Source organism: Chiloscyllium plagiosum, chromosome 34 (assembly GCF_004010195.1).
Source record: "Chiloscyllium plagiosum isolate BGI_BamShark_2017 chromosome 34, ASM401019v2, whole genome shotgun sequence".
Classification (NCBI taxonomy): domain Eukaryota; kingdom Metazoa; phylum Chordata; class Chondrichthyes; order Orectolobiformes; family Hemiscylliidae; genus Chiloscyllium; species Chiloscyllium plagiosum.
The window spans coordinates 17,084,711-17,156,799 of record NC_057743.1 but is presented as its reverse complement, the minus strand read 5'-3'; the positions used below and the strand labels follow the sequence as shown (position 1 = coordinate 17,156,799).

Here is a 72,089-nt window from a genome sequence, read left to right as displayed (position 1 = left end):
ACTCCCATGATTCTAATGGCCGCCCTGCAGCAATTTGATGCTGGACCCAATGTTAATTGTTTTAGCCTTTTGCCTTCGCTCATGTCAAATGTGCTCCAAGTAACCATTCTCTTGTGTGATGTTTAGAAAATAAACATCCCTCAGCTGCTTGGTCATCGTGGGAGTGGGGGGTTGGGTCACATGTAATGCCCACTGATTGGGCAAAGGGGGCTGGTTAGCAATGTTGGGTGTGTGGTTGGCTTGTGATACAGAGCAATCCCAACAGCTTGGGTTCAATTCCTGCATTGGCTGAGAGTACCAGGAAGGAATCTCCCTCTCCCCTCACCAGAGGTGTGGTAGCCCTCACCACCAGTTGATTCTTTTTCCTCCATTGTGTACAATTTTGGTACAAGAAGAATGTGGAAGCTACATAAACAACTTACCAGTATGTTGCCTGACTTGGAGGGTATTAGCTGTGAGGAGAGCTTGGTTGGTTTTCACTTGAAGGGTGATAACTGATAGAATTTTACAAAATTATGAGAGGCCTGGATAGACAGAGAGTCTTTTTCCCAGGGTGAAAAAGTCAATTACTATGGGGGCATAGGTTTAAGGTAAAAGGGAGTAAGTTTAAAGGAGATGTGAGAGGCAAGTTTTTTGCCCAGAGGGTGGTAAGTGCCCAGAATATGGTGCCAGAGGAGGTGGTGGAGGTGGAATCAATGTCAATGTTTCAGAGGCATCTTGACAGATACATGAATAGGCAGGGAATAGAGGGATATGGATTGTGTGGAGGCAAAAAGCTTTTCGTTTAGAAAGGCATCATGGGTCAGCACTGTCTTGGTGGGCCGAAGGGCCTATTCCTATGCTGTATTGTTCTTTGTTCTTTTCTTTAGTTACTGAATGAAAAAAAGCCTCTATCCTGTTGCCATGTCCAGGTGTTTAGAGTATCTGATGGTGGGAACAATGCACTGGTTTGTTTTTCCATTGAATGTGATTCTCCTAACCTGACACTTTGTGTGTTCACATTGGAAAATGTCAGAATTAGACTCAATTAAGAGTCAGTCAACACTTGTTGGCAGATCAGCTTTCACTGAAGCGATGCCTTTAACCTCTTCAGATACAGGCGCAATTGAGAAAGGTTTTCCCAGTACCCTGTCCCACATTTTCCACTTAACTTTCTCATTTTTTTAATATGCTCCATAAACAATCAAATTTGCAAATATAAATATTTATCCAGAGAATTAACTTTCTGATCACTTTAATGATGATGTAATGCAATTGATGTGAGAGAGAGGTACCTCCCATGGGCAGCACGGTAGCTCAGTGGTTAGCACTGCTGCCTCACAGCGCCAGCGATTTGGGTTCAATTCCAGCCTTGGAGTTTGCACATTCTCCCCATGTTTGCGTGGGATTCCTCTGGGTGCTCTGGTTTCCTCCCACGATCCAAAGATGTACAGGCCAGGTGAATTGGCCATGCTAAAATTGCCTATATTGTTTTCAGGGATATGTAGGTTAGGTGCATTAATCAGGGGTAAATACGGAATAATTGGGGAATGGGTTGGTGTGGACTTGTTCGGACGAAAGGTCTATCGTGCAGGGTTCCCTGATTTGAGTAATATACTCAGTGCCATATTACTAGCATTGAGCAATGAAAGATCGTAGAAAACTGCCCAGACCTGTCTCTATAGACCCAAGACAATGGAGAATGGCTTGGATACAAATCAAACTTACTACCTTTATGAGCCTTCATGAGGAAATATCTCCCTCCCCTTCCTGGACCTCCCTGTCTCCATTTCCGGTGACTGACTCTAAACGGACATCTACTTCAAACCCACCTCTGTCCACACCCTTTCTGTAAAAACACTATTCCTTACTCCCAATTCCTCCACCTCCGCCGTATTTGCTCCCAGGAGTAGCAATTCCACTCCAGAACTTCCCAGATGGCCTCCTATTTCAAGGACCTTAATTTCCCCTCCCATGTGGTCAACAATGCCCTCCACTTCCCACACCTCCACCCTTGAACCCCACCCCTCCAACTACAACGAGGATAGAATTCCCCGGTCCTCACCTTCCACCAAACCAATCTCCAGATACAGCACATCATCCTCTGCCATTTCTGCCACCTACAGTCAGACCCCACCACCAGAGATATATTTCCCTCTCCACCCCTATCTGCATTCCGCACAGACCATTCCCCCATGACTCTCTTGTTAAGCCCACATCTCCCATCAGCACATCTAAACACCTCATCGACTGTGTCGGTTGCTCTTGATGTGGTCTCCTCTATATTGGGGAGACAAGACACCTACACACGGAATGTTTCAGGGAACATCTCTGGGACGCACACACCCAACAACCCTAACGCCCTGTGGCTGTCCACATCAACTCCCTCTCCCGCTCCACCAAGGACATGCAAGTCCTGGCCCTTCTCCACCACCAAATCCAAGTCACCCGATGTCTAGAGGAAGAACACCTCATCTTCCGCCATGGGACTCTTGAACCATATAGTATCAACATCAATTTCACCAGTTTCATCTCCCATCCACTCACCTCATCCAAGATCCAACTGTCCAACTCGGTACCACCCTCTTGAACTGTCCTACCTGTCCATCTTCCTTCCCACCTATCCGCTCTACCCTCCGCTCCAACTTACCGCCATCAGCCCCCACCTGCATCTATCTATCGCCTTCCAAGCTACCTTCCTCCCAGCCCCACGCTTCCTTCCTATAAATCTCTCAGCCCCCCTCACTCCCCACATTCCTGGTGAAAGGCTTATGCCCAAAAAACGATTCTCCTGCTCCTCGGATGCTGCCTGACCTGCTGTGCTTTTCCTGCACCACACGTTTCGACTCTGATCTCCAGCATCTGCAGTCCTCACTTTCTCCTGAGTATTAATGCAGTTAGATGAGAGTGGGTGAACCATCCCCCATTCTATCCTTCTCTGAGATGGTTTCACACGTACTTGGAAATTTAAAAGTCACAAGTGCCAATTTGCTATCTTTTGGATCAGGTCCTAATTTCCTGTTCTCAAGAAGCCATGAAGGTGGGAGTTTTGAGCTTTGTTATTGACACAATAATAAAGTTAGTGTGTTTGGGAGGGAGGAGGTATTAGAAATGAGGGCTGTTAGTGAACATCTGGTGTGGGAGAGTCAGGAGCCAGGGAGTGGGTGGGCTCAGATACACTCCCTGGGCAATTCTCGGGACACAATGGATTGAGGGCAGATTTGATGCGTTGCTGACATTTTGCTTGCTATATAAAAAATATCTATATTCATTTCTTCAAGGCTTTGATGCAATCCAATGTTCCTTGCCCAGGGATATGAGGAAGATTACACTCAACGAGTTATCCGACAACAGTTTCACAGAGTGCGAGTTCTCACTGACTCTGACAGACTACTTGATTATCTTTTTCTCTGGAGTTTGTGTCTCCATCACTGCCATTACAACGAGCTTCTTCTTGGCCAATATTGTTCAATGCTTCCAGAGACTGGGATTATTCAAGGAAAGTGATGATGAAGAAGAGGATCATTAATAGAAAGAAACAGACACCAAATGAACACTCATCATTTTATTCCTACGTTTTTCATTTGCAAAGGAATTGTGATTTTACTTAAATATACAGTTGCACATTATATAATGCATTGATTAGTAAGATATATGCATCTGTTGATAAAGATGAAAATATTAAAATGAATTTGTTTTTCTAGTTGAGGTTGCCCTCCATATATTTGAATGTAGGAACAAGATTAGGCTATTCAGTTTCTTAAGCCTGTTCCTCTAACAGATTAATGGAATAATGGCCTTTATTATCTACAAGACTAGACAACAAGGGAATAAAAGTCATGTTTCCACCAAGCAGACCCCTAGTATGTTGATACATGGAGTACCATGAACAACTCCGAGTGCTACATTTAGGAAGGACTATATTGTCCATGACAGATTGGTCCTGACTGGGTCAGGAACACAAACGTGGAATATTTCCTGGCTCCACCTGACAACAAATTTCCTGGGAGGTTGGATTTAGGGTGCCCTGGGAGACAGATTAGGTAACCTCAGGGTGGAAGCTGCTGACTGTGGGTGGTGGTTGGGCACAGGATCTGCCTGTATGCACTGGTACTAGCTAGAAGATTACCCGAAAAAACCTGATGAAACCAAAATCTTACCTCCAGTCCTGATTTCTAATATCTCCTCCCTCCCAAACACACTCCACACTCTTGCTAACCCCTATACCCTTCTACTCTCTCACATGTTACCTCATAACTGCAATACTGTATTGACCATTGTCTTTTATAACCCTTACGCCAAAAGTGGCAACTTGTGCTAAACCACATCCCTTCACCTACTACTATTGGACCTTTCACATCCCATGCCAAGTCACCTAATGTCTCCAATGGCAGCCATACAGAGCTGACAAAAAAAAACCACACTGATTCATCAAACATATTTACCACATTTAAATCCTCTACTTAAATAAAATCTTTAAACAAAATTTTCTTGCAACAAGCATTGACATTCAAAGTCCTATATGCAAGAATCAGAAACCATTTGTGTCTGTCAATCAAACTGTAAAATGGAAGGCACCCCACTCAGATAATAGATTCTTGTGAAATTGATCTTGCTGCAGTCGTCCAGTAATGGAAATCCTCAAGATAATGGCAAAAGACAGACAAAATGGAAAGCAATCATGCTTTTTTAACTCTCCACACTTTCTTTTCAAAGATGGAAAGGCTTGGAGGTTTATATGCTTTGATAGCCCTGACAAGTCCCTTTCACATTTGACAAGGTTTTGAAACTTTTGATAACTTGACAGTTCTTTGACAGCTCTTTAGAAGTTCTTTTGTCAGCTTGACATTCCAATGCATTTGTAGGTACATTCCACTCTACTTGTAAAGATACCAAAAAGTATCAGACGCCTAAAACAAAAGCACCTGTTCCCCCTTCACCACACCTTCCCCCTCCCCAAGGACTCCTGATTTCCCTTCACCACAAAGACCATATGAGAAGGTGTACTTTACTTTTCCAAAAGGGTACCCTGGCTATCCCAGTGAATATACAACATTCAGAGCTGCTCTTCGTAAGTCCAGTATGCACACTACAGGAACTTTAATATCCCACTTCAGGAGAGGCAGCTGATGATGTAAATGACCAGCTAACTCCATAAATGTGAATGGGTATAACTCAGTCTGAATCTACTCACCCCCACATGAAATTGGGAAGTGCTGTATTCAGAGGCAAGACTTGCAAAATTTTGGCCTCTAATGCCAGAGATAATTTCTGTCAAGCAGAAAGATTAGGCCATTGTTGTGTAGATTTACTCAGAACGTGTAGCATTGTGTTTCCCCGAATTTAGAAGGTAAGGAGTTGATTGGTCAATGTTTCCAAGATGTTAAAAATAGATAGGATTGATAGTGAAACTGTTTCTATCAGCCAGCAGTATTTTGCATAACGGTTTTGTCTTTTCAGTGAAACTAAACCATCCAGGATTGACATTAGGAAACACTTCAATACGTAAAGATATTTGGAGCTCTCTTTAATAAATCTCTTTAGTATCAGTTGTTAATTTGAAGCCTAAGATTAATAGATTAGTTCAACCAAAGGAATGAAGGGATATTAGACAAAAGTGGGTTTATACAATTAGGATGTAGATCAACCATGGTCTTACTGAATGTTGGAGCAGGCTGAAGGTGCTACATGCCTCCCCCTGCTCCTGTATTTCCATTTAATTATGTTATGGCTGATCTATAGCTCAACCCCATATACTCACCCTGATTCTTGGTAATCTGGGACTAAGACTAGTTGAAGCTGGGTCTTTCACTTTAAGGATGTTATACAGTAATGAACATATGCTATGGCACTGTAAGGCAGTAGTATTGAAGGGCAACTGAGATCTTAAGTCTGTTTCAGATGGGCACAATTTCCTGGTGTTTCTCAGGTCAAAGACTGCAGTATACTGTGCTCTAAGAAGGCACCTTTCTGAGTGCTGTCCTCTCGTTAATTTTCACCTCTGTTGCAGGTCAGTTGGGTGATGGGCAGTATCAGTTCCACTCCATCCCGGACTCAGTGACACCAGCAGGAGGCTTGATCAATCTCAGTTGTCAGGCTTCACTTAAGTGCAAGTGACGAGCTGCCAGCACTAATCAGCTAATGTGGAGCGACAAAAGAAGCTAGTGTTGATCTCATGACAGCAGAGAAGGTTAGGGGGGACATTCACAGATGATTTGAAAATCACAAAGAGTTTTGATAGAATTTTTAGAAGATGAAGGTTCTGCCAAAGGTGACATGAGGAAGTGAACAGCGTTTCTTGTTGAGATAACTTCAAGGAGGCTGGAATCCTGTCACTAAGCTACTCTTTATTTACACATACATGGTACACAGGGTTACAGGTCAATGCCAGCAGCTTAGTTCCCAGCAACTGCCTCCAACTAAAGATAAAATGTAATGTTCTTACCAGGCCAGCCAATGTTAGATTCCTTGTTATACTTCTCATTCTCCGTATAGTGCCGAAATATCAAACCTCAGCCCCAGTGCTTTTGGGCTCTGTCTCCCCCACTTCCTCAGCCCCTCCCAGAAACACAATGTGACACAGTACGAACCCTTTCTCAGCTTCCACTTCTGCTGCCCTTGCGACTACTCTGTTTGGCCAATGTTGGTGTTTCTCTCAGTCAGCACTCACACCCCAATGAACTGTTTCAAACATCTTCACTCTGCAACTTATTCAAAATCTCCTTGCAAACTGGCTCATGGAGACTGTGAGCTACCTCATCTTTTCCACTTTGGGCAGTCATGAGATCCAGTGAGAGGGACCTAAACTTAGGTCTCAAAGTCTACAGAGTGATACTTCACTGATCAGGGCACTGCCACTTGATAACATAGGGATGGCTTATAACAGGAATGGATTATCCTACAGCACGTCCACACTTTCACGACTCCCTCAGTGTTGCTGAATAACAATAATTATGATTGCTGGTGTCAGGTTAGATGCTTCTTCAGAGGATGGTCAGTATATCAGTTGAATGAGGTTAGATATCACAAAGTTATCTTGGCTCAGTGAGTTAGACTCTCCATCATCTTTGAGTCAGAAGGGTAAGGGTTTGCACTGCACTCTAAGCTAATCAGATCAGACAGCCATTTCACGTCCCATCAGATTTGACCTTCCTTGCCTTCAGTGGAAAGCACTATCAGCAGAGAGTAAGAACATAATTCGCTCCATTCCATCAGCTTCACTGGGTTAAAGTAACCCCCTTAAATTCATAATACAGACCAATACTTTATGTTGGGAATAAAGAAGTGTTGCACCATCAGGAGTCCTATTTTTCAGATCAGATGCTAAACCAAGATCTCATCTGTCTTCTTAGACAAATCAAAAACATTCAAAGGAGTATTGCACACTTGCCCGGGTATCGATATAAATATATAAATGCCTAACATTCATCCCTCTCATTACTGATTGGAGGTCTTGCTCCTTACAAATTGGTTGCTACAATCCTTAGTTGACAGTTCATTGATTACTGAACACTTTGTACAGGCTGAAGTCACAAAAGAATGATTCTGTGGGTAACATAGAATCCCTACAGTGTGGAATCAGACCATTCGGCCGATTGAGGCCACACTGACTCTCTGAAGAGCATCGCACACAGAACCACCCCCATCCCTGTAATCTTGCATTTCCCATGGCTAATCCACCTAACCTGCACATCCCTGGTCCCTATGAGCAATTCAGCATGGCAAATGCACCTAACCTACACATCTTTGGACTGTGGGAGGAAACTGGAGCACCCGGAGGAAACCTACGCAGACACGGGGAGAATGTGCAAACTCCACACAGCCACCTGAGGTTGGATTTGAACTTCAGTCCCTGGCGCTGTGAGGCAGCAGTGCTAGCAATGAAGCCACCGTGCCACCCATTTTAACCTGAGAATTGATTCAAAATTTTTATTGTATTCCATGACTTCATTTCTGCAAATGTTTCTCTTCCTCCTCTCCAGAATGTGTTCAGCCATATTAGAATGGTCAAGTCTGGAAATTCCATCGATCTCCCCAAGCTGATGACCACAGAGATTGTGGGAGTATCTTGAATCAGGCTGACTAGCTAGCATTTAAATGGCCACTTGGTTCATTAATGAGATGAAAAGGAACCAACCTAAATTCAAATTCACAGGTCAAAATATTCTAATCGTTCCAATCAGTAGAAAGTCAAACAGTGAACCTTTATGGTTTCATTGGTTTAGCCATAAAAATCTTAAAAGTACGAAGTTTACAGTACTTATTCATAAAGGATCTCCAATTAAGGCATGACTGGTTTTGTGACAAGGAATATGTCATCAATTATTTAACATAATAAACATTTAACTTGGGAGTGTTTTGTTATGATAGCAATTGCTTAGTGATAAGGTGACTTCTGTTATGACATAACTGGTTAAATTGTCAAGTATTCCATAATGATATCACTGGCAAGTTATTCTGCAATGATATTAGTGTTATTGCTATTCTAAATAAGATCATTTAGATAGCTCTATGACCGAGCATGCTCACTAAACAGATTGAAATTAGAATAATCTAATTGTTTATTTGGGCTCAGAACAAGCACCAGATACTTCAACCAGATACAGGGGTACGGTGGCTCACTGGTTAGCACTGCTGCCTCATAGCACCAGGGTCCCAGGTTCAGTTCCAGCCTTGGGTGACTGTGTGGAGTTTGCATATGCTCCCCGTGTCTGCATGGGTTTCCACTGGGTGCTCTGGTTTCCCCCCGCAGGCCAGATGAATTGGGCATGCTTAAATTTGCCCATAGTGCTAGGTACATTACTTAGAGGGAAATGGGTCTGGGTGGGTTACTCTTCGGAGGGTTGGTGTGGACTGGTTGGGCCGAAGGGCCTGTTTCCACACTGTTAAAACAAACATGACAGAATACTTACCGTTGTTCAATGGGTGGGGGGAGCAGAATTAATTATAACTTTAAAAAGGGGATGGGATATTTACTTGAAGCAATTGAAAGTGCAGGACTTTGAGAGAAGAGCAGTGTAATGGAACAAATTAGACAGCTCTTTCAACAGCTGGCTCAACTATGATGTACTGGATACTTTGTTTCTGTGGTTGTCAATTCTATGATTTTGTTACTTACATACAGCAAAATTAATCATGGAGAAAGACAACTTAAATGCTGATTTTTCCACTCTGTTGGTCGAGGCTGTAATTAAGTGAGAGGAGACGACTGGGAACACGATCTCACTGAGATGCCACATAAATAATTTCACCGATCGGCACGGAGTTCATTTACCCCTGATTGCTTCTGAAATTCAAGAAAAGATCTGGGTGCATTTTCCTGTATGATCGAGGATTGCAAGCCTAACATTGCTGGTCAGCATGCTCATATAGTAATCCTAGCTTCACATTTACTCCTGTCTGGGTCAGAGATATTAACGCTGTGTTTAAGTACCAGGGCACAACATGCAAAACAGTTGTAAGTGAGACAAGGTCACTCAAACAGCAGGAAACTGAACAAGAAAAGTTTATATGTTGTGTGTAATTAGTCACACTGCCACTTCATGCTGAGAAAACAAAGTGATTGGATATTAAACTAAAATACTGCAGATGCTGGGAATCTAAAATAAAAATTTTAAATGTTGGCAATACTCAACACGGGTCTGGCAGTATCTGTGGACGGCACGGTGGCTCAGTGGTTAGCACTGCTGCCTCACAGCACCAGGGGCCTGGGTTCGATTCCAGCCTTGGGCAACCGTCTGTGTAGAGCTTGCACATTCTCCCAGTGTCTGCGTGGGTTTCCTCTGGTTTCCTCCCACACTCACAAAGATGTGTAGGTCAGGTGAATTGGCCATGCTAAATTGCACATAGTGTTAGGTGCATTAGTCAGAGGGGAAATGGGTCTGGGTGGGTTACTCTTCAGAGAGGGTCAGTGTGGATTGGTTGGGCCGAAGGGCCTGTTTCCACACTGTAGGGAATCTAATCTAATCTCAGAATCAGAGTAATATTTCAGGCCAATGGATTTTCCTCAATACTGGAAGAAGTTGGGGTTCGACAGTTTATGACAATAACCAAAGCAGGGAAAGGAAATTAGCAAATAAAGATGATCAGTGAAGGGTAGGCCTGCTTAATAGGCCTTAGTTGCAAGGGGAAGTGGAGTGGAGGATAAGTGGTATGTTATCATGAATAGGGAATTGGTGTCAGGAATGAGTTCAGTAATGGTTTCCTTTTTTTTAAAGGAAGGACTTGCTTTGGAAACAGTTCAGAAACATCTCACTAGGTTGACACCTGCATTGAAGGTGATTGTCTTATGTGGAAAGATTGAGCAGTCTGAGTCTAACTTCATAAGAATTTAAAAGAATGAAACGTGGTCTTATTGAAACATAAAGGTTTATAAAATTATGAGGAGCACGGATCAGGTAAATTGACAAAGTCTTTTCCATGGGGGGGGGGAGTCCAAATCTAGAGGGCATAAGTTTAGGGTGAGAGGGGAAAGATTTAAGAGGGACCTAAGGGGCAACATTTTCACTCAGAGGATAGTGTGAGTATGGAATGCGCTGCTGCAGGAAGTGGTGGAGACTGGTATAATTACAACATTTAAAAGATATTGGGATGCATACATGAATAGGAAGGGTTTAGAGGGTTATGGGCCAAATGTTGCCAAATGGGACTAGATTAATTTAGAATATCTGGTTGGCATAGATGAGTAGGACCAAAGGGTCTGTTTCCATGCTGCCCCGATCTATGACTCTACAAGTTCAGCCAAGACCATGGGCAACAAAAGAGTAAAAACACTTCATTCATTTCCCTGTTCCAATAGCTCATTCCTGGGCGTCCATTATTCTATATATAAACCACACAACCCTTCCACAGACTCAAATCTGTAACTCACACCTGCGTTTCCATTACTCCAATATTATCTTCCCTATTGCTTTGACTTGGTTACTGTCTGTAACTCACTGCCTGTGATTCATTAGTCTAAATCCAAGTTGCCTGCTTATGTTGATCTCAGAGACTGCCTACAGTTAATCTAAAAACCTTGTTAGCAGGGTAGAAATTCCCCTGAGGATCTCCTAAGTGCTGGCCAGCAACCCTTTTTAGAGAATATGCATGTGCATGGTCTGGCTTCGAGCTGAACTGAACATCGGAAGGATGTCGTGAAACTTGAAAGGGTTCAGAAAAAAATTGCAAGGATGTTGCCAGGGTTGGAGCATTTGAACGATAGGGAGACGTAGAATAGGCTGTTTTCCCTTGAGTGTTGGAGGCTGAGGGGTGACTTTAGAGCTTTATAAAATTACGTGGGGCATGGATAAGATAAATAGACAAAGTCTCTCCCTGGGGTTGGGGAGTCCAGAACTAGAGGGCATAAAATTAGGGTGAGGGGGGAAGATATAAAAGAGACCTAAGGGGCAACTTTTTCACACAGAAGGTGGTACGTGTATGGAATGAGCTGCCAAAGGAAGTGGTGGAGGCTGGTACAATTGCAACATTTAAAAGGCATTTGGTTGGGTATATGAATAGGAAGGGTTTGGAGGGATATGGGCCGTGTGCTGGCAGGTGGGACTAGATTGGGTTGGGGTAGCGGGTCGGCATGGACGGGTTGGACCGAAGGTTCTGTTTCCATGCTGTACATCTCTATGACCCTATGACTCTGTGTGTAGAGGTTAAAACAAGCACTTGATTGTGATGTTCACCACGGTCCAATAGTTTACCATCACTGAGTATCTTGAGTCATATATGAAGAGTGAAAATCTCTACCATGGTTCCAGACTATTCCCATGCCTGTAGACCCTAACCCCAGGAAAGGGGAGAGAAGGAGCGGAATGCAACTTTTTTTTATTTGTTCACACAATTCGAGGCCAGCATATATTGTCTGTCCCAAGTTGCTCTTGAGAAGGTGGTGGTGAGCTGCCTTCTTGAACTGCTGCAGTCCATGTGCTGTAGGATCACCCATGATGGCATTAGGGAGGGAATTCTAAGATTTTGACCCAGCGACAGTGAAGGAATAGGTCAGGATGGTGAATGATTTGGAAGGGAACTTGCAGGGGGTAGTGTTCCCATGTACCTGCTGCCCTTGTCCTTCTAGATGGAAGTGGTCGTGGGTTTGGAAGATGTCGCTGAAGGAAAGGAAATGAGCAGTTACAGGAGATGTACGTAACAAATAAATGAGCAAACTGCTACACATTTCAACGGTCTGTCGGGAGCGAACAAGTTAATTCTTTTTAATGACAGCAGCGTGTGGACAGTCTCTATCGCAGAAAGAACTGAGGGCATCTCGATGGCACATATGAAGGGCACAGTGACACAAGTACTGTCTGTGCCAAAGCCAAGCATTTGATAAACCTTTTCACGTCAAGCACGGCAAATTACTCATTCCCTGAAAGCTGAGTGGATTTGAGGGCAGAGTGACTTTCAGCAAAGATCATAAACATCAACAGAGCAGTGAAGCTGGAGGTGGAGTGTCTCTCTGTTCTAGGAGAAAGTGAGGTCTGCAGATGCTGGAGAAGGCAGCATCCGAGGAGCAGGAGAGTCAATGTTTCGGGCAAGAGCCCTTCATCAGGAATGAGGCTTGTGAGCCGAGGGGGTGGAGAAATAAACAAGGAGGGGGTGGGGCTGGGGATAATGTGGCTGAGAGTGCGATAGGTAGATGGAGGTGGGGTAATGGTGATAGGTCAGAGTGGAGGGTGGTGCGGATAGCTGGGAAGGAAGATGGACAGGTAGGACTGGTCATGAGGGCGGTGCTGAGCTGGAAGGTTGAAACTGATATAAAGTGGGGGGGGAGGGGAAATGAGGAAACTGGTGAAGTCCACATCGATGCCATGTGGTTGGAGGGGCCCAACGTGGAAGATGAGTTGATCTTCCTCCAGGCGTTGGGTGGTTAGGATGTCGCGATGGAGGAGGCCCAGGACCTGCATGTCCTTGGTGGAGTGGGAGGGGGAGTTGAAGTGTTCAGCCACAGGGCGGCAGTGGGGTTGATTGGTGCGGGTGTCCCGGAGATGTTCTCTGAAGCGTTCTGCGATTAGACGTCCTGTCTCCCCAGTGTAGTGGAAACTACACTGGCAGCAACAGATACAGTGAATGCCATCTGAGGAAGTGCAGGTAAAATTCATCTGGGGCCTTGGACGGAGGTGAGGAGGGAGGTGTGTGCAATTCCTGTGGTGGTAGGGGACGATCCAGGAGGGGAGGTTGGATTGGTGGGGGATGTGGACCTGACAAGGGAGTCACGGAAGGAATGGTCTTTACAGAAAGCAGATGGGGGTGGGGAGGGAAATTTATCACTGGTGGTGGGGTCCATTTGTAGGTTCTTTACTCAATGTCCTGTTTGTCCAGGCTGGCGTTGTTGAATTAACGGAATATTGCAAACATGCACACGGACTCCAGTTAGCCCAGCTGAGAAGACCAGTTCACACATAGAGTTATACAGCCATGAAACAGACCCTTTGGTCCAACCAGTTTATGCCAACCATAGTCCCAAACTAAACTAGTCCCACCTGCCTGCGCTTGGCCCATACCCTTCCAAACCTCTCTTATTCATGAACTTAATCAAATGTCTTTTAAACGTTATAACTGTATCTGCATCCATCACTTCCTCTGGCAGTTCATTCTACATACGAACCAATCTCTGTGCAAAAAAGGTTGCCCATCTTGTCTTTTTTTGAAATCACCCACCATAAGGAAAAGAAACCCGCCATTCAGCTTATCTATACCCCTCATGATTTACACATCTCCAAAAGGCTTCAACAAGACCCGAAGGTTCTGACCGGGTTCACCTCAGTGGGGTAGGAGCAGTTGAGACATTGACCTCTGTCTGAGATAAGTGACAGACTTCAAGCACATCAGAATGAACAGAAGAGTGAAGAGAGGATGCTGCTTAAAACTACATCAGAACAATTCCAGGTTCAACTTGTAATCTTAGCTCAAGTGAGGGCGAGAGGTGGGTGGCTTGTCATCTGGGGTCCCCACTTCACTCGCTCTCTCTCTCTCTCTCTCTCTCACACACACACAGTCAAATACATACACACACACACGCACACACACACAGACACAGACACATGCAGACACAGACACATGCACACATACACACAGTCAAATACATACACACACACACGCACACACACACAGACACAGACACATGCAGACACAGAAGACATACACACAGACACACACACAGACACACACACACACAAACATAGACGCACAGACACGCACACACAGAGTCGCTAGCTCAGTCACTGACACACTTACACTCATGGATATGCACACACACAGATGAAGGGTCTTCTCCTTGATAGCCTAGACAGACCCTAAAACAGATTTAATGATAATCACATTGCTCATAAGAAACAAGAGCAGGAGTAGCCTTTGAGCTACCATTTAATAACAGTATGCGGATTAATCGTGGCCTTCGCTTTCTTGCCAGTCCCTCCCATCAATAACCCTCGACTCCCCTGTCGATCGAAAATCTATGCAGCTCAGCTTTGCTATCTAATGACTGAGCCACCACTCCTCTCTGACAAAGAAGAATTTCTATCTCATCTCCATCTTCAGTGGGACTCCTGCCTATTTAAACTGCTCCCCCCAATTCTACACTCCCTTATGACAGGAAACATCTTGAGATCCTCTCAGCATTTACCTGTCCTGTATTCATCTGAAAGAATCGGAAACAGTTCATATTGAGGAATGTTCCACCTCTGCTCTACGGGGCATGCCCACTCAGTATGCTGAGGTCTAATGTGCTGAAATGATCAGACATCACTACCCAACAATCCCCCTCAGAGTCTAAATTGTTTCAATAAGATCACCTCTCATTTTTGTAAACTCCAAAGTGTATATGTTTTCCTCATAAGACAACTCCTTTATCCCAGTTATCAGCCTATCATGCACTTTCTCTAAACTGTTTCTCGCACAAGTATATCCTTCTTTAACTAATGAAACTAAAACCATACACAAGACTCTAGGTGTGGCTTCACTAATATACTGTCCAGTTCCAGTAAGAGTTCCCACCTGTTGTACTTTATCCCCTTCTCAATGATGCCCAACATCCATTTGCCTTCCTAATTACTCATCATACATGCATACTAACTTTCCGTAATTCAAGGGAGACCTATATGTTACCCACTGAGCTCTGCAAACACTCCCTTCATTTAAGTAATATTCTACTTTTCCATTCTATTCTGCTGCCAATTCGTTTGCCCTTCTCTTGCTCCTTGGCAGACTGTATGTGTTCATCTCACAACTTGTTTTCCTATTTATCTTTGTATCGTCAGCAAATTTGGCTACAACATAGTCAGTTCCTTTATCCAAGTCATTAGTATGCTTCATAAATAATTGAAGACCTAGCTCTGATACCTGTGGCAGTTTTCCCCAATCCATTTGTCCAATTCTCTGTTTTCTCTCCATTATTCAATCCTCTATCCATGCCATTTATCATCCCTACATAGTAACTTTTACATAGCGCCTTATCAAATGCCTTTTGGAAATCCAGAGACATTACACTTACTGCACCTGTTTTTCTAACCTGCTTGTTACATCCTTGAAGAACTCTGATACATTTGTCAAACACAACATCCCTTTCACAAAACCATGTTGACTCTGCCATATTGTATTGTGATTTTCTACATATCCTGCTACTATTTCCCGAGCAATGGACTCCAGCACTCCATGACGATAGTGCTGTTTTTATATGCTTTAAGAATGAACAGCTGGCTACATTACAACCATGACTACACTTTCACTGATTGTAGGGTGCTCTAGGGCATCTAAGATTATGAAAGACAATATAAGTAGAAATATGTTGCATTTATTATTGGGTAAGAATGGGATAGGGCTCAGCTATGATGCATTTCTCATGACTGGTCAGCTTTCTAAAGATTACTACCTAGGATCATGTGGAAGGCTTGGCCCTTTAGTGAGGTATAGCCATATTCGATTAAGGGTAACCCACTTCAGGAGAAGACAGAAGAAATTTAAGAGATGAGTCACAGTGTCATTGAGATGTACAGCATGGAAACAGACTCTTCACCCAACTCGTCCATGCTGACCAGATTTCCTAAATTAATCTAGTCCCATTTGCCAGCATTTGGCACATATCTCTCCAAACCCTTCCTATTCATACACCAATCCAGATGCCTTTTAAATGTTGCAATTGTACCAGCCTCCACCACTTCCTCTGGCAGTTCATTCCATACACACACCATCCTCTGTGTGAAAAAGTTGCCCCTTAGGTCCCTTTTAAATCTTTCCCCTCTCACCTTAAACTTATGCCCTCTAGTTCTGGACTCCCCTGGGGAAAATACTTGACGTTCACCCTATCCATGCCCTTTATGATTTTATAAACCTCTATAGCCCTCAGCCCTCAGCCTCCAATGCTCCAGGGAAAACAGCCCCAGCCTATTCAGCATCTCCCTATAACTCAAACCCTGAAAACCTGGCAACATCCTTGTAAATCTTTTCTGAACCCTTTCAAGTTTCACAACATCTTTCCTGTAGCAGGGAGACCAGAACTGAACTCAGTATTCCGAAAGTCGCCTAACCAATAACTGAACAAAGAAGAAAACTTGTGCATGAGATTCCAAATTGCTGTTTTCCCTTGAAGGCACAAAGGTGAATTATTGCCTCCAGCTAACTTTTTTTTCCCAACTTTTATCATTAAAACAAGTGCTTTTCAAAACCAGTCAAACAAAAACGCCAAACACTGCAGAATGACAGTAATTGAAAGAGAAAGAATTTATGCACTTTTGACAGTTCTGATGGAAATCAAAGTTTGAGTTGGATCTGCAAGAGATCAATTAGCTCATCACAGAGCAAGCACACAGATTCTACAACTCCTGGTCTGCACTGCTCACTGCCACATTGGAAGTTACAGTCAAATCATTACTTAAACTGGAAGGCCATCACTATCTCCTTCCAAAGGGTCTCCCATCTATATTTGATCTGTGGATGCTACACTGTAAATTAATCTACCTCAGATGGAGTTTCTTCAGTAAGTGAATCCAATGGACACCTGTTGTGACAGGAAGTATGAGCCTTTTGTTAAGACTGAATTTCAACAGGATTACACAGCCAGATATCATCACATGTTGAAATATTTAGGACTGGTTCATACTGAGTCAGCGTTTCATTTCTGAAGTAGCTTTCCTGACCATGATTTGGAGATGCTGGTGTTGGACTAGGGTGGACAAAGTTAAAAATCACACAACACCAGGTTATAGTCCAGCAGGTTTATTTGGAAGCACGCTAGCTTTCAGAATGATACTCTTTCATCAGGTAGCTAGTGGGGCAGGATCATAGGACACAGAATTTATAGTAAAATATCAAAGTGTCATACAACTGAGGTGATGTATGAGACAAATCTAGATGGCTGTGAAATCTTTAATCACCTGGAATGGAGATGCAGATTTCAATTGAATAATATGACACACACAATTACCCTCTCTCCCTCACACACATGTACATGTACACACACACATAAGTCTACGGGCTGAATTTGCATTTACAGATACATTCTACTTTGTTCAAAGAGCCCCAACAAGAGAAATGGAGATTGACTCCATTCACACCTTCAACGCTTTAAAGGGAGATGATAGTGATAATGCTGTGAGACTGCTCATCCAGAAACCCAGGTGTTGTTCCAGGGACCTGGGTTTGAACCCTCCCAAGGCAGAATGTGAAATGTGGAATTAAGAATCTAGTGATGGCCATTAAACTATTATTGATTGTCAATAAAACCCCACCTGATTCACTGATGCGCCTTAAGGAAGGAAACTATTAACTGGTCAGGCCTACATGTGACTCCAGACCCACAGCAATGTGGTTTGCCCCTAACAATTAGGAATGGGCAATAAATGTTGACCTAGCTGGTAATACTCACATGCCATGAATGCATTATGAAGAGCAGGGTTTTATTTAATTTGTTTGTAGTTTAGTTTAAGTTAAGTAGATACGTTTGTTCTGGTAGAATACTAGGTCGTTCATTAATAATAATGTTGCGTTATGACTTTGTTGTGCAGCCTCTACTCTTCTGTTTCTTTGTTTTTTTTTGTATACAGGTGTTTTGTAAAAGGTTTAAAAAGGTCTTTAATAAAAATATTTTTCAAAAAAAGAGAAGGATGGTTGGGTTGGGAGATTGGAGCTAATGATGATGAAATGCTCTAAACAAGAGTCCCTATCCAGTGATGCAGTTGAGGCTGTCTCAAAGAACAAAGAACAAAGAAAATTTACAGCCCAGGAACAGGCCCTTCGGCCCTCCAAGCCTGAGCCGAACCAAATGTACTGTTTAAACCTGTCGGTCAATTCCTAAGCATCTGTATCCCTCTACTCCCCACCTACTCATGTATTTATCCAGACACATCTTAAATGAATCTACCGTGCCTGCCTCTACCACCTCTGCTGGCAACACGTTCCAAATGCCCACATCTCATTCAATGTTTTTAAGGCAAAGAACAGATAGATTTTTGAACAGTAAATGAATTAAGGGTTATGGTGAACATGTGAGTAAGTGGAGCTGAGTCCACAACACGATCAGCCATGATCTTATTGATGGCCTACTCCTGCTCCTAGTACTTATGGTCTTAGAATTCTTTGGGAACTCTTTTAGGAGAATGTCACTTATTGGAGGCAGCAGGTTCACTCTGAAAATGGAATTGAGGATGGGAATATGTTCTGCAGTTTTGTTTGATTCTCACTGGGAACGCTGGAAAACATCCAAAAGAGATTCACAAGAATGTTATCAAAAAGAAATCTGATGGCCCGTCACAAAAGGAAATGGCAGGATAAGTGACCAAAACTTTGTACAAAGAGATCGGCTTTAAAGATCACCTCCAAAGGGATGGAGCAGTTTGAGAGGCTAGGCAGGGAGGCTGGAGGACAGAATTGCAGAGCTAACAGGACATACGGCGGCACGGTGGCACAGTGGTTAGCACTGCTGCCTCACAGCGCCAGAGACCCAGGTTCAATTCCCGCCTCAGGCGACTCACTGTGTGGAGTTTGCACGTTCTCCCCGTGTCTGCGTGGGTTTCCTCCAGGTGCTCCGGTTTCCTCCCACAGTCCAAAGATGTGCAGGTCAGGTGAATTGGCCATGCTAAATTGCCCGTAGTGTTAGGTAAGGGGTAAATGTAGGGGTATGGGTGGGTTGCGCTTCGGCGGGTCGGTATGGACTTGTTGGGCCGAAGGGCCTGTTTCCACACTGTAAAGTAATCTAATCTAAAAAAGAAAGGACCAGGGTGCAGTTGGGAATGTACAACGTGTGGTTTAGTAAAGGACAGAGAAGCAGATTAATGAGTGAGCTCCTGATTGTTTGGGTTGAGTATGATTTCCATGGACATGGCCATTTCACATGTTCAGAAATCCTTAATCTTGTCACAGTCATGTCATCCTCGGGCTATATTGCATGCTCACAGGGCTGTGTGAACCTATTATACCTTCACAGACATAAAGCTGACGCTAGAGATAGTGTGCTTTGACACTGTTCCTAATCTTCTCACATTAGATATTGAACTCTCTTTAAACGGTGACAGTTTATAGGAAGCAAAGTAGTTTCAGCCTCTCGTATCTTACGGCATCCCAACTTTCTTATTGGAGCTCATCCCTCTGCTATTCTAAATTGAATATTATCTCCAGAATCCTGCATTTCAAACATTTGTCACCCTTTCAGACACAGATCTGATCATCTAGTGAATCTGAGCTACCAGGCTAAAAATGTTCACTATTTCCTTGTAGGATTTGTCTTTATGGAAATTGGAAACTTCCTCTAATCCCAGGATTAGATTGAACAAGCGTAGGTGCTGCAGTTGAGCCATTAATACTATGACTGGGACTCATCACTTTGTCCTTTGATTCCCACAGAAGATTATTTCTGAAAAATATACAGCCTTTCTCAATGACGCACAAAATTAAACATGTTCTTTTCTCCAATTTCCTCCCTGCCACTGCTTGATTTTCTGATGCTTATGTCCCAGTATCTAGAAACAGATTCAGCACTGAAGACATCCAGAGCTCTACTACTGCCACCACTTACCATAAATTAAGATAAATTATACATATATATATATATCATTGGATGCAGATTTGGACTTCAGTGCAGAATGCAGTCTGACATTGGGAATGCAAAATTACACAGGAAAGAAATTTAAAGGGATGCGGCTATAACATGGAATGTCCTGAAAGGGTCACATCAGTTCTGTAAGAGCATTGCTGAAAAAAATTACATTTTGTCAAAGTTTTTTGTCTTGCTCTCATCAGGACAGAGTTAATCATATTGCTGTGGATTTGGGGTCACGTGTAGGCCAGATATATACAAATGCCCAATTTCCTTCCCCAAAGGACATTCATGAACCAGCTAGGTCTTGCAAAAAATGATCACCATTGTCACGGTCACCATTACTGAGACTAACGTTTTATTTCAGATTAATTTTCACTGAATTGAAAATCCATCAACCGCCCTAGTAATATTTGAACCTGTGTCCCCCGGGCCTGGGCCTATGGATTACTCAGCCAGTAACATTACTGGACTCGGAGAAGACTGTGCTCAATAGCAAGGTAGAGCATTATCTGTTGGAGGTTGGTTTGTCCTCTAGTATCTCACACAAGACACCATTTTTCATGTGAGTTCAAAGGACAAGAATTTTCATTTGAATACAGCCTTTCATGGAAAAAAAATGTTAATGGTACTTCATGGTTTGTGAGGTTCCTTTGAATATTAGATGGATCTCTCTTTGGGGAACTTGTGGTCTGTTGTGATTAGAAAGATATCCTTTAGTAATGTGAGACCTGGGTCTAACTCCAAAATGTTTCTTCAAAACTGTTTTGGTATATATACTTCTCAGTAAATATGTCTCTCTCTTGTCCGGACTATTCCATTTCTGCACATGACGGCTAATGTCACCAGGGCAAAAGCGAGGACTGCAGATGCTGGAAACCAGAGTAGAGATCAGAGTAGTGCTGGAAAAGCACAGCAGGTCAGGCAGCATCCGAGAAGTAGGAAAATCAATGTTTCGGCCAAAATCCCTTCATCACAATGGAGGCAGGGAGCCTCCGGGGTGGAGAGGTAATTGAGGGGGTCTGGGGAGAAGGTAGCAAAGAGTACAATAGGTGAATGGGGGTGGGGATGGAGGTGATAGGTCAGAGGGGAGGGTGGAGCAGGTAGGTGGGAAGGGAGATTGGCAGGTAGGATGGGTCATGAGGACAGTGCTTAGCTAATGTCACCACAACACCAGTAATATGCAATAGATTTCACTATCATGACCAATTAACCTATTACACTACTCTTCACTGAGGTGGATAAGAGAGGGAGGGAGATACAAGTCAGAGAGTGAGGAGACAAGAGTCTTAAAGGAGGAGAGTGAATTGAAATTGATGGGAGTAATGGGGTAAGGGATGATTGATAAGTGCAACTTGGAGCAGGTTAGAATATGAGCCAATGTTAATGAAGTGGAAGTGGAGGGAGGGCAGGCTGGAAGGTGAACAAAGTCAACATTGCAGCAATCAGTGATACGAGAAGTCAGCAACACTTCTAGTATCCAGGACCACATTGGCCTGTGTGATTCTGCCATGTTATGTAGTACAGTCATTGAGCTTTTTTTTAAGCAGGAGAGCCAACCTATTTCTTTCCAGAGGCTCTCCTAACAATATTGGATTTCTGCCTGAATGCAGCAACTTCATCAATGTGAGAAGGGGCGTCTTCAGTCAGCTGGCTTTTGTGACCAATGGCAGACCTTTAGCTCAAAATGTTCAACACAGTTTTGGCGAGAACGTGCTTGTACATCATTAACTGGTTCACACACAAAATGAATCCAGATTTATAATTGACGTTAGATCAGACTCTAAACAGGAACAATGCAGACATGAATGACAACCACTCCTACAAAGCACCTGGAGAAATTCACATCTTACTTGAAGGACACTTCAGGAGCACTGTAACATTAAATAGCAGGGGATGGGCCTACGTTAGTGACTCCCCATACAGTCAGCTGCAAGTTTTGCCTCAGTCTTTCAAAATATTTAGTTATTAATTGTAGGCGACAGAGTCACTCTGACAGGCTAACCACACCAACTTCTTTTTCTGACAATAATATGCACTATGTACAAATAACGTGTTATCCTTAGTCCCCAGGCTGGAGCTAGTTGCATCATCGAACCAGGGTCCCAGTGTATTTCTGGATCAGTGGTGCTGGAAGAGCACAGCAATTCAGGCAGCATCCGAGGACAGGCAAAATCGACGTTTCGGGCAAAAGCCCTTCATCAGGAATAAAGCCAACGTGCCTAAAAAGCACAGCCTCCCTGTTAGGAATCTAGGAGAGTGAGGCATTGCATGTACAAACCAATGGACATTCAAAGGCATTGAATCATGAATACAAATGCTCACAGTCCTATCATTTATCATTCTGGTTGGAGACATTCCCCATCTTATGGGACAGATTGATACTGTGAATCACAATAACAAGTAGTTAGAACTCCTTAATGAGAAATAATGTAGTCCAGGTTTCCCCAAACAAGTCTATGAATGACCACTGATGACGTTAGTGGATGAATGTATTAATTTACCGATTGCTTTAACACAAGCATCAACAGGTTGAATGTAAAATTGCAGAGGAATCCATTACAAACACAATTACCATTCACTCTCTTAAAATCACCAACAGGAATTTCTAGCATTTGGTGCCTTTCACACCTTTCATTCTCATGTTTCAAAAAAGCTCAGTGCCTCTTTCATAAAGTAATACAAAATGGAGGATTTTCTACATTAGAAGCTGAACATATGGCCTATATTCATTGCACAGAGGTAACTCAGTGAGGGGACATTGCAAACTCTCCAAAAAAACTCAACAATTAACCTCTCCATACAAGCAATGAATTAAACCTTGGTACTATCAAGAAAAAACTCCAAGGAGTCCACAAAGCAGACAGAATGGAACCCAAAGATATCATCAGGAAGAAAACTGACGAGACTGGAGAATGAATTAATATCAACTTCCTCCATCACTCTGAATGGAAATGTAGCGATGTCTCTGCCTACAACTGGGAGCTCACTACCGACTTTGATTCAGAATAAAAACTTCAACCTTTCGTCAACAAACAGAGAGAGTTATTGGGTTACACACTTCACTGACTGCCATGAATTGTTCAGGATCATTCAATATGACGAAGTGCTGAGTGGTTGGATCAGAGCTTCATTTAGGATGAAGTTTACCTGAATGAGCCAGGTGTGTCAACTTAAAGATACCATCACCTGTTGAAATATGGGAAATGTCAAAAGAAATCAGTGAAGAGTATGTGTATACAATAACCTCCTTACAGCCAGCATTCCTAATCGGCAACATATAGCATAATTGATTGCTTCAAGGTACGCTGCTCCATATCCTGCTTTGTTTATCTGTGTAAATTGCACTTGTTGGTGACAGACTTTGAAATAGAGGAGATTCATTCCAACTGGACATTGTCACCTTGGATTCCATCTAACAACTCGGTTGACAGTAAATCTGATGACCTAATGATTGAGTCACTTATCAGTAGCTGGCACCAGCAGTGCTGCGTCCTTTAAAAGTCTAACATCAAACAAGTAATAGCTTTATGCAAATGTTATGATAATTGTTTTCTATGCGTTTTCCAAAAGTCACATTCTTACCTCATGTCTTGCTTAGGAGTGGTGACCTTGGAAATGATAGGGACTGGGGGCAGGGAGACTTCCTTGCCCATGACTCCTAGCAAAATGTACATTGGTTCTGCAAACAGAAGGCCTAATACGGTCTCACAGTCACAGAAAGTAAATGATAGGAACGCCAGTTTTGTAGCTCTGTTTTGAAATGTGCTTACCGTATGGAAGTTGAAAAAAACTCATCTCCTAACAACGTTCCTTCACATTCCAGCACTGGAGAGATTGAAGAAGAGGTGGGGAAACAGGCCCAAATGTCAGCTCAGTCATCATCACAAACTGATGAGCAATGGAATTAGAGCGACGTGGAGTGAATCATCCTCAAAGTGAGAAGAACAGAAAATGAACAATGATTGGTCCCATGCTGTTCAGAACTCCACAGAGTGAGGAGTCACTCATTCACTCGTTCACAATGTAATGGCGCACTGCTGGCTGAAAGGTCAGTTAAAGTGGATTTTGGTGGATTAGTTTTCTGAACGCTTAGGCCAATTTGATACATCAAACCATCATCTGGGTTTAGAGAGATGCATTCCAAGGTGGGGGAACGGGAAAACATTGTGGCTTTAAGAGCTGCTCCTTTTTTGAGGTATTTTAGGTGTTGGAGGTGATTTCCTCGAATTCCAGGAGCAGCAATTACTGTTTTATAAGCTGTTGCATTGTTGTGGAACTTTGGGGATAAAAGGTCAAAACAACGGCACTTTTAAACGGAGGAAGACAGACAAAAGATAGTGAGCACATGGTCAGTGAGGGAGAGAGAGAAAGAAACCTACAATGCTAACTGACACAGCAGTGAATCTGCAAAGTTACTGCCTTTGCTGTCTCAGTTCATATATCTCTGGACATTGGAGTGCATCAAAGAAAGATTAACAAACAGCAAAATTCACAGCTAACCTTGGAGGGACCAGTGTGGGCGAGCTCACAGCACAAGAACAGATAAGTGCATAGTTTTTTTTAATATGTTATCTTGCTGTAAGTTTAAAATAGTGAGTAGAGTGGGTTCTTTCTTGATTTTCTGTTTTATTGAGATCTGTCCCTTGATTAAATTTTTAAAATATAAACCATAAATACTAAGTTAGCTGAAAGCACTGTTTTTAGAGCAATAAGACCGTGCTATTTTCTGGGTCTGTAGATTGTGAAGGAGAAAAGATGGCCTTTAGGAGAGGAATATGCTCTTTCTGTCGGATGTGGGAGTTTAGGGAGAGTTTCCATGTTACTGATGATTATGTCTGCAGGAAGTGTCTGCAAGAAGTGTCTTTGGTTGCGAATCCTATCAGATCGCATAGATCAGTTGGAGCGGCAGTTAGAGGCAATAAGGAATTTGTAAGAGCCAAGGGATGCGATGGATGGCAGTTATAGGAAGGGAGAAAAGCCGCAGATATAGTCAAGGAGATGGGTTAATTCCAGGAAGTGTAGAGGGGAGTAGGCAGGTAGTGCAGGAGTCTTCTGTGGCTATCCCCATTTAAAACAATTATGCTGCTTTGGAAAACGCAGGGGGTGATGGACTCTCAGGGGAATGTAGCACAAACAGCCAAGTTTCTGGTATCAAGACAGGCTCAAATGTAATGAGGGGTATGTTGGGTTCCAAACGATCAATTGTGATAGGGGACTTTCTAGTCAGAGGCACAGACAGATGTTTCTGCGGCCAGCAGTGAAAAATCAGAATGGTGTGTTGCCTCCCTGGTGCCAGGATCAACGATATCTCAGAGAGGGTGCAGAATGTTCTCAAAGGAAAGAGGGACCAGCAAGAGGTCATTGTACACATTGGGACCAATGACTTAGGAAGGGAAAAGGATGAAACTCTAAATGGAGATTACAAAAAGTTAGGCAGGAATTTAAAAAGGAGGTCCTCGAGGGTAGTGATATCTGGATTACTCCCGGTGCTATGAGCTAGTGAGGGCAGGAATAGGAGGATAGAGCAGATGAATGCATGGCTGAGGAGTTGGTGTATGGGAGAAGGATTCACATTTTTGGATCATTGGAATCTCTTTTGGGGTAGAAGTGACCTATACAAGTAGGACAGATTGCTCCTGAATTGGAAGGAGACTAATATACTGGCAGGGAGATTTGCTAGAGCTGCTCAAGAGGATTTAAACTAGTAAGGTGGGGGGGTGGGACCCAGGGAGATAGTGAGGAAAGAGATCGATCTGAGACTGGTACAGTTGAGAACAGAAGCGAGTCAAACAGTCAGGGCAGGCAGGGACAAGGTAGGACTAATAAATTAAACTGCATTAATTTCAATGCAAGGGGCCTAACAGGGAAGGCAGATGAACTCAGAGCATGTTAGGAACATTGGACTGAGATATCATAGCAATTACAGAAACATGGCTCAGGGATGGGCAGGACTGGCAGCTTAATGTTCCAGGATACAAATGCTACAGGAAGGATAGAAAGGGAGGCAGGAGAGGAGGGGGAGTGGCGTTCTTGATAAAGGATAGCATTACAGCTGTGCTGAGGGAGGATATTCCCGGAAATACATCCAGGGAAGTTATTTGGGTGGAACTGAGAAATAGGACAGGGATGATCACATTATTGGGATTGTATTATAGACCCGCTAATAGTCAGAGGGAAATTGAGAAACAAATTTGTAAGGAGATCTCAGTTATCTGTAAGAATAATAGGGCGGTTATGGTCGGAGATTTAACTTTCCAAACATCGACTGGGACTGCCATAGTGTTAAAGGTTTAGATGGAGAGGAACTTCTTAAGTGCGTACAAGACAATTTTCTGATTCAGTTGGTGGATGTACCTACTAGAGAAGGTGCAAAACTTGACCTTCTCTTGGGAAATAAGGCAGGGCAGGTGACTGAGGAGTCAGTGGGGAAGCACTTTGGAGCCAGTGACCATAATTCTATTAGTTTTAAAATAGTGATGGAAAAGGATAGACCAAATCGAAAAGTTGAAGTTCTAAACTGGAGGATGGCTAATTTTGACCAATGTTTAGGCAAGAACTTTCGAAAGCTGATTGGGGGCAGATGTTCGCAGGTAAAGGGACGGCTGGAAAATGGGAAGCCTTCAGAAATGAGATAACAAGAATCCAGAGAAAGTATGTTCCTGTCAGGGTGGAAGGAAAGGGATAGGTGTAGAGAATGCTGGATGACTAGAGGAACGAAGCATATGTCAGGTATAGACAGGACAGATCGAGTGAAGCCTTAGAAGAGTATAAAGGCAGTAGGAGTATACTTCAGAGGGAAATCAGGAGGGTAAAAAGGGGACCTGAGATAGCTTTGGCAAACAGGATTAAGGAGAATCCAAAGGGATTCTATAAATACATTAAGGACAAAAGGGTAACCAGGGAGAGAATAGATCAGCAAGACGGCCTTTATGTGGAGATGCAGGAGATGGGGAAGATACTAAATTAATATTTTTCATCAGTGTTTACTGTCGAGAAGGTATAGAATGTAGGGAAATAAATGGTGACAGCTTGAAAAATGTCCATATTACAGAGGAGCAAGTGCTGGATTACTTGAAATGCATAAAAGTGGATAAATTCCCAGGACCTGATCAGGTTATAGAGTTATATATATCCTATATAACTCTATAAGTGGGAAGCTAGGGAAGTGATTGCTGGGCCCCTTACTGAGATATTTGTATCATCGATAGTCACAGGTGAAGAAGTGGCAGAAGGGTGAGCAGCAACGTCTCCTTGAAGCACGGTTGAAGGCAGCCGAGAAGGCCTATTTTGACAGACCCTTGTTGGTCAAACTACAGAGAATTATGTCACTGCGGTCTGCACTAAATTCCATGCTCACGCAGACGACAAAGAAGGAGCTGGCTTTTGCAAAGCAATGGTTATACCAGCATGGTGACAAGCCAGGCAAATACTTAGCATACCTTGCCAGAAAAAGGAGTGCCCCACAACCCATTACAGCGATTAGGGAAGGGTCCGGGAACCTAACATGTGATTCGAAAAAGATTAATGTGGCATTCCAGAGATTCTACTCTAAGTTATACCAGTCTGAGGATTGTGAGGAGGGGCAGGCCAAAATAGAATCCTTTTTTAGGGATCTGAAGCTCCCGGGTGTGAGTCCTGAACAACAGTTCTTTCTCAATGCCCCATTATCAGAGCAAGAAGTGCAGGAAGCTGTGAGGCAACTTCAGAGTAGAAAGGCGCCCGGTCCTGATGGACTTTCCAGTGAATTCTATAAGGAATTTACAAGAACACTGTCAGGCCCGATGCTCAATATGTTTAATGATTCATACAGTTATGTTTGTCTCCCACCATCTCAGAGAGGCCAATCTTTCACTTATCCTTAAAAAAGGGAAGGATCCGGAAGACTATGCTTCGTACAGGCCCATTTCGCTCTTAAATGTGGACTTTAAAATCCTCTCTAAGACTTTCACGTTAAGGCTGGAGACTATTATTAAAGAGGATCAGACGGGCTTTATAAAGGGTCACAGATCCTCCAGTAACGTTAGGAGGCTGCTTAATGTAATTCAAGCATGCCAACAGCAGTCAATACAGGGATTGGTGATTTCTCTAAATCAGAGAAGGCATTTGACCGAGTTGAGTGGCCGTACCTTTTCTATACCCTAGACCGGTTTGGTCTGGGCGAAGTCTTTATAAGATGGGTAAAGGTTCTCTACGGTGACCCTCTCGCAGCAGTTATCACCAACGGGGTATGATCAAGCAATGTTAATATTTTTAGGGACAGTCAGCAGGGCTGTCTCCTTTTACCACTGCTTTTTACGTTGGTGATTGAACTATTGGCGGAGGCCATTCGTGGGGATCCCAATATATCAGCTCCAGAAGTGCGGTCAAATTTACATAAGATGTTGTATGCAGACAATGTACTAATTTTCTTGACAAATCCAGCAGTTTCAGTGCCTTTCCTGATACAATGCATTCAGCGTTTGCCACCTTTTTGGGGTACAAGATTAATTTTGCGAAATCAGAGGCTATGTCTATGGGTAGTCTTACGAAGGAGCTAGGGGTGACTATAGATTCCCACTGAGGTGGTCACTGGGGGGTTTTGTATGTTTGGGCATATTCATTACTCCAGTTCTGGATCGGCTGTTCAAAGCCAATTTTATCCAATTATTTGGAAAAATTAAACAAGATCTTCAAAGATGGGAACACTTCCAGCCTCATGGTTGGGTCGGATAGCGCTTATTAAGATGAATATTCTCCCTCGTTTGCTATACCCTATACGGATGCTCCCCCTGATTTTCAATAAGCAAACTCTGGTTCAGCCCCTTTATTTGGCATCGTAAGCGGACCCTCATTAAATTTGCCAAACTGGATTTTCCAGACGTTAAAAATTACCATCTAAGCTCACTTTTGACCGACGTGAGTGACTGGGTTTGTGGGGATCCTCTTTCAATATGGTTAGATATCGAAGCCTCCCAGCCCCCCTTACTAGTTTGCTGTTTTTGGATAAGATGAGGACAGTGAGGGAATATTGCCATAACCCAATAGTCATCAATACTGCAATTTGGCAGAGGGAAGGCAATATTGGCAAAACATCTTTGTTTACACCTTTAGTGGGTATGCCGAGTTTTCATAGGATGATAGATTCAGGATTTAAACGTTGGGCAGCTAGGGGTATATCCTGCATGGGTGATTTATTTGAGGGAGATGTAATGATGTCCTTCGATCAGTTAGTACGGAAGTACGAGTTACCTAATAGAGACCTCTTTCCTTTTTTAAAGTTAGGGATTTTATTCAAAAACAAACCACATTTTTGACTGATTCCTACAAATCTGACATAGAAAGAGGGGTGCTCAGTGCTAAGAGTACACTCTCTGTCAGTATTTTATATCACCAATTGGGGGGTGCCACCTCAGATGATTCTGATCGACTCTGCAAGATGTGGGAAAGAGAGCTGGGTGTTGAAGTTTCTTCAGAGGCATGGGAGGATATTTGGGAGAATGCAAGGAAGATATCAATTTGCAATAGGACCCATACTTTACAGTTGAAGATTCTCCACAGGGTCCACTTAGCCCCAGACCGTTTGTCAAAATTTAAACCAGGGGTATCTTCAGCATGCCCCAAGTGCAAGGTCTGTACGGGTACTCTTACCCATTGTCTTTGGTCTTGTGACAGGCTTCAAACATATTGGAGCGCTGTGGTGGGTGCAATGGAGAGGATTTTGGTCGTAAGGGTGGAGAAGGACCCTATCTCTCTCCTTTTGGACCAGCCCACTATATTTCCTGCAGATGTGCATAAGAAAAAACTTTTCAATATTCTTACATTCTGTGCAAGGAAGAATATCTTGCTAGGTTGGATATCAGAAAACCCCCCAGGCCTGTCGGGTTGGCGGAAGATTGTTATGGAGCATATTCCCCTGGATTTTCTCACAAATATGGTACACCACAAAACTGAGAATTTTTACAAGACATGGCAACCCTTTTTGGAATACCTGGACACAGATTTATCTGCCACAACTAACAAGGGCTTTTATATAGCCATAATGATTGTGTTTCATGAGTCCAATATGCAAGGAAGAGGAACTGTGAACATATGAGCGTTTTGTTTGGTCGGGCTGAGTTATTACTATTTATTAGTTTGTTGTTGGTTATTTATTTATTTAGTTAAATAGCCAGTTGGGTTTTTTTAAATTCTATATTTTTCTATACATGTTTATACATTTGTATGAGGGTGGTTTGGAGATTTTTTTTATTTCGGGTGTTCTTTTGTACTGTTTTGAATTGTATTGTTTTGTACTTGTTGTAATATTAAAAAATCTATTTTTTCAATGAAAATATATTTTAAATAAATTGGAGGTGTAGTGGACAGTGAAGAAGGTTACCTCAGAGTACAATGGGATCTTGATCAGATGGTCCAATGGGCTGGGGAGTGGCAGATGGAGTTTAATTTAGATAAATGTGAGGTGTTGCATTTTGGGAAAGTAAATCTTAGCAGGACTGATACACTTAATGGTAAGGTCCTAGAGAGTGTTGCTGAACAAAGAGACCTTGGAGTGCAGGTTAGTTCCTTGAAAGTGGAGTCGCAGGTAGATAGGATAGTGAAGAAGGCATTTGGTATGCTTTCCTTTATTGGTCAGAGTATTGAGTACAGGAGTTGGGAGGTCATGTTGCAGCTGTATAAGACATTAGTTAAGCCACTTTTGGAATATTGTGTGCAATTCTAGTCTCCTTCCTATTGGAAGGATGTTGTGAAACTTGAAAGGGTTCAGAAAATATTTACGAGGATGTTGCCAGGGTTGCTGTTTTGAGCTATAGGGAGAGGCTGAATAGACTGGGGCTGTTTTCCCTGAAGCGTCAGAGGCTGAGGGGTGACATTATAGAGGTTTATAAATCCATGAGGGGCATGGATAGGGTAAATAGGCAGGGTCTTTTCCCTACAGTGGAGGAGTCCAGAACTAGAGGGCATAGGTTTAGAGTGAGAGATGAAAGATATAAAAGGGACCTAAGGGATAACTTTTTCACACAGAGGGAGGTGTGTGTATGGAATGAGCTGCCAGAGGAAGTGGTGGAGGCTGGTACAATTACAGCATTTAAAAGACATTGGGATGGGTTTATGAATAGGAAGGATTTAGAGGGATATGGGCCAAGAGCTGGCAAATGGGACTAGATTGGGTTGGGATATCTGGTCGGCATGGACAAGTTGAACCAAAGGGTCTGCTACTATGCGGAACAGCTCAATGACTCTGTGGCTCTAAGTTCTAAGCTTTGCCTATGTCCTCCACTCCTTGCAGTTCTTGGTGAATAATTCCTCCACCTGTCCCACACCAATTTTTGCTTTCTCCTGAAGGGTTGAATTTTGCTGCTTGCATTTCTGTTTGCACCTGCTCCCTTGACAGTGGAGTCGCAGGTAGATAGGATAGTGAAGAAAGTGTTTGGTATGCTTTCCTTTATTGGTCAGAATATTGAAGACAGGAGTTGGGAGGTCATGTTGCAGCTGTATAAGACATTAGTTAGGCCACTTTTGGAATATTATGTGCAATTCTGGTCTCCTTCCTATTGGAGCATGTTCCCTATTTAATCGTCATCATGATGGCCATCACCGAGCTCAATACATCTTGGCCCTAAGCTTTTCCAGTGGAGCCTTACTGTATAGCCGTCAGGACTGGGTACCCTTGCTGACTTCCTATCCCTTGGCCCAGTGGCAATGCTGTGCTCCAACTTCCAAACTACAAACAGTAAGAGCTAGAGATTAAAGTGGAGATCTGTCCCATTGGTCCTCACTGTTCAATGCAGTTACTAAAACGTTGGTGGTGTTCCTTTGTCAAACACTTATTTGATCTGGTTTTCTGTCTCATTCATTGTTTTGTTTTCCTTCTTGTCATATTTTTATGCTCTCTCTCCCTCAACCACTTCCATTTTGTTTTGTCTGTTCAATATTAGTTCCACATTCTGTCAACCCTTCCCTGCAGGAATTGTTGCACTTCCTTAGTTACACTGGATTTCCAATAGAATCACAGACTTTGTTTTTTCATTTCAGTCTGTGCCTCTCATATTTTCCTCTCTGAGTAATGTTGTAAGTCTATCAGACTTGAATCTCTCTCCATCCCCCCCATCCAACACCAGACGTAACTGAATTGGCAGCACCCCAGTACTCATATGCGTCTTCCTAGAAATCTTGATTCGAAGGGAAGCTATTTAATTTCAGGAACCTGAATTGCATCCTGCCTCAAACAGAAGAGATATAAGTATCCTCTCTCTCTCTCTCTTTCTCTCAGTGATGACAGTTGAGTCTCACAATCTGGGTTCTAGTAAAAGCTGCTGGTCATTAAAAAGTGAAGACAATGGAACTGAAGATATTAAAAATAAATAGGTGCATGGCTGGCTCCCTCTGGTGGGGGCATGTGTAATTACATATCAGTACAGTGACATCAGCCTTTGTAATGTTACCGAAAGATTAATGCACCCTACTCAAAAAACTTTCCTTTAATATCACTTAACACTTCTGTTAAATTGTAGATAAATCATTTCATATACTGAGGGATATCATCATGTTGTGTAGCTTCCGAGTAATGATCTTGAATACATTTGTCCTTTCCTTCAAATATCAGGGTTCTACAGGACAACAGTTCCTGCCTGGCAGGTTACCATGCATAGTTCCTAATTGACAGCAATAACTTGACTCAACTGGTACAAGTCAGAAGGTTCCATGTCAGGATTTGAACATACAACATAGTCTGACACTCTTGTACTAAGGACGGTGTTGCATCGTTAGCTGTGATGGCCCTCATTTAAGCTGATACACTGGAGTTCTAAAGTGGTCAGAAAGATTCCAGGCACTATTTGAAGGGAAGTTCTCCCTGTACCCTGGACTGCAATTCTCCATTAACTGACACCAAACTATCAAATATAGAATCATAGAATCCCTACAGTGTGGAAGCAGGCCATCGGCCCATTGAGTCGACACTGACCCTCCAAAGAGCATCCTACCCAGACCCACCCCCACACCGTACCTCTGTAACCCTGAATTTCCCATGGCCAATCCACCTAACCTGCACACCTTTGCACTGGGGTGACACAGTTATTGGTGACTGTGGTACATACAGAAAGTGCTGAAAAATCTCAGCAGTTTGGTAGCATTTATGGCGAGAGGAATAGAGATAATGCTTTGAGTCCAATGTGATTTTTTCAGAACTGCGGTTTTGAAGGAGTGTCACACTGGACTCAGAATGTAAACTGTTTCTCTCTCCACAGATGCTGCCAGATCTTCTGAGTTTCTCCAGCAATTTCTGTTTTTACTTCATATTTGCAGCATCTTCAGTATTTTACTTTTACTGATGCCTGTGGGACATCTTGCCGCATGGCAATTATGTTTGCTGAGACAATAGTCAGTGCATTTCAAAACAAAACTGCATATGAAATGCTTTGTAACAAGTCTGCAGCATCCAGTAAGTTACTGCACAACTTATATGGCCACTGCAAACACCCAGTTACATTGGCAAATATCCAGCATACGGGCAATTCATTCCTTTTACATCGTAAGTGTCAAATGATTCTTATAAAAGCAGAGCAATTCAGAAAAGAACATTAACTACAGTAATTTTACATAGATTCACTAGCTTTGGTTTGGATCAACACTGCGTGAGGATGAGGATTTCTGTTACTGCAATGACTCGTCTTCATCAGTTGAAGAGTCTGAAAACCAACACAACATTTCACCTTGCTATTCCCTTTCTGTTATCTTCTCCTTATTCAAGATCCATTAGTCTACATTTTCTAGCAAGCCCCCAATGTAGTGACCAGATGCATAATGTGTCTCGAATTTGTGAATCCTTTGTTCTGATTGGCTAACACCAATCCTGCAGGATTAATTATCTGTCTGAAGTTGCGTTGTATCTTCAAAGCCCTTGGTGTCTCCAACAGTTCATTGATATTTGAATCCTTTTCTAACGTCCTTGTTGCGAGTTTGTTGGAGTTGTTCCGAATTTGCTGTGTTTCCAACTGTTTTCCATGTCTATTCAGCTCCTCTGTTTTTACCCTCCTACATTGTGGGTACTCTTTGCTCCCCTTCCCATTGTAAAGTAATAGTAGAGCCATCTCCCCTTCCAGGCATCAACACCCCCAAATCCAATCAAGCTCAAGGATTTTGGCCAGAAACTCATACCATATGCAGGAGGTGAGGCGGACGATCCAGTTTACAATCTTCTGGTATCCCCTCTAAAACAGAGAGAGAGCTCGAAAAGCAAAGTGGGACAGCACAGGTTTCAAAAATCAACCATTTATTACTGAGAGTTTCTTGTTTAACATTAATTCTGTTGACAACTCGTCCAAAATTTTTTTGGTCATGATCAGATGTGCCTGAGACAGTGTTCCCAACATGTTCCAGGAAAATGAATGCACATTGCTGGACAGATTGCCATGCTCCCATTTTTGACATCAAATTAAGTCCAGTTAAGAAATACTGAAGCAATGAATGTCATTTTTCCCCGACAGGCTGGTGGTAGCTACTTATGGGCTCTTGTGGAATAAGGGATTTGGGACCATAGGAGAGAGTGTAGATAGTGTCATATGCCGCTGGCTGGTTCTCTTCTTTTCTCTTCAATTTAGCTAACTTCTCCTCCAAAAGGCCAAAATTTGTAGGAGGAGCTGAAAGTAAACAGATATAAAAGACATCTCTGAGTTCCAACTACAGCAGCTTATATTCACAGACATGTGGTAAAATATCCCATTGCGGTCTCCAATTAAAATGGGTGCCAAGCCATGTAACACAGAGCATGGTCAAAGAGGGAAGTCTTAAGGAGCATCTTAAACAGGGAAGTGAGGTAGAGAAGAAAAGGGGAGCGTGTCTTAGGAGGGATTAAAGATTTTAAGACCTCACCTCCGTTAGCTCAGTTGGCTGGGCACCTGGTCTCTGATACAGAAAGATGCTAAAAGCATGGGTTCAATTCCCAAAGTGGCTGAGGTTACTCTAAAGGACTATCCTTCTCAACTGCTTTCTCTAGGGTGGTATGGTGGCTCAGTGGTTAGCACTGCTACCTCTTAGTGCCAGGGACCTGGGTTCGATTCCCACCTTGGGTGACTGTCTGTGTGGAGTTTGCACATTCTCTCCGTGTCTGTGTGGATTTCCTCCCACAGTCCACAGTCCACAGTCCACAGTGCAGGTTAGGTGAATTGGCCATGCTAAATTGCCCATAGTGTTAGGTGCAATAGTCAGGGGTAAATGTAGGGGAATGCGTCTGAGTGGGTTACTCTTCGGAGGGTCGGTGTGGACTTGTTGGACTGAAGGGCCTGTTTCCATACTGTAGGCAATCTCCAACAGATATATAGGGCTGCCAGTAGGAAGAGTAATTACAGGCTTCATCCTTGTTCAGGACTGAACTAACTGATCTCAAAGGCCATAGCCAGGTGGGGCTTAGCAGCACAAACATTGCAACAGGGAAACAGCTCTGGATTCTTTAGCATTATCTGCTAGAAATCTCAGGCGTGAATAGCACATGCATGGGTCTTGAGAACCTCCCAGCCTCTTCAGTCCCCAGTACCACCTTTGGAGAAATAAGCTGCCAAGACGTCTTACTGATGAATAACTGCCCGAGCAATGGAGTTGCTAACACCCAGTCAACCATACTCTGCCAATCATCAGTCTCTTCACAGGAGGAAGAAGATACAGAAAGGGGAGAGAATAAGCACAATACGCTCTGTGATCCATACCTATTAATGGGAAGTCAGTACGCTCTGGGACCCAGGCTGATCGCCTCGCATTCCATTTACGAAGTGGAGGCAAACATGGGTTTGGACGCCGATTAATATGTTCATCGTAGTGAGTAACGTAGTACCAGGAGCATGGAACGTTGTGATGAGAGAATAATACTGTAATAGGTACACCCTGAAAAAAAACAAAGCAGCTCATTTAGAGTTTCTCCACTGACTTATCACTATCACCCCCCAACTACGTCCACCTATCACCTTCCCAGTTCTTCCCCCCACAGCCCACCCCCACTCCCCTATTCATCACTCATCCCCCTAACCCCTCCACATTCCTGATGAAGGGTTTATGCTTGAAACGTCGATTATCCTGCTCTTCGGATGCTGCCTGACTTGCTGTGCTTTGCCAGCACTATACTTTTCAACTTTGGCCCACTAGCATCTGCAGGCCTCACTTTCTCCTAGAGTCTCTTCCTGGTCAAGTACTGTCTGAGGAAGCGTTAATCATAAGGGTTCTCAAGGTGGCTCACAGCTCCAGTGACCCGGGTCCGATTCCACCTTTGGATGACTGTCTGTCTGGAGTTTGCACATTCTCCCTGAGTCTGCCTGGGTTTCCTTTGGGTGCTCCGGTTTCCTCCCACTGTCCAAAGATGTGCAGATTAGGTGGATTGGTAATACTAAATTACCCACGATATCCAGATATGTGCGGACCCTAATGGATTTGCCATGTGGAATGCAGGGTTACAGAGATGGGATAGTGGGTAGGTCTGAGTGGGATGCTCTTTGGAAGGCCAGTGTAGACTTGATGAGCTGAATAGCCTGCTGCTACACTGTAGGCTTCTATGATTCAAGGGCTCCTGATTTACAATGAATCAAATCCTGTCTTTTTTACCTGAGATTACAGGGTTGTTGAGATTAATGTTCAGAGAGACACACACCAATTGTTTTATTGTTGGCTAAACATCTGAATCCCCCAGACACTGAGAGGATTACGCCAGCCCATAGGAATTTCCCCAAACTTCATTACCAGTACAGAGCGGTACACACCTAGCAAAGCACTTTCCATCAGTTTCGTGCTGCTCAGACAGAGGGAGGTAGAGTTCTAGTGAAAACAGATCAAGATCACTTCTCAGCAAAGGTACCTGGAAGGAGCTGTGATGACCACTATCTCAGACTGAATCACCTTCAGAGGTATTTCAGCTCACTGATGGCTTCCAAATTCCACCTTGCAAATGGACTGACCCGAATGGGAAATGGAAGGAGAGTGGGTCAGTACTTGATGACTGACACTGACACAATGGGCCAAAGGGCCTTTTTCTAGGCTGTAATACTCTACCAGTCTATGACCAGATTGGCTAGTTACAATATCGGTGTGGTGAATACTATTGTAATAGGAAAGTCATCAACTCCTTGTTATTAAACTGATAAATCACTGCACAACGGCATATGTTAATGGAGGTGAATTTGAAGCTTACGAAAGCAATATGAGAGGTAGACAATGTTTGCTGTTGAAATAGAGCACCAAGGAGACATTCACTCCCAATTAGCACTCAGATGGCATCTTAGGATACAAGGGGAACCTGCAAACAGCAGTGGATGCTCAGACTTTGGGGTGTCATGGGTCCCTGACTCCTCAGCAGGATTCTGCATGACGGCCCACAGATCACTTTTCTTTGTGACCAAGATAATAGCGACAAGCAGCCTAGACAAATCAGCAAGAGCTCCTGTTTCAGGTTGCTTTCCATCCACCCTTGCTGCTAAGTGTGGGCAATACCCCTTATCCAAACAGATTCACTGACTGGACTCAGATATTTGGAGCAGGAACCAGACACCAGCTGGTGCCCACTGAAACAAACTCCAGCACACACTTCCTCCCCAACCAGCACTGTGACACGTACTCAAAACCATTTCGTATCTGTCTGATCGCCAGGGTTCAGAAAGCATTTTTCCCAAATGCTATTCAACATTCCTGGTTCGAAGAACCACTTATCTTACCCTCACCCCCACCCTTTGCCCCCTCTTCATCTCACCTGATGCTTTTTCTGGATTAGAACTTTCTCTCTGATATCTGGCATGGTGTATGGATAGCGCTTGTAGTCAGCTCGGTATGTGGTGGTCCCGAAGCAAGTCCCCTTGATGAACTGTATGAACCAAAAGAAAGAGTCTCTGGTGATCTACAGTAGAATTAAAAGCAGCCTGCTTGACTGATACCCCATCCGTTACCTTAACCATCCACTCACTGCACCACCAACCCATCACAGCGGCAATGTATACTGTCCACGAGATACACTGCAACAACTTGCCAAGACTCCTTCAACAACATCTCCCAAACCCACAACTTCAACCACCCAGAAAGAGCAGGACAGCGGACACATGCTTACACTGCCACCTGTCAGCCATCCTGCAAACTACATGCTTGGCAATACATTGCTGTGGAGGAGAAAATGAGGTCTGCAGATGCTGGAGATCAGAGCTGAAAATGTGTTGCTGGAAAAGCGCAGCAGGTCAGGCAGCATCCAGGGAACAGGAGAATTGACGTTTCGGGCATAAGCCCTTCTTCAGGAATGAGGAAAGTTTGCTGTGTCTTCACTGTTACTGGGTCAAAATTCTGGAACTCCCTCCCTAAAAGCACCTCGATGTACTCTCACTGCAGATATTTCAGAGAAAGATCTCCAACAGCTCACAATCATTCAGTCATAGAGATGTACAGCATGAAAATAGACCCTTTAATCCAACTCGCCCATGACAACCAGATATCCTAACCTAATCTAGTCCTGTTTGCCCATATCCTCTAAACTCTTCCTATGCATATACCCATCCAGATGCCTTTTAAGTGTTATAATTGTACCAGCCTCCACCACTTCGTCTGGCAGCTCAATCCATACACACACCACCCTCTGCATGAAAACGTTGCACCTTATGTCCCCTTTAAATCTTTCCTCTCTCACCCTAAACCCTATGCCCTCTAGTTCTGGACGCCCCCACCCCACGGAAAAGACCTTCTCTATTTACCCTATCCATGCCCCTCATGATTTTATAAACCTCTGTAAGGTCACCCCTCAGCCTCTGACACTCCAGGGAAAACAGTCCCAGCCTGTTCAGTCTCTCCCTATAGCCTCTCCAAGATGGAGGAAGGGAAAAAACTGAGGTTGTAAGAACTGCTCTTTTTTTGAGGCACTTTCAGTGTTGGAGCTGATTTCCTTGAATATCAGGAGCAATAATTACTGTTTTCATGGGATCCCTGCAGTATGGAAACAGGCCATTCAGCCCAATAATTCCACACCAACCCTCCAAAGAGTAACTCACCCAGACCCACTCCCCTACCCTATTACTCTACATTTACCCTTGACTATTGCATCTAATCGACACATCCCTGAACACTACGGGCAATTTAGCATGGTAGTTCACCTGACCTGCACATCTTTGGATTGTGGGAGGAAACCAGAGCACCCGGAGGAAACCCACAGACATGAGGAAAATGTACAAACTCCACACAGACAATCACCTGAGATTGAGATCAAACCCAGGTCCCTGGCACTGTGAGGCAGTAGTACTAACCATTGAGCCACAGTTTTATAAGCTGTTGCATTGTTTTGGAACTTTGGGGGAAAAGGAAATCAAGACAATGGCACTTTAAAACTGTTGAAGTGAGACAAAGGCAGTGACCACATGGTCAGTGAATCAAGCTTCTTAAGGGCAACTCGAGTTGGGGAAATAAATACCAGCTTTTCCAGTAACCCTGAGCTCCTGAGAATAAATTTCACCTTGTTTTGAAACAGAATCAGAAATTGCTAGAAAATCTCAGCAGGTTTGGCAGAATCTGTGGTAGGAAAGCAGAGTTAATGTTTTGGGTCAAGTGACCCTTACTCAGAACTGGTTGTAGCTGGGAAAAGGTTGGTGTATCTGCTTTTGTTTTGAATGGTCCAGTTCCTCTAGCGGTTTAGTCAATGATGGCAGGAGGATAGCTGCAGAGCACAATAGCATTTTGGGTTGTTTTCTGATACCAGCCAGAGTGATAGGGGATGTTGTACAATTTCCCTCAATACCTAGTGGGCTGTGAAGGGTTAAAACCTTCTAACGGGTCCGTTTCAGGGGTTACAGGTATATGCTGAGTCAGTGCTGTATTCGGCTGACATAGCCAGCACATTGTGGAGTTTTACTGCACCGACCCAGCGCATTCAGCCCAATTTGTCCATGCTAGCATTTATACTGCTCTCAAGCCCCTTCCCATCCTACATCATCTCTCTCCATTGACATAATCAGTGCAAATAAGGATGGGCTAGTGAACAATGCCCACTATTATAATATAATAAATCATCCTCTTTTGTTCCCTGTATTTATTTGTGTTATTTGTCACAGTTATACACTGTTATAACAAGTTTGACATTCTAACTAGGTGAAGTCACCAGAGTGTAGGATTAGAAAGGGAGTGTGGTGGCAGTTTAACCTGAGGGTCACTATACCTCACGTGGGGAGAGGTTGAGAAGGACAGTCCTTCATGGTGAGCTCAGCTGGTGTGGGGACTGAACCCATGCTGTTGGCATCACTGACCAGCCAGCTAGCTGAGCTAACGAATCCCCACATTACACTGCTACTTTAATTGAAGAGGTTGATCCTGATTCCCTTTATGGGTTTAGCCATCACTATCTGGTGTTTACAATCCCTGTGATTGCATGGCTTATACAATTAATAGCAGGGCCTTGGGTAGTGTTGTAGAACAGAGGGACCTAGGGGTTCAGGTACACAATTCTTTGAAGTTTGCATCACATATAGACCGGGTGGTTAAGAAGGTGTTTAGCATGCTTGCCTTCATTGCTCTGACCTTTGAGTATAGGAATTGGGACGTCATGTTGAGGTTGTACAGAAAATTGGTGAGGCCTCTTCTGGAATATTGTGCCCAGTTTTGGTTGCCCAGTTATAGGAAGGATATTATTAAGCTGGAGAGGGTTCAGGAAAGATTTACCAGGATTTGCCTTGCCAGGTATGGAAGGTTTGAGTTATGAAGAAAGGCTGGGTAGACTGGGACTTTTTCACTAGAGCGTAGGAGGTTTAGAGACAACCTTATAGAAGTTTGTAAAATAATGAGGGGTGTAGATAGTGTTAATGGCAGTTGTCCTATCCCTAGGACTGAGGATTTCAAGACTAGAGGGTACATTTTAAAGCTGACAGGAGAGGGATTTAAAAAAGACATGAGCAATAATTTTGTTTTACATTGAGGGTGTACCAGTCATAATTTGGAGGTTATACCAGTAAACTCGCAATGTCCCTGTTTTTGTACATTTCAAACTGCTCACTCTTCATCTCCAGAGCTGGGGTAGAGACGTAATGTCACAGGACCAGTAATCCAGGCACCCTGGTGAATACACTGAAGATGAGGAGTCATCTGGCAAATTTAAATTTGGCTAATTACCCTGGAATATAAAGCTAGTATCAGTGACGGTGCCCATTGTGTTTTGGTGTAAAAATCTCTCTGATTGACTAATGCCCTTCAGAGGAGGAAATAGGTCATCTTTATTCACTCTGGCCTACATGTGACTCACAGCAAGATGGTTGACTCTTCAATGGCTGAGCAAAGCACTCCATTAAAAGGAAATTAGGAATGGGCAACAAATGTTGAGGTGCTCATGTCCTGTCAAGATAGAACTATTTGGCTTTCGCAACATCTTGGCCCACTCCAAAATAATTTGTTATTCAACTTGGTTGGGCAGTTTATATCTTCCTTTTCGCAAAGCAGCCCAGTAAGGTAAAATGTATGGAGTACATCCATTGGAGCACCAACTAACCTTTCTCCTCAGGTGTAGAGGATGATGAAGGTGAGACTCTTGACAATAGGATCTATTTCACTTCTGTTTGTCATTTTCAATCCAATAGCCTCCAGCATGGGCTCCCACTGGAAGGTCAGACCTTGAGTGGAGCAAGTCCTGTCCCTGTTACATTACCTCGCATCCTGACCAAGAAGGTAAGTAATTCAGGGATTTTCAGCAAGAGGACAAATTAAATTACAGAGGCAAAATGAAAATATGTTCCTGTTTAGCATCTAGAGGTCTTAATCCTGTCACGACAATGTGGGTGACTCTTAACTGCTCTCTGGGCAATTAGGGATGGGCAATAAATGCTGGCATAGCCAGTGTTGCCCTCATCCCATGAATTAATAAAAACGAACACACAGACATTCCCATTGGTTCTCCATCCCTCCACCTGGTGGCACGGTGGCTCAGGAGTTAGCACTGCTGCCTCACAGTGCCAGGGATGAAGGTTCAATTCCAACCCCGGGCGACTGTCTGTGTAGAGTGTGCATGTTCTCCCATGTCAGAATGGGTTTCCTCCCACAATCCAAAGATGTGCAGGTTAGGCGGATTGGCCAGGCTAAATTGCCCATCATGTTCAGGGATGTGTAGGTTAGGTGCATTAGTCAGGGGGAAATGTAGATTAATAGGGGGATGGGTTACTCTTTGGAGGGTTGGTGTGGACTTGTTGGGCCAAATTGCCTGTTTCCACACTGTAGGAATTTTATGATCCCTCCTCTGCACTTGTTACATCTCAAAGTTCTGATGAAAGGTCACAGACTGGTGTCTCCTGCCCATGATGTAGTTCCAGCTTTGCCCACTTTTATGTTCAATGCCCATCAGCCTCATTACTTTGTTTCTCTCTCCTTCTGGCTCCTGCATGAGCTGAATGAGGCATGGCAAGCTCTCCCTGGAGTCACACTCAGGCTAGAAGTGACCTTCATTCATCAGTCCCTGACCCTGTCCTCCCAGCCCCATGTGGCTCCTCAGTCTTACCTTCTCCCTTTCCTCTGCCCAGTTGCCGACCAGCACACGGTTCTGATAGTGCTGTTGTATTTTCCAACTGGGCAGTGTTGCCAAGGGATCAGGGGCAAATCGATCTTCACGGGATATAGGGCAAAGCGATGCCATGTCGCTGCAAGAACATTGGCCAGGCTTAGGTGCATGTGTGTCACTTTCAATGTGTCACTTTCAGCTCCTTTGTTTACCGTTTCCATGGAGACCGCCTTCACCAACACTCCGCTCAGAACAAATACCGGGGATCCACCAGGTCTCAGCTCCTTGGCCCTTTAATATTTTCGTTAAGACCACATGGTCCTCATTAAGCATTTTGAGGCACAGTGTCCCTACCTCTGAGCCAAGAGGCCTACCTACTCTGAAGGTGGGTCATAATATCTCGGAACAAGATGATTAAAAAATATCTACAAGGTCTCCAATAAGGCTTTGGTGGCACAGTGGTAGTGTCCCTGCCTCAGACCCCAGAACACCTGGGTTCAAGTCCCACCTGCTTCAGATATGTGTCATTACATGATCTTAATAGGGTGATTAAAAATATCTGTAAGGATTCCGCACCCTCCCCTAATGTGAAAATGTGTGATGTTAAAGCTGATTCCTGGATGTACCTCCATTCACTCTCTCGGATCTAACTCCTTGGAACTGCCTTCAGTGGACAATAGCTACAGATTTGGGGGATTCCTTCTTAAAAGGAGATGAGCAGCTGCAGTGGGGTTGTAGGTGAGAGCGAGAAAGATGCTGGACTTATTTACAAAATAGATCTAATAGAGTCATAGAGATGTACAGCATGAAAACAGACCCTTCGGTCCAACTCGTCCATGCTGACCAGATATCCCAACTTAATCTAGTCCCGTTTGCCAGCACTTGGCCCATATCCCTCTAAACCCTTCTTATCCAGATGCCTTTTAAATGCTATAATTGTACCTGCCTCCACCACTTCCTCTGGCAGCTCATTCCATGTATGCATCACCCAATGCGGGAAAAGATCCCTTTTATATCTTTCCCCTCTCACCCTAAACCTATGCAGTCTAGTTCTGGATTCCCCCACCCCAGGGAAAAGACCTTGTATCCGTGCCCCTCATGATTTTATAAACCTCTATGACATCACTCCTCAGCTCCAGGGAAAATAGCCCCAGCCTATTCAGCCTCTCCTGCTAGCTCAAGCCTTCCAATCCTGGCAACAATCTTGTAAAGATATCATAGTTGATTCTGCAAACAAGTTATTGATGGGCTGAAGGGGCCTTCATCCTAAATAATCTTGTGACTGATACAAAATGAATTAAGTAACTGGGTCATTAGTGAATTCATCAAATTTTTATCCTGCTGAAGGACTTCATCCTAGCTCTCTATAATCTAATTTGATGTAATTTGCCAGGAGTTAGTCCCCTCACTATCCAATTACCCTCGTCCATTGTACCATCCCAAAAACACATTACATATGGTAAGAAGTTGAGCACAGTTTGTTGAGACAAAGATGGTGACTGTGAATGAAGCCTATACCCCTTTATCATTGCTTAAATATTCTGATATCACTTGCAAATTGATAAGCACAAATCAGAGTAGAGATGTGCAACACAGAAACAGACCCTTCAGTTCAACTTGTCCATGCCAACCAGATATCCTAAATTAATCTAGTCCCACCTGCCAGCATTTGGCCCATATCCCTGCTGTTTTAGGTTTCAGAAAGTCCTGGCAGTAGATTTAAAATTTACAGGACAAGCATTTATGTTGTTATTCTAAACTTTGCAAAGTGCCATCTTTAGCTTACTTGCCTCTGATTGTTGATTCAGATCCCAGTGCAGAGAGTCTGACACTGAATCCCGCCTGGCACTCTGCTGCAGGGAATACCTAACTATTCCAGGTACTGTCCTTCAGGGAAGACTATAAACCAACACTATGTGTGCTCTCTCGGATGTGTAGGCAAGATCTCATAGTCTACTTTGAAGAAGAGGGGAAGTTTTCCCAAGTGCCCTGGCCAATATTTATCCCTCAGTCAACTCAGAGTCATACAGCACGGAAACAACCAGTCCATACTGACCATAATCCCAATCTAAATTACTCCCACCTGCCTGCACTTGGCCCCTATCCCTCCAAACATTTCTTATTCAAGTACTTATCTAAATGCCTTTTAACCATACCTGCATCCACCCCTTCCTCTAGCAGCTCATTCCACATACAAACTCTCTGTATGAAAAAGTTGCCTCTCATATCTTTTTAGAATCTTTCTCCTCTCACTGTAAAAGTATGGTCCTAATTTTGAACTCTACCGCCCGAGGGAAATGACCCTGGTCATTCACCTTATCTATATCCCTCGTGATTTTATAAACCTCCACAAAACAATTACATGGTCATTAGCATTGCTTCTTTCAGGACCTTACCATGGGCAAATTACCTGCCACATTCAAACAGTGACTCTCAAAACTCAGAATCATTGCTGTGCCAAAGGAGGGAATTCAGCACATTGTGTCTGCGCTGCCTCTTTGAATTATCATTTGTATAGTGCCCTTCTCCCATCTTCTCCCTGGTACCTGCCACATTCAAACAGTGACTCTCAAAACTCAGAATCATTGCTGTGCCAAAGGAGGGAATTCAGCACATTGTGTCTGTCTCTTTGAATTATCATTTGTATAGTGCCCTTCTCCCATCTTCTCCCTGGGTGGCAAGGTGGCACAGTGGTTAGCACTGTTGCCTCATAGCGCCAGAGACCTGGGTTCAATTCCCACCTCAGGCGACTCTCTGTGTGGAGTTTGCACATTCTCTGCGTGGGGTTCCTCCGGTTTCCTCCCACAATCCAAAAACGTGCAGGCTAGGTGAACTGGCCACGCTAAATTGCCCGTAGTGTTAGGTGTAGGGGAATGGGTCTGGGTGAGTTGCGTGTCGGTGTGGACTTGTTGGGCCGAAGGGCCTGTTTCCACGCTGTAAGTAATCTAATCTAACTCTGCCTTTTCTGGATGAGTCTAATTTACCTTTGAAAACCATAATTGAATCTGACATTTCCTGATACATTCCAGTCACTGTGTGAAAAGATAACTACTCATGTCACTGTTGTTTCTTTTAACTAATTACTTTAGATCTCTCATTCTCCAACCTTTCAAATGTGGAATAATTTCTCCCAATCTCCTCTGTCTACACTCCTCTTGATTTTGAATACTTCCTTGATTGGAAAGAGCTTTGAGCTGACATAGCTCTATAAAAGGCCCCAAACAAGCCTTTCCTTTACAATCAAAATCTGCTTTCTTACTACTGATTAGTCACTTGATCTCTTTTCTGCAGAGGTTGCATCCACCTTCTCCCCTTTGCACGCTACAACTCCCCCTCCCAACTCTATCCAGCTTCTGCCTGCACCCAGAGTTACGTAGTGACCTGTTAACGCTGTCTCTGACATTGCCTCTGTGAATCCAGTCAATGGGCACATAAGCTACCACTGAACTTACAGAGTCATAGAGTCAGTACAGGTGTTGGGAGGTCATGTTGCAGCTGTACAGGACATTGGTTAGGCCACTGTTGGAATATTGTGTGCAATTCTGGTTTCCTTCCTATCGGAAAGCTGTTGTGAAACTTGAAACGGTTCAGAAAAGATTGCAAGGATGTTGCTAGAGTTGGAGGATTTGTGCTACAGGGAGAGGCTGAACAGGCTGGGGCTGTTTTCCCTGGAGCGTCGGAGGCTGAGGAGTGACCTTATAGAGGTTTACAAACTTATGAGGGCATGGATAGGGTCAATAGGCAAAGTCTTTTTCCCTGGGGTCGTGGAGTCTAGAACTATAAGGCATAGGTTTAGGGTGAGAGGGAAAAGATATAAAAGAGACCTACTGGGCAACTTTTTCACACAGAGTGTGGTACTTGTATGGAATGAGCTGCCAGAGGAAGTGGTGGAGGTTGGTACAATTGCAACATTTAAGAGGCGTTTGGATGGGTATATGAATGGGAAGGGTTTGGAGGGATATGGGCCGGGTGCTGGCAGGTGGGACTAGGTTGGGTTGGGATATCTGGTCGGCGTGGAATAAAAAAAACTTCAAGTTGTAATACATTATCAGTCAGAGTGCGTTTTCTGGAGTTGAGCTTGTGTGGATAATGTTGACAACTTGGACTGAAATGAGCCTTCAGGCAGCACTTCAGCTTGTGTTCTATGCAGTGCATAGTCAATAAGGGAATCATGGCCCAGTTATCTTCCACGATTTCCTGAATCAATCCCTTAGAAACATTTGGTGCAAGTAGCACTATCATTTCATTATTCACAGTGATTCTTTAGCTCCTTAATATCCACGGCCATCTCGGGTAATGGCATTTATAATGCAAGCAGAAAGTGGCATCACTGTAGCCCAGTCATAATGCAGGAGCAGACCATCTGACTGGAAATGTATCAGTCTGTAAACAGACTCTTTAATAATCAGTGTTTTTTTTAATTAAACAATCAATCCACAGAAAAAAAACAGAAGTTGTCAAACAAAATGGCATCTGTAGTGATTGTAATGAGGTCAGCTGGGTAGACCGCACAGAATATGGGTCCCCTGATTGGGGCTGTTAATCCGGTCCAATCAGGGAGCCCTGGCTGACAGATAAGCAGGAGTGTCCGACATGGTGTTCACTCTGAGAGCTGGCTCTGAGGGAGCTGGATCAGTGTCAAGGCCGCTCCACATGTAAATAAAAGGAGACTTGGTGGGACGGGATACCAGCCTCTGTGGAGTTAGTCCAACATCCACCGACTCGCATTATAATTCACACTGCTTTAAACAGCCAATTACAGTATTGCAATCAAGCAGCCTTTCCTTTATTGGCTCTCTAAGGCACTAGGAGAAAGTGAGGACTGCAGATGCTGGAGATCAGAGCTGAAAACTGTGTTGCTGGAAAAGCGCAGCAGGTCAGGCAGCATCAAAGGAGCAGGAGAATCATTTTTTTCGGGCATTAGCCCTTCTTCAGGAATTCCTGAAGAAGGGCTCATGCCCGAAATGTTGATTCTCCTGTTCCCTGGATGCTGCCTGACCTGCTGCGCTTTTCCAGCAACACATTTTTCAGCTCTCTAAGGCACTGACTAGAATGTGTAAGTGTGGAATGTCACTCAGCACACAGGTAGTTCTCTGATAACGCAGTAGCTGCGTTCCTGTGGGACACCATGTCATAGAAAATCACACGAGATAAATAACAGGGCCTATGGGGAAAAACAGGGTTAGGGGCAAACCATCAAAAATATCAGTAAAGATTGAAACAAAAATAGAAGTTAGCCTTACACAAATGAAAGCACAGTCTAAGTAAATCTTTAAATCATATATTTTAATGAAATAATACAGTAGGTTTAACATTTTAGCACAAAAATTGCTGACTACAGCACTGTACCTTTCACGAAGCTCTTCACCTGGAAGTGCGTAAGCTGCCTGTCCAGGTGATGCTGAAGCATAAGTCCAGCCCTCCTCAAGATTCTCAGCCAATGTTCCTTCTCATTATAGACTACAATTCCCAGTTTCAATCTAGTCATGATTTGGAGGTGCCGGTGTTGGACTGGGGGTGTACAAAGTTAAAAATCTCACAACACCAGGTTATAGTCCAACAGATTTAATTGGAAGCACACTAGCTTGGAAGCTAGTGTGCTTCCAATTAAATCTGTTGGACTATAACCTGGTGTTGTGTGATTTTTAACTTTGTTTCAATCTAAGTTTCAAGGCTTGCAGAGCTGATTGCATTCCTGTTTTAGCTGAACACACTGAGTGGGCATTTTGCAGACAGAGGATCCTGAGGCTGGGTTTTGCTGCTCATCTGCTGCCGAGGGTGGAATCGCCTTATTCAAAAAAAAAGTCTGCAAATTCACATTTCAATCACATTTCAACCAAATCGCGTTTGACAAACGCATGTTATATGTTTGTGCCCATTTCCCATCATGGAGGCCAAACAGGGAATACCAGGCATCGCAACAATCCTGAGAAGAAAAGGGACTTTAAAAGAATCATGCTATAAATTTACAGAGAGAGATACATTCTTGTGGTTCCCAGTGTTTGAATCCCTGCAGGGGTAATAATCACATTGCTAATAATCGCTGTGAATCGTTCCGCTCTGTGGAACAGTGTTGCTTGAGTACCTCTTGTTTGCAGATATGTAAAAGGGTCAGATGTGGAGTTGAGTTTGCAGTAGGGAGTGCATGCTGGAAATTTGACCAGTGCTGTTCACTACTTGCCAACTGTGTACATTATTAGCCGTAAAATTGAGTCAACATGCATTGTAGTTCCTGCCGTAAGCTTCAGTTGGGAAACTGAGGAAGTTTCTCGGTGGTGTAATCTCAGTTTCTGTAATCTTCCCCAACCCCCTCCCATTACAGAATTGCTGCTTCTCAGAGATAGGCTGCTCCTCTTCCACCGCCTCAAAACTTATGAATGTCACTCCTTGTAGGCAGGAGGTGTGGGTATTAAGGAGGTCAAGGAGAGGGAAGTCAAGTAAACAGAGTCCCATCAATTTAAAGACTAACCTGTGACCAAGGTGGTCAAACTGAGGAGAAAGTGAGGACTGCAGATGCAGGAGATCAGAGTCAAAAAGTGTGGTGCTGGAAAAGCACAGCAGGTCAGACAGCATCCGAGGAGCAGGAAAGCCGATGTTTTAAGCATAGGCTCTTCAACAGAAATGTGAGGGGGGGGGGTGCATGATGAGGAGCTGTGCTCCTGCTCCTCGGATGCTGCCTGACCGGTTGTGCTTTTCCAGCACCACACGTTTTGACTTTGGTCAAACATGAGCTGATCAGGGAGAGTCAGCATGGCTTTGTTAAAGATAACGGTGTTCACTGAAATTTTGAGGTGGTGACCATTAGGCAGGTGAAGTTACACATGCAAATAAAGGTACAGATTCCCAGAAATCATTCAAGCACATTAATGTGAATACACACAAAACTGACAGTAATCTTGGACTGCATATTATTTGAGAATTAGGAGTAGGGATAGTGGACAGATACAGAAACTAGAGGGTTGTGCTGGGTGCACAGGAAACCCACATCAATTCCAAGGACCACACCCCCCCCCTCCAGCCAGGACACCCACCCCAGGACCCAACACTTACTCCTGCCAACAGACATGGCACTCCATCATTCTGCACCCCCACCCCCAATGCTCAATCTTCCACCCTCACCACATAACCCAACTTTCCTCCATCTGTTCAAAATTCTGGGGCCCCAATGGTCAACCCCATTCTCCCCAGAATCTGATAGCCTCCTACCTCCTCCAGCAGAAACATCAATCCCCACCCAGTATGGACATTCCCCCATTGCTATCTCACTGTTGGGCCTGATACTCCTACTCACACCAACTTACCTTAACTCTTTACCATTTATGCTGGCCAGCTTGTGCCCTGGCATCCAATTCATCTGACACTCTACCTACTTGGCACCCGAACCCACACACTTATCTTGTACCTTTACCCTTTAATGGGGCTGGGTGGAGTGGCTGTCCTTGCTGCTGCGCACTTAAAATATAAATCACAGAGTAAAGCACCAAGTGCCCTGAAAAGGCGGACATGGTTTAAATTCTTGCTATGATCCTATGCTGCAAGAGAGCTGTGGGATTGTGCTAATGCTCACTATTTCTGAAGGAGCAGTAATCAGAATCTCCTGCCGGGAACGCAAAGCTGTGTACAAACGGAACAAAGGAGGAACAGAGTGACAAGATGACTCTGATCACCACTCCTTGGAAAAACGGCCCTACATGTCTCTAAGGAAGGAGACAATGTTATCAACGGCCTGTTTCCCGGATGAGAAGGTCAGGTAACCATTATCAAAGAAGCTGATTATCCCGTGGAAGCCATCTTGAATATGGTACCAGGACACTGGAACGCCATTGTCTTCCAATCGTTTCTTGAACAGCAATCCGTCATCCCGTAGTACGTCAAACTCACAGGTCAAAATGTACGCTGGTGGGAGCCTGCTAATGGCAGCATCACTGGCAAGGAGTGGGGCAAAGGTTGGCTCTAAGCTGGGCTTCACAAGATCATAAACCTCATCGACATGGGTGAGGGCAAGGTTGGGCTTCTGATCTCCGACCTGAAAGTTGCCTGGGATCAGATCTGGGTTTAGCCACCTCCTGTATTTAGATTTGACTTCCACAGGTAGATGGTGACCTGACAGCACATCTTCTGCAATGGACATGTCTCCGTTCAGATACTGCAGGAAGAAGAAGATCATGCGTGTTCGAAACAGGATGGGCACAAACTGGTTTTGTCGGTAGGAGGGCAGGTTGAAGTCGACCATTTGAAGGGCTGGGTAGATCAGGACCTGGGCGCGGAGGGTTGGAACATCCAAGCTGTCCTTCATGGAAGTGACTCTCAGACACACGGCGGCAACCAGGTTACCCCCAGCACTATCCCCACACACAACGACTCTGTTGCGGTCAACTCCATAATCATCTGTGGTCTTGAGGAAATGCAGAGTGGCATTTAGGCAGTCCTCGAGCTGAGAGGGGTACCTGTACTCAGGTGCAAGGCGGTACCTGGGAAACCAACAGGGAAACATTAGGCCAAGAAGGGTTTGTTTTTATTGTAACTTGTTGAAGTGCTCATTTCTACAGGGCTGGGCCGCATTAAGGTTGAAGAAAGACTCTCGACTGCATGAGTTGGTCAGGGCAGATTTGACAGTCTGCTGTTATATGCCTCTGACCTGTGACCTTTCAACCTCGGGCTACAGAAATGGCTTCAGTGCCAGGTGGATGGTGCAGTGGGGGGCTCTTGTCTGCGTTCTGGAGGTTTTCAAGAGTAGAGACAAGAAAGGCAGATGTGAAGCAATGTCAATGTTGAACACAGGAACATAGGATTTAGGAGGCCATTCAGCCCCTTAACCTTGTTGCATGAATTGTTAGGATCCTGGCTGATCTTGCCTACTTTCCTGTCTACCTCCAATTGCTTTGTCAGTCAAGAATCTATCCCATTTGGCCGAAAAAAAATTCAATGACCCTGCCTCCACTACTTTTTGCAGACGATTAATAGCCATCTGAGAAATAAAATCCTAATTTCTAATTTAATGGGTTATTCCTTATTGTCCTCCAGTTCTAGACTACTCCACAAGCGAAAACATCCTTTTAGATCCACCCTGTCAGGTCCCCTCAGGCTCTTAAATGCTTCAATAATATCAGTTCTCATTCATCTAGATTCCAATATTTATAGGCCCAACCTGTCCAACTTTTCCTCAGAAGAAAACTCCCTCACCCCAATAATTAACTAAATGAACCCTCTCTGAAAGGCTTCCAAAGGGAGTGTTGCCATCTAGGGGACGGCCTAGTAGTAATGTCACAGGACTCATTCAGCTAAACCCAGGCTAATGCTCTGAAGAAATGGGTTCAAATCTGAGTAGATAGTGAAATTTGAACTCAATTTTTAAAAACAAATTGGTGTAAGAGCTAGTAGCCTAATGGCAAACATGTAGTCATTGTTGCAAAAACGCATATATGGTTCACAGATGCCTTTTAAGAAAGGGAATCTGTCATCCTCACCTGGTCTGGCCTACATATAATTCCAGACCCATGGTAACTGCTTACCTTGATCAATTAGAGATGGGCAATAAATGACCAGCGTCACCCACAATTGGATAATAATGTGTACGCAGTTAAGAATTGAGGTGATATGAGTGCAACTACATTGAAGAGGTGCTTTCCACCAGATAGCCTAAATCATGAAACCCCAACTTCAAGGGTCAGGGACAGAGGTGAGTGTAGTGGCTATGACTAAGGGGAAGGTGCTGGGAAAGTTGAAAGGTTTGAAGGTGGATAAACCACTCAGACCAGATGAACTGTACCCCAGGGTTCTGAAGGAGATAGCAGAGGAGATTGTGGAGGCATTGATGGTGATCTTTCAGGAATCACTGGAGTTAGGGAGGTCCCAGGGAACTGGAAAATAGCTAACATAACACCCTGTTTATGAAAAAGGCAGGCAGAAGACAGGAAACTACAGTCATTTAGCCTGACCTTGGTCATCGGTAAGATTTTAGAGTCCATTATTAAGCATGGATTGCGGAGAACTTGGAAGTACACTGTAAAATAGGACTGAGTCAGAATGGCTTCATCAAGGGAAGATTATATCTGTTAGAATTCTTTGAGGAGTGAACAAACAAATTAGTCAAAGGGGAGCCAGTGGATATAATCTAGTTGGATTTCCAGAAGGCCTTTGGCAAGGTGCCACACAGGAGACTACTAAATAAGACGAGCCAAAGGTGTTAGGGGTAAGGTAATGACATGTTTGGAGGATTGGCTGACTGGCAGAGAGCAGAGAGTGGGGATAAAGGGGTCTTTTTCAGGATGGCAGCCAGTGACTAGGAGAGATCTGCAGGGGTTAGAGTTGGGACCACATCTATTCACATTCGACATTAATGCCCTGAACAAAGGAATTGAGGGCATTGTTGTTAGTGTTCACTTAACACAAAGGTAAGTGGAGGGACAGGTAGTGTCGAGGAAGCAGGGGCGGCTGCCGAAGGACTCAGACAGGCTAGGAGAGTGGGCAAAGAAGTGGCAGATGGAATACAATGTGTACAAGTGAGGTTTTCACATTGGTAAGAAGATTAGAGGTGCAGATTATTTTCTAAACAGCAAAGGTTTTCAGAAATCTGAAGCATAAGGACTTGGAAGTCTCAATTCAGAATTCTCTTAAAGTTAACATGCAGGTTCATTTGGCAGTTAGAAAGGTAAATGCAACGTTAGCATTTATTCCAAGAGGACTTGAACACAAGAGCTGAGATGTACTGCTGAGGCTGTACAACACCGTGGTCAGACTGCATTTGGAATGTTGCGAGCAGTTTTGGGCCCTGTATCTAAGGAAGCATATTCATCAGGGGATCCAGAGGAGATTTACAAGGATGTTCCTGGGGAAGAAGGGCTTGTCAATGAGGAGCAGGTGAGGACAGTTGGGTCTGTACTTGATGTAATTTAAAACAATGAGGGGGGATTTCATTGGAACTTACAGAATACCAGGAGTTCTGGATGGAGTGGATGTGGAGAAAATGTTTCCAGGAGTAGGGGAGAGGGACAACACCTTCGAACTGTGATGACAAGGAATTTCTTGAATGGGAGGGTGGTGAACCTGTGAAACTCATTGCCACAGAAGACTGTGAAGGCCAAGTTGCAAAGTGTATTTAAGACAGAGATAGGTTCCTGATTAATAAGGGGATCAAACGCTAATGGGAGAAGACAGAGAATGGGGTTGAGAAACATATCAGCCATGATGAAATGGCAGGGCAAATTATATGGGCCAGATTCTGCTTCTATACATCTTATGGTGTTATGGTCAATTTTGCTATGGAAATTTAATCCTGTTTTTACAGCAATCAATAATAGTTTCATGATCATCATTACAGAGACCAGCTCTCATCTTTAGGTTACTAATTTGGTGTGCCATTCAGAAAATAGCAAAAGTAAAGGATGTGGCCTAATTTCTGCTCCCTATGTCTTATGGATTTATGGTCCTCTGAATAAGAATCGGATATACATGGGTGTAATAACAGCAAAATGAGCACAGATGTGTGAGTATGACAGACACAAAGCCCCACCATGTATCCGAGAGGAACATGGAGGGTTGGCTGTGCTTCCATCACTGTTAAATAGCTTTCTAACTGTCCTGGCTTTCAACCAAACGATAACCAGAGGGCCTAGGCGTACGTGCCGTGTGTTCAAATTTGTCAAGCCAAGAAAAAGAAGGATTAGACAGGAAACGAAAGCATTACTTCTGAATGAAATAGAGTGGAGGTGGAAGAGAACTTAGCTTCCACTCTGTCTGTCATGTGTCCCGGAACAGTGCTGTGCTGGATTGAGGTCAGCCTGGCATTAGGAATTTGTCAATTGGATGAAGGACTGTGATCCTATCCAAGCAACAGATACTCACTCCACTGACACCACAATCGACTCAGTTTCCTTGGCGATGTACCGGCACAAATTATCATATTCATCTGAGAACGAAATACATACACATTAGTTACTTTCTGTCAAAATGAGGAATCCAAGTACTGGGAAATGGAGGATGTGACTTTCCAAACAGCTAATGGCAGCATTAAATACTACTAGGACAGAGACTGTACGGGAATAGATACAGAGTAAGGCTTCTTCTTACACAATCCCCATCCCCAACCAGTGGGCAGCACGGTGGCACAGTGGTTAGCACTGCTGCCTCACAGCGCTTGAGACCCGGGTTCAATTCCCGCCTCAGGCGACTGACTGTGTGGAGTTTGCACGTTCTCCCCGTGTCTGCGTGGGTTTCCTCCGGGTGCTCCGGTTTCCTCCCACAGTCCAAAAGATGTGCAGGGTCAGGTGAATTGGCCATGCTAAATTGCCCGTAGTGTTAGGTAAGGGGTAAATGTAGGGGTATGGGTGGGTTTCGCTTCGGCGGGTCGGTGTGGACTTGTTGGGCCGAAGGGCCTGTTTCCACACTGTAATGTAATCTAATCTAATCAAACACTTCCAGCACAAGTACAAAACAAGATTACATACAAAGTAAAGCTCCCTCTACACTGTCCCCTTCAAACACTCCCAGGACAGTTACAGCATGGCGTTAGATACAGAGCAAAGCTCCCTCTACACTGTCCCCTTCAAACACTCCCAGGAAAGATACAGCACGGGGTTAGATACAGAGTATAGCTCCCTCTACACAGTCCCCATCAACCAGTTGGAGAAAACGCTGAAGGAGAAAATGAATCTCCACTTGGAGACGTAAGGTTTAATCAGGGATAGTCAGCGTGGCTTTGTCAGAGGGAGGTCATGCCCTCATGAATTTGGTTAAATTTTTCAAGGAGGTGACCAGGTATGAAGATGTGTGAAGGTGTGAGGCAATGCAGTTGATGGAGTTTATGTGGATTTCAGCAAAACCTTTGACAAAGTTCCACATGTGAGACTGATAAAGAAAATAAAAGCTCATGGGATCTGGGGTAACTTGGCAAGGTAGATCCAAAATTGGCTTATTGACAGAAGACAGAGGGTGGAGCTAGAAGACTGTTAGTGTGACTGAAGCCTGTGCCCAGTGGCATACCATGGGGATCAGTACTAGGCCTCTTATTGTTTGTAACATATAGAAACTATAACGAAGGAAATGCAGGATGAATGATAAGTAAGTTTGTGGGTGTTACAAACATTGGCCGGATGGTTGACAGTGAGGAAGAAGATCTTAGGTTACAGGAGAATATTGACAGATTGGTCAGATGGACAGATCAGTGACAGACGGATAAATGTGAGGTGATGCACTTTGTAAGAAGGAACAGGACAAGGGAGTGCTGAGTGAATGGCAGGACGTTGGGAGCTCAGAGGAACAGAGAAATCTTGGGTTGCTTGTCCATGGATCCCTGAAGGCAGTAGGACAGAATAATGGGGTCATTAAGAAGGCACACGGATTGCTTGCCTTTGTCAGGCATGTCATAGATTATAAGAGCAGGGAGGTAGGAGCTGTACAAGACTTTGGCTAGGCCACACCTGGAGCACTGTGTACAGTTTTGGTCACTGCACTATAGGAGAGATGTGATTGCACTGGAAGGGTTGCAGGGGAGATTCACCAGGACATTGCCTGGGATGGAGCAGTTTAGCGGTGAAGAGAGTCTGGATATGCTGAGATATAGAGAAGGCTGGGGAGACTTGGCAGAGGTGTATAAAGTTATGAGGGACATGGACAGGATGGATGGAAACACGCTGCGTCCCATAGCTGAAGGGTCAATAACTAGTGGGCATAATTTTAAAGTGAAATCACACAGTTTATTGTGGTTTTGAACAATTTTTATTTTACCCAGAGGGTTGCAGGGGTCTGGAATGCACTGCCTGGGAGGCTAGTTGAGGTAGGAAACCTTTACAAAGTACTTGGAAGACCAGTTGAAATGTCACAACTTTCAAGGCAATGGGTCAAATGCTGGAAAGTGGGATTAGAGTAAATTTAAATGACCTTTTGTTGGCCTATTCTATACCAGACCAGCTTACGATTCGCTGACTATGCTCGTGGATATTTATTAACACCTGCCTCAGAGCAGTGGGACTTCGGATTAAAGTGAAAGACTACGTTAACCAGGGGACAGGTCTTTCGCACTTACTTATGCTGCCAAACACCCATCCACCACCGTGGAAGTACAAGATCCCACGCCTTTTCTCCGCCGATGCTGACCTCAGCTGGTAAACCCTGACGGGGACACCATCAAATTGGAGATCCCGGATGATCAGGCCAGTCCCTTCCTTGGACATCCTCCTGAGGGTCTTGGCATGTAGATACCGAACAACAGTGACCTGTGGTCCCAGCCCCAGATTCTGTGCGATCTTTCCCTAAGTGGAGGGGAACGGGGATAAAATATACCAGAAACTTGCATTTATATAAAATATGCACCTAACTTGCCTTTAACATCATAGAAGTGAAATCAAGGCACTGCATCAGAATGTTTGCAGATACAGTGTCAGGTGGGACAAAACTCCCCATCGGATAGCCTGGACGAAAACCCTCTGAACTTGGGAGAGGAGTTTGTGGATTTCACATTTGAATTAAGATTCACTGAGCTCCCTGACTCAGGCAGACGAGGCAATCTGCAAGCCTGGGGGCAGCTGACTGGACAGGGGCTTAAGCTAAAGGAAGACCCCCTCAAAGGCCGCAGCAAAAAGAAAATGAACAATATGGGGGGTGTGGTGGGGGAGGGAAGGGAGGAAGCAACCTGTGTAGGACCCCGCACAACAGCAACTCCGAGATGTGACCAGAGCCGGAAGGGGTCAGGGTCAACCCAAAGAAAGGGACAGATCGACCGGCTGGAAGGGAAGTTTCTGGAGCTGACTGTACAGGCTGGAGGTGGCGGGGGTGGGGAGCAGGAGGACTAGGACCCCTCGCTGAGGACAGGAGCACCGGGCTTGTCCAGAGTAGGTACCCAAACAGGTGTTTGCTGGCATCTGAGGGGCAAGGGTCCGATAGCAGCAGCCAGGAACTGTCAGCCACTGCTCAGTCGGAAAATTAGGGTTCAAGGACCATCTTAAAGGAGGGGCAGAGGTTTAGGGAGGGAGGGACGCAGGAAAACACGAGTCCAGGCTGCCAGTGTTAGAGAGGTAGAAGACAGGGATTGACAAGTGGTTAGAGAGCTTGAGGGTTCTCACAATGGTGAGGCAATCACCTCGTGGTAATATTGCTCTGCTATTAATCCAGAGACCCAGGTAATGTTCTTGGGACGTGGCTCAACCAGGGTGGAATTGAAGTTCAATAAGAATTAATGACAAACGTGAAATTGGTGTCTGGAAAAATACCCATCTGGTTCACTTGTGCCTTGTTTGGGAAGGAAATTGGCCTCATGTGATGTATTGGACACTGAACTGCCCTCTAGGGTCTTGCTAGGCCATCACCTATTAACCTCTGGGCAGTTCGAGATGGGTAAAAAGTGCTGGCCTAGAATTCATGGCCACGTCCTGTGGGTGAGTTTTTTTTTAATGTTGTCGGGCTGGAGAAGGTCCCAGAGATGGGGGAGGGCAGAGGCCAGGAGGGATTTAAACACTGGGACAAGAATTAAAACAGATTGAAAAGAATTGGCAAAGAAGAACAAATATCGCCAACAACAACACCCCACCCCTTCTCCCATCTCACTGCCAGCAGCAGCAGATTTCCTGCCCTAAAGGAGGGGCATTAGTGAACCAGATAGATATTTACAATAATCAACAGTGACTATCTTAGGCTAATTTTCTTAATGATTCAAGATTTACCACCTACCCCGGTGGGACTTGAACAAGTCAAAAAATTGTGGTGCTGGAAAAGCACAGCCGGTCAGGCAGCATCCGAGGAGCAGGAGAGTCGACATTTCAGGCACAAGCTCTTTGACATTCCCGATGAAGGGGTTATTCTCCTGCTCCTCGAATGTTACGGCACGGGGTAAACTCCCATCCCCTGCTAATTGAAACCAGCAACACAGAAAAGGTTTACACCGTGCAGTAATCTGTGAAAATGTGAGAGGCCAAGGGCTATTTAAAGTAAAAATTAACAACGTTGTTTCTTAAAGTATTACAGGGAAAAATTAACTCACAACTATTTACAACTCCTTCCTCTAACTTATCGTTTATTTTCCGTTCGATAATACTAGTCCGATAAAACCCCGATTAAGATTTACCAAAAATTCAAATTTCAAACCCAGCCAGCTGTGAAATCTTCCCTTTGTATCTTTCTCTGTTGATTTTCTTCTCAGGGTTTCTCTTCCACAGGTTGTTGATCGATAAAGGTTGCCTCTAAGAGAGCTGTGTTTCGGACAGCCTGTACGTGCTGGTGGCTTGGCAGTTCTCTTTCAACTGTCCGATTTTCCCTGGTCTTATACCCCCAAAGGATCGGATTGTGTCACTGGCTTTTAATATTGACAATATACTCAATTCAAACTTGATTGGAGTTTGGTTTTCTTAGGGTATAATTTAAACTGATTGGCCTAATTCAAATTTGTTTTTGTCTCCAGGCAACCAGCTACACTAGCTGCTGGACCAAAAGGGTACATTGTATCTTGTTCAGAACACTTGGTGCTGTCAGGTAATTCTGCTTGCTTTTAACTTTGTTAAAGCTACAGTACACCCACATCTTCATAACAGCCTGACCGGCTGTGCTTTTCCAGCGCCACATTTTTTGACTCTGATCTCCAGCATTGGCAGTCCTTACTTTCTCCCAGGAGCTTGAACCAAGTCCACAAAACATTAAATTGGCATTTTGGATTACCAGTCTGGTGACATTATCACCTTCCCATTCATCTAGCTCCTCCTAGTTGAGGACCTATTCAGTGCTCAATACAATGGCAAGCCTCTTTGATCTAAGAACATATGAACCAGGACCAAGACTAATCACATGGTCCTTCGAGCCTGCTCCACCATTCAAGATGTTCATGGCTGACTGATTTTAACCTCAATTCTACATTTCCCCATTTCCTGATCATCTTTCCTCTCCTTTGTAATCAAGGACTTATCTGCCTCTGCCTTAAAAATATTTAAAGACTGTGTATATACTGCCTTTAGGGGAAGGGAATTCCAAAGATAACCCTCTGAAAATGTTTTCCTCATCTCCATCTTAAATGGGTGAACCCCTCCCCGCCCCCCATTTCTAACCCATAACCCCCTGCTCTAGATGCTCCTACTAGAGGAAGCAGCCTTCCTACATCCACCTGGTCAAATCCTGGTTGGACTCTCTGCCTCTGCTGAAGGAATGGGGTGGGGAGGGGAGTGTGGGTGCCTTCAAAAGGAAGACAGGCATCACTCTTGTTTCCAGTGAAGTCCTGCTGTGTATGCAGCATTGTTGGTCAAAGGGCTTCCCTGCTCCCGCCACCTATTTGACTTTGATCAGGCCCTGGATGTATGTGGCTTTATTGACCCAGCCTTTCCTTGGCTGCATGAAACGCTCCTATTGTACTGTGACCTTGAACAAACTCAAAACAAGTGAAACCTTTTGTTCAGCTCCTTTTGATTAATCAGCCAGTTAGAGACCTGAGGAGAGAAACAGGCAGCAACCCATAGGGAGTCTCAGGACTTTTCAGTCTTTAATAAATTAAACATATCTCCTCAAAGCCCAACAGTAAATCTTATTACAGCGAATAATTATTGCAACTCTCCCTTGCTAACATTCTCGTTCCTCAGCACCAGATTGGAAAGCTGAGTCTGCTGGGCCTAAATCCCTCCCTTTGTGACTGGATCCTGAACTTCCTGACCGGGAGACATCAGTCAGTCCGGATTGGGAACAGCATCCCCAACACCAACACACTGAGCACGGGGACCCCCCGTTCACCCAGCTAGCACAGGACTGCGCAGCGATGCGTAGGCCGAATCACATCATTGAGTTCGCTGATGACACGACTGTAGCGGGTCCCATCAGCAGGAACGATGAGTCAGCGTTACAGAGAGGAAGTGCAGCAGCTAACGGACTGGTGCAGAGCCAACAACCTGTCTCTGAACGTGGATAAGACAAAAGAGATGGTTGTTGACTTCAGGAGGTCACGGAGCAACCATTCCATGCTGGCTCCCCTGTGGAGATCGTGAGGAGCACCAAATGTCTTGGCAGAGAATCACACCTGGACCGCCAACCCCAGCTCCATAGCCAAGAAAGCCCAGCAGTGTCTCTATTTTCTGCACAGGCTGAGGAAATCCCACCTCCCCACCCTCCATCCTCATCACATTCTACATACGGTTCATTGAGAGCACCCTGAGCTGCTGCAGCACTGCCTGGTTTGGGAATTGCACTGTCTCGGATTGTAAGACCCTACAACGGATAGTGAGGACAGCTGAGAGGATTATCGGGGTCTCTCTCTCTCCCTCCCCTCCATTACAGACAGTTACACCACACGCCGTAAAACGAAAGGCTAACAGCATTGTGGAAGACCCCATACACGCCTCACTCAAACTCTTCTCCAGCCTGCCATCTGGCAAAAGATACCGGAGCATTCGGTCTCTCACGGCCAGACTACGCAACTGTGTCTTCCCCCAAGCTATCAGGCTCATTAACACTGTCTGATCGGACTCTTTCCCATCTGAAATTCTTTGCACAATTTCCAATTGCTGCTAGAAAACTGTCTATTATTCATCATTCTTCTGCTACACAGGTGCTTGTAATCCATTCAATTTTAATCCATTCATAAAGTCCCCCATATCTATCACTTGTCAACAAGTTAGTGCACTTTGTTGTTTTTAATCTGTAAGGTAAAGGTTAAACTCTAACTGATGGCACACACTACAACAGAACACCACGGAATGTGAAGCTCCAGTAATTGAGATTCTGCACTGGAAGTGTGCAGTCAGAAAAGTTCATCTTTAAGTCTCAGGGTGGTGTTTGCCTTTAAGAGACCAGTCTGGGTAAAATGCATTTGCTTCCTGAAAAGAATTGAATGTTTAATCAGCTCACTGAGACAAGGTACGTATCATTAAACTGCTCTGTTGTAGCTTGCAAAGTTTCTCCAAGTGTTTCTTACCAAAGTGCCTAATGCCAATTGCATGCCGTAGATGAGCCTGAGTTTACCTGGTCCCTGGATACCTGGCGGCATTACCGACTCAGTGAATACAGTGTAAATCACTCCAGAAACCAACAGCACAAACAAGCCCACCACAAGAGCCAGCATCATAGTCAAAGTCCAAAGCACCAGATCCATAATAAGGTTTCGGAAAATAGGTCTTTCAACAGACTCAGTGAGCGTCCAGACAGGCTAGAGCCTTGTCCTGCTGGTTAATGTCCACACTCTACTGTTCAGTGCCCTTAGGGCTGCTAGGAACTCAGGAAGAGGAATTACCTCACTGCTAACTCAGGAACTGGAAGTGGTGTGTGTTGGGAAATGTGTGTTTCATTGACCCATTGAATGCCAACAGCAGAGAAGGAGTCTCTCTGTAAGAGGGACTCAGCTAAGCTGTACTCCTCTGCCTTTTCCCCTGTAACCCTGCAAAATGGTCAGCTTCAGATGGTTATCGAATCACACTGTCCTGCTCTGTTTCAGGCTGATTGTTAGTGATCTGTCCAGGCTTTAAGTGACGTGGGCTACAGTGAGAAATTTGTGAAAATCACGTGAGATGTCGAGTAAAGCCTTTCTGATGTTGGGAGTAAATTGTGGTATTTTTCAGTGAGTCTAAGCCATCGAGATGAGATTCTCAGCAGTGAGTAGCGAGAGGTTTATTCAGAGGGTTTAGCACTCATTATCATCCTCGTTAATATTGAATCTCACCCCACTGATGTGCAATTCCCTGTTCCCCACACTAGACACCAACATGATAGTCAGAGAGGGTACCAGGCAACCCCAGCTCCTTGCTGCTGGTTCCTGGGCACCTCCATCTTGGATGTCAGTAGCTAACATCTCAGGGCACACTCCATGGGCAGTGACCATGGGCACACTGGAAGCTGCCATCAGATTTGTGCCAACCTCTCCACCTCATCATGGCACATATCTGATCCGTTTGCGGGGCCCTTCTGAACTTCAATGCTACATTTTGGAGCCCGCTTTGTAAAGCTGCTTCACTGTATGTGCAGGGACATGTACCCAGCTCATAACCTGCAGCAACCTACATGGCAGGCACTGATCGCTTATTCTCCCAGCCTCACTCACTCACCTTCTGCCTTGCCATGGTTTTTAGTGCACACAGGTGGCTCGTCAATGTTGTTAACAAGTGGGCGTCCATCCTGCTGTATGCCACCTTGCCACATCAGTGTTTCAGGAGAAAGTGAGGTCTGCAGATGCTGGAGATCAGAGCTGAAAATGTGTTGCTGGAAAAGCGCAGCAGGTCAGGCAGCATCCAGGGAACAGGAGAATCGACGTTTCGGGCATAAGTCCGAAGAAGGGCTTATGCCCGAAACGTCGATTCTCCTGTTCCCTGGATGCTGCCTGACCTGCTGCGCTTTTCCAGCAACACATTTTCAGCCCACATCAGTGATTCACCCGCATCAAGTGCCAACCCAGGACAGACTGCCCACGTTTCAAAGTTTAGCCAAGTCTCAAAGTTGAAGGAGAACTTGGCACAGTGGCTGGGCGGTTAGCACTGCAGCCTCACTGTGCCAGAGACCTGGGCTCAATTGCAGTTTGGATGAGTGTCTGTGTGGAGTTTTGCATGTTCTCCCCATGTCTATGTGGGTGTGCTCACGGAAACAGACCCTTCGGTCCAACCTGTTCATGCCAACCAGATATCCCAACCCAATCTAGTCCCACCTGCAAGCACCTGGCCCATATCCCTCCAAACCCTTCCTATTCACATACCCATCCAAATGCCTTTTAAATGTTGTAATTGTACCAGCCTCCACCACTTCCTCTAGCAGCTCATTCCATACACGTACCACCCTCTGTGTGAAAAAGTTGCCCCTTAGGTCTCTTTTATATCTTTCCCCTCTCACCCTAAGCCTAAGCCCTCTAGTTCTGGACTCACCCACCCCAGGGAAAAGACACTGTCTATTTATCCTATAAATGCCCCTCATAATTTTGTAAACCTCTATGACGTCACTCCTCAGCTCCAGGGAAAACAGCCCCAGCCTATTCAGCCCCTAGTTCTGGACTCCTCCACCCCAGGGAAAAGATTTTGTCTATTGGTCCTATCCACGCCCCTCATGATTTTATAAACCTCCATAAAATCACCTCTCAGCCTCCCACGCTCCAGGGAAAACAGCCCCATCACATTCAACCCCTCCCTATAGCTCAAATCCTCCAACCCTGGCAACATCCTTGTAAATCTTTTCTGAACCCATCGTAAATGCAGGGTTACAGGCATAGGGTCGGGGCTGGGCCGAGGTGGGAAGATCTTCAGAGGTCATTGCAGACTTGCTGGGGAGAATGGGCTATCCATCTGCACTGTAGGGACTCTGTGATTCAGTCAAGTCAAAGGAGATATATTTCAGACAGGGGGTCCTGGCATAGTATATTCAGGGCAGCTTCCAGTATCAGCCCAGGATCTAAGGCATGGTCAGCCAGTCCATGGGGCAGGTCAGGGTCAGTATCCTCTCGTCATAAAGGCAAAGGTGTCAAATGTAGAGCAGCCCAGCCTTCATCGTGGCTGTCTCAGCCCGATCATGTATCACTTTCCCCTGGAATGAGACATAGGGAGGGATTGAGTGCGAAGAAAGTGGCTGGTGCAGCTGGTGAAAGTAGTGCAACGGCAGTGAGTGAGTGAGTGAGGAGGCCAGGTATGGTTAATGTGGCCCAAAGCAGCAGGAAGGATCATCACCAGCAATATTTAAAGCGGGCGTGCTGTGTTTATGAGAGTCTGGGAAGTAGGAGCAGGAGTGGGCTATTCGGCCCATTGAATTTTCTAAACAATTCAGTAAGATCAAGGTTAATCTAGTCTTGGCCTCACCTTATCGTTCCTGACTGCTCCTCAGAACCTTCTCTCACTCAGTCTTTAACATATTTAATGACTCCCCCCTCCATCGATCTCTGGGGAACAGTATTCCAAACCTTCAACCAGGAGAAGAAATTCCTCCTCACCTCCACCTTAAATGAAACAGCCCGAGTTCTGAAATGTTGCTTTCCTAATCGTGGGGTACCAGCTTAGTCACTGGCTTATGCAACATGGAAGGTTGGTCCAAAAGGTAATTTGGCAAACTGGATCCAAAACTGGCTTATAAAGAGGTGGCAATGGGTGATGGTGGAGGCCTGTTTTTGTAGAGTCATAGAGTCACAGAGACGTACAGCACGGAAACAGACCCTTCGGTCCAACCCGTCCATATATCCCAACCCAAACTAGTCCCACCTGCCAGCACCCGGCCCATATCCCTCCAAACCCTTCCTATTCATATACCCATCCAAATGCCTCTTAAATGTTGCAATTGTATCAGTCTCCACTACTTCCTCTGGGAGCTCATTCCACATGAAAAAGTTGCCCCGTAGGTCTCTTTTATGTCTTTCCCCTCTCACCCTAAAGTAGTGAGACGGGTTTGGATATGGGTGGGATGCTCTTAAACGAGGATCAGTTTGGATTTAATGACCTGTATGACCTGCTCCCAAACTGTAGGGATTCGATAATTCAATGAAGGGGGTGTGCAGAATTTGTGCAAGGACCATTATTGCTTGCATCCACTAGGTGGAGATATAGGATCAATCAGGAACTTGGTAACACCAGGCTCCTTCCCCAAAATGTGGAACATTAAACATTGCCACAAAGCGGCTGAGTGAATGGCCTGTCTATCAAATGTTATTTCAGTATCACATGCAGCGTTCGTAGGAAATAGCATTGGTTACACTGCAGAGGAAGCTTGCTAGATACATGATGGAGATGGATATGATGGTAGGGAGGAAGGTTGTGTGAAGCATAAACAGCATGAAAGAGACGGGCTGAAAGGCCAGTTTAGGCGATTTTATATATTCCATAATGGCAGCTGATTGCCTAACCTGGGGCTTGGAGATCTTTACTGCTCCACAAAGAACATGCCCAAGTTCACCACAGGCCCCACAGCTACTGCTGAGCAGGAACAGGCCCCTCCCTGGTTTCTGTGGCTCAGAGCCAAGTGCAGGTACAAACGGAAGGGCGGGGAGCAGTGTTGGAACCCTGTCAAAGGCGGAATGAGAACGGAAGACCATCTGCTTCCTGGAGCCAGCAACTGGTTTGCATTGCCGACTCCCATTTCATGCTGTGCCCACACCAGTGGAGGTGAACCCATGACTCTGCTTCAGATATTTCATTCATGACAGTAAGGCCAAAAAACTCTCAATGAATCTTTGGCACTCACCGCATGGAAAATAAACACAAATTAAAACCTTTTCACCCATACGCCTGTCAGGTGCTTCACCTGGATCCAGTGCCTGATGATCGATCTTCGGAAAAGGTTGGGGAGGGTAGCATCTTCAGGAGAAAGTGAGGACTGCAGATGCTGGAGCTCAGAGCCAAGAGTGTGGTGCTGGGAAAGCACAGCAGGTCAGGCAGCATCCGAGGAGCAGGAAAATCGAAGTTTCAGGCATAAGCCCTTCATCGGGAAAAATGTCTGAGCTGCTGTGCTTTTTCAGCACCACACACTCGACTCTAGGTGGTACGTTCAGCCCTTTGTTCATTCTGGCAGCTAAAGGGGCCACAGTGGGTAGTGTCCTTGCCTCTGGGCCAGAAGCTCCAGATTCAAATCCCATATCAGGACTTGATCCTTTTCTTTCTCTCTCCTTTCCTTTTTTTTCCCTCATCTTCCTGATATCATGGAGAGGCTGGTATCGGTGGTGACTGGAGTTGGGACCCCTGGCTTCGGAGGCCCGATGTGTGGACTCCTGGAATTGGCAGTGATGCTGCAGTGATGAAGGAGCAGGGACACTAGGTGGTAGCAGGCCTGGAGGGTTGACCATGCTCAGAGTGGTATCTGGGACTCCGGGTGATAAAGGTGATCTATATTTGAGTACATCCTTCTCACTCTTTTGCACCTTGAAATGACACTGGTGGCCACAGAAAACTTTTCATTGTATCTCCCAAGATAAATGTGACAATAAATCATTCACTCACTCATGATGTCAAGGAGGGTTATGTTCACAACATACAACAAACAGGTCGGATGTCAACCTGTCAATCTTCCAACACGTGCCAGTAGCAGGCAACAGGAGCAGGAGAATTTCCTGGTCAGTCATGTGGAGGAAAGAACATTGGAGACTGCTCTGTTATTATCAAGACTACAATGAAAAAGATGGATATCGCCACAGCAACTTGCCTTCCTTTGGAATGGGGATGAGCTACATAATTATCTGAGTCATCGAGATGTACAGCACGGAAACAGACCCTTCTGTCCAACCCGTCCATGCTGACCAGATATTCCAACCTAACAGTCCCATTTGCCAGCACTTGGTCTACATCCCTCTAAACCTTTCCTATTCACATACCCATCCAGATGCCTCTTAAATGTTGTAATTGTACCAGCCTCCATCACTTCCTCTGGCAGCTCTTTCCATACACGTACCACCCTCTGCGTCAAAACGTTGCCCCTTACGTCCCTTTTATATCTTTCCCCTCTCACCCTAAACCTGTGCCCTCTAGTTCTGGACTCCCCCACCCCAGGGAAAAGACTTTGTCTATTTATCCTATCCATGCCCCTCATGATTTTATAAACCTCTATAAGGTCTCCCCTCAGCCTCCGACGGTCCAGGGAAAACAGCCGTAGCCTGTTCAGCCTCTCCTTATAGCTCAAATCCTCCAACCCTGGCAACATCCTTGTAAATCTTTTCTAAACCCTTTCAAGTTTCACAACATCCTTCCTATAGCAGGGAGACCAGAATTGCATACAGCATTTCAGAAATGACCTTGCCAACATCCTGTACAGCAGCAACATCACCTCCCAACTCCTGTACTCAATGCTCTGACCAATAAAGGAAAGATACCAAACACCTTCTTCACTATCCTATCTACCACGTCCAAGGAGCTATGAAACTGCACTCCAAGGTCTCTTTGTTGGGGGCCAGTATAGATCAGATTGGTGTCGAGCAGGGGGTTTTGATCACCATTCTGCCCGGGGTGGTTTTGGGATCCACCTTCGTGCCCGCCCGATGGTGAAGGGGAGAGTCAGGGGACATTCAGGCAGAGAAACTGAGAAAGAAGAAAGGAAGTAGTGGAGCTTGTCTTCAGGAAGGAAGGGGAAACAAAGAAAAGAACAAGCAGGTGGAAACTGGCAGGGGTTTGGTAACTAGCGGACAAAAGGAGATAATGCACGAGGTTAGAATTTATTTAATGCAATTCGCAGTGATCTGGAATGTGCTGTCCCAAGGTGGAAACACATTCAAAGGGAACTTCCATATGCACAGATCCCTGAAAGTTGCCACCCAGGTTGATAGGATTGATAAGAAGGTGTGTTAGCTTTTATTGGGAGAGGGATTGAGTTTTGGAACCCTAAGGTCATGTTACAGCTGTTCAAAACTCTGGGGGGTGCTGCCACACATGGGCTATTGCATACAGTTCTGGTCACTGCATTATAGGAAGGATGTGGAAGCATTGGAAAGGGTGCAGAGGAGATTCACCAGGATGTTGCCTGGTATGGAGGGAAGGTCTTATGAGGAGATTGAGAGACTTGAGGCTGTCTTTGTTACAGAGAAGAAGACAGAGAGGTAACTTAATAGAAACATACAAGATGATCAGAGGATTGGATAGTGTGGACAGTGAGAGCCTTTTTCCACAGATGGTAATGGCCAGCATGAGGGGGCATAGTTTTAAATTGAGGGGTGATAGCTATAGGACAGATGTCAGAGGTTGTTTCTTTACTCAGAGAATATTAAGGTCATGGAACTGCCTGCGACAGTTGTAGACACACCAACTTTAAGGGCATTTAAATGGTTATTGGATAGGCATATGGATGAAAATAGAATAGTGTAGGATAGATGGGCTTCAGAGGTCAGTTTAGGTTGGTTAGATTGGTTTCACAGGGTTGAAGGGCTTTTCTATGCTGTAATGTTCTATATTCTCTGAAAGGGGTTGAATATTGTGTATACATAAACAGGATAAATTTACAGGGGGAGTGGGATGAACTGGAAAGCTCTCTTAAAGAGTCAGTACAGGAACAATGGGCAGAGGGGTCTCATTCTGTGCTTTAAGATTTTCTTGCGAGATTTTTGTCTCTTTCTAAGAATCTATCTGCCTATTTATTTGCACCATAATTTAGGCCCAGCTGCAAAACTTTTGATTTGATTTGATTTGATTTATTATTGTCACGTACCTAAGTACAGTGCAAAATTTTGTTGTGTGTGCAGTACAGACAGATCATATCATACAAAGCGCACAAGGGTAATAGAACAGAGGGAGGAATACAGTGTTTCGGCTGCAGAGAAGGTGCACATACAGTGAGGTCAACATTACATTTTAAAATTTCACAGGTCCATTCAGAAGTCTAATAACAGCAGGGAAGAAGCTGTTCTTGAATCTGTTTGTACGTGCAGACAAACCTTTATATCTCCTGCCCAATGGAAGAGGGTGGAAGAGAGTATAAACAGGGTGGGAGGGGTTTTTGATTATGTTGGTTGCTTTCCCGAGGCAGTGGGAAGTATAGATGGAGTCAATGGATGGGAGGCTGGTTTGTGTGACGGACTGGCCTGCGTTCACAACTCTCTGTAGTTTCTTGCAATTGCCCAATCTGAGTGTGCGCTGGCCAGGAGTGGAGTGGAAGGTGACTGGTCTGTGTGACTGGGGCTGCAGCAGAGCTTCAGATGGAATCCAGCCCCAGCTGGTGAGGTGGAAATCCCCTCTCAACGATGGCTGCGTCTGATCTCCCTCAGGATCCTCTCCTATAATGCAGCATCCTGCTGGGAACCATTCAGTACAAGTGACAATTCCATGTTTGTAAACTTGGATTAGTTTGTACACACTGAGACAGTGAGCATTAGCAAGTCACCAGGTGCTGACTAAGTTTCCAATGATTTAAATTCTAGTTACTGTACCCAGACCCCTCAGCCCAGGCTGAGGATTGAACCTGGGACCTTTTAGGACATTTTGTCTCAGTTGATCAATGACAATGAAATCATATTAAACGGACAGAATGGTTTGCTGTGATTCAGCAGCCCAGTTTATACACTGTGGTATGCAGCCTTCGCTCAGTTGGTATTATTCCCTGGCTCTCTGCTGGATGGTCAAGCCCCAGTGCAGGGATTTGAGTGTGCTGGTTCAGGTCATGCCCTAGCGCATTACTCAAGCAGTGCTGCTCTGTTGAGATGATGCCTTTCAGATGAGATAGAAAACATAAACTTCATTTACTGTCAACGTGAAGGCTCCCAAATTGGAAGGCTTCCCTATTTGGAAAATGAGCAGGGGATTAAATCCAAAGTCCTGTCTAATGTTTATCCCTCAAACCGACATCACAAAAGCAGGTTACCTGGTCACGATCACGTTGGTGCCTGTGTGAGTTTATTGTGTGCCTGCTGGCTGATGTCTCCCCAGGGTTACACCTTCAAAACTACACAAATAGCTGTAAAGCAATTTGGGATAACCTGAGCTCGTAAAAGGCATCACGTAAATGCAAATCCTCTCCTTTCTTGTGTAGACTGAACCTTTTGGAGAAAGATTAAAAACGTGGAGGACGTCCTTTCAACTCTGAGACTCCTCGAGACTTGTGGAATGCCGCGAGTGCATTTAATGGATAAAACTCGTTTAGACATATAAGTAGACAAACTGAAAGTAACCCCTCTGGGCTTTAACAGTCTCCCTCTTTCCCATTATAACCACAAGATAAATCCTTACTCAAATTAACCACTTGGAACCAACTGAAAACCAACTTGGACTAAGCCACTGTACTATTCCCCCTCAAACCACTTAGACTTGAACTACTTGGTGATCCTACCCCACCCGCTTTCAATTGCCACTACATCCAAATTAATGTAAAGTTATATATTTTGTCATCTCTTAGCCCCTATACATAAAAAAGTGTATATGCGCTGGTTTCTTCTAAATTAGACAGAAATATAAACACTTTAAAATTTAAATAAATATTATAAGGGAACATCTTATTGAACCATTCCAAAATCTTGTTTTAAGGTCATCACATACATCACTTAAATCCATATTAATCAAACATAAACTTGTGAACATCGTTGTTGCTTGTGTCTCTGAGTACCGTTGTGCTGTGTGCATTGAAGCTGCTGTCTTGGCTGTGCTATCTTATCCGAGCTTTGAATATGAATATTTTTGAACCAAGACTAAAGTTTCCTGGGCAGAGTGATCCCCCATGCTCCTACAGGTTTCAGAGACTGGGTCCACTTACAGTAAACACTTCAACGCTCTGGATACTGACCTCCAGAGTAACCTTCACAAGATAAGCAACTACAAGGAATATAACTTTTCTCCTTTCTATTTCCCTTTATTTCTGTATTTTGTATCAAAGATCTGTATCAAGGTACTTTGACTCGAAGATGGCGCCATATGTGAGGAAGTGAGGATGCCATGATGGCGCCAAATGGGAGAACATTGTAAACTTTTCACAGCACTCCTGTACTTGTGTATTGTGACAATAAAGGACGTTCTAATTCTAATTCCTCCAGACCCGGGGCAAAAAGGCAGTGTTTTCTCCCAAGCCAATTTGCCCAGCATTGAGGTACTAATCACTCGAAGCCAGTCTGCAGGGTGAGGCATGGTGGTGGTATAGGTGACTTCAAACCCCTGAAGCAGCCGCTCAACTCAGAGCTCAGCTACATCAAGAGTCTTCAAGGAGGACTGCTGGACTCTTTAAGTCCCTGAAGTGGTCAAACCAAACTGCCAACTCATGAGACACTGCTGTTTGTGACTGACTGTAAATAAGGGTTAGTGGGGGAAGCACTGATCACACTGAGAGAGCTTTGTGAGGAGGTAAACTTGAGGTGTCAGAGGGAACACCGAAATCTCCAAATAAGCCACCCACTGAACCCTTCAAGAACCTACTGTCCTGCCAATGGCTCTCTCAGAACCCCTCAAACCCAAGGGACTGCCTCGGGGAGGGGGGGGGGTGTGTGTGTGGAAGAAGCTGGGGATGAGAGCTCTGATCTGTTCTCTCCTATGGTTTCAGCTTGAGATATATGTCAGTATCTTACATGTCAGACTGTGATGTGGCAGGGCCAGTGTTGGGCTGGGGCAGACAATGTTAAAAATCTGATGAAGGAGCAGCGCTCCGAAAGCTAGTGCTTCCACATAAACCCATTAGACTGTAACCTGGTGTTGTGTGATTTTTAACTATGTTGGACAGTGATTCCTCACTATTGCATTCAGGCAGCTCAGAGCCTGCGAATGTGCCCAGTAGAGAGCAGCACAACCCTGCCTTCAAATCTGCAATTCGCAAGAAGAGCTAGTATCAGAGGTGTCAACTCCTGGTGTTTCCTTGATGGCTGCAGGTTAATGGACCCAGAGTCCAGCTGTTGGAAGTCTTTCCCATCTCTTTGTTCTCCTCTGAATCAATCTGTCCATCATCACAACATAAAACCAGCATCCCACCCAATCCTATCTCGATTGCCACCCAGTGGGTTAGGTTAAAATTGCTCCCTCTAAGTGCTGACAGCAGAGCCGAGTGTACATCTTGGAAGTGGTCACTGGTCAGGAACCAGATTGGGAAACCTGAGTAGATGTGCAGGTAAGGGTCGGTGACAGAGGCAGAAACACATAGTTGGGTTCAATGAACCATATACAAAAACACACAGGCTGATGTGAAGGATGTGACAGATAGAGATCCAGGGTCATTTTGGCTACTTACAATTTGAATGTGATGTTAAACTGAGGTCCCACCTGTCCTTTCAGAGTGATATAACATATCCCATGGCACTGTGTTGGAGAAGAGCAAAAGAGCTCTCCTCTGTAT

General features: G+C 44.5%; 3 protein-coding genes across 3 annotated transcripts in view; 1 reads left to right on the top strand and 2 right to left on the bottom strand.

Annotated features, from left to right (window-relative positions):
- Positions 1-3,826, top strand: part of LOC122540133 (leucine-rich repeat-containing protein 38-like) — a 12,089-nt gene extending 8,263 nt beyond the window's left edge. The window contains exon 2 of the mRNA XM_043675437.1: positions 3,261-3,826. Coding sequence (XP_043531372.1) covers positions 3,261-3,508 — 248 coding nt within the window. The 3' untranslated portion in view covers positions 3,509-3,826. The remainder of the gene's footprint in view (positions 1-3,260) is intronic.
- Positions 3,827-34,444: 30,618 nt separating this feature from the next.
- On the bottom strand, positions 34,445-42,587 carry cfap107 (cilia and flagella associated protein 107). The gene is made up of 4 exons (XM_043675404.1): positions 42,453-42,587; positions 37,701-37,811; positions 35,677-35,851; positions 34,445-34,614 (listed from the first exon to the last, which is right to left on the bottom strand). The coding sequence occupies exons 1-4, from the start codon at positions 42,585-42,587 to the stop codon at positions 34,445-34,447; spliced, it is 591 nt and encodes a 196-aa protein (XP_043531339.1).
- A 5,525-nt stretch (positions 42,588-48,112) lies between these two features.
- On the bottom strand, positions 48,113-61,614 carry aadacl4 (arylacetamide deacetylase-like 4). The gene is made up of 4 exons (XM_043675647.1): positions 61,330-61,614; positions 56,476-56,701; positions 54,297-54,360; positions 48,113-50,923 (listed from the first exon to the last, which is right to left on the bottom strand). The coding sequence occupies exons 1-4, from the start codon at positions 61,504-61,506 to the stop codon at positions 50,140-50,142; spliced, it is 1,251 nt and encodes a 416-aa protein (XP_043531582.1). The 5' UTR covers positions 61,507-61,614; the 3' UTR covers positions 48,113-50,139.
- Between the last annotated feature and the right edge of the window lie 10,475 nt (positions 61,615-72,089).

Bases quoted from the DNA above. Each gene is read 5' to 3' on its own strand.
- cfap107 (XM_043675404.1), bottom strand. From the start codon at position 42,587: ATGGCATCGCTTTGCCCTATATCCCGTGAAGATCGATTTGCCCCTGAT. The intron at 37,812-42,452 runs GTAAGACTGAGG...TGGTTCATACAG, and splicing joins GGGCAGAGGAAAGGGAGAAG to TTCATCAAGGGGACTTGCTT. The intron at 35,852-37,700 runs GTGAGATGAAGA...GTTTTTTTTCAG, and splicing joins TAATCCAGAAAAAGCATCAG to GGTGTACCTATTACAGTATT.
- aadacl4 (XM_043675647.1), bottom strand. From the start codon at position 61,506: ATGGATCTGGTGCTTTGGACTTTGACTATGATGCTGGCTCTTGTGGTG. The intron at 56,702-61,329 runs GTAAGAAACACT...CCCTCCACTTAG, and splicing joins AATTGGCATTAGGCACTTTG to GGAAAGATCGCACAGAATCT. The intron at 50,924-54,296 runs GTGAGTATCTGT...TTGGTTTCCCAG, and splicing joins TCGATTGTGGTGTCAGTGGA to GTACCGCCTTGCACCTGAGT.